The sequence below is a fragment of the Octopus bimaculoides genome, chromosome 11, assembly GCF_046866305.1.
Source record: "Octopus bimaculoides isolate indiv1 chromosome 11, ASM4686630v1, whole genome shotgun sequence".
NCBI classification, from domain to species: domain Eukaryota; kingdom Metazoa; phylum Mollusca; class Cephalopoda; order Octopoda; family Octopodidae; genus Octopus; species Octopus bimaculoides.
Window position 1 is genome coordinate 40,836,862 of NC_142938.1, and position 60,948 is coordinate 40,897,809.

General features: G+C 34.5%; 3 protein-coding genes across 5 annotated transcripts in view; 2 read left to right on the forward strand and 1 right to left on the reverse strand.

The window, feature by feature from the left end:
- Positions 1-4,975, forward strand: part of LOC106870566 (protein kish-B) — an 8,718-nt gene extending 3,743 nt beyond the window's left edge. Inside the window, exons 2-3 of the mRNA XM_014916695.3 lie at positions 1,114-1,245; positions 3,740-4,975. Coding sequence (XP_014772181.1) covers positions 1,114-1,245; positions 3,740-3,822 — 215 coding nt within the window. The 3' untranslated portion in view covers positions 3,823-4,975. The remainder of the gene's footprint in view (positions 1-1,113; positions 1,246-3,739) is intronic.
- Positions 4,976-22,235: 17,260 nt separating this feature from the next.
- LOC106870555 (sarcoplasmic calcium-binding protein) lies at positions 22,236-23,711 on the forward strand. The gene has a single exon (XM_014916683.3). The coding sequence runs from the start codon at positions 22,344-22,346 to the stop codon at positions 22,968-22,970; it is 627 nt and encodes a 208-aa protein (XP_014772169.1). The 5' UTR covers positions 22,236-22,343; the 3' UTR covers positions 22,971-23,711.
- Positions 23,712-27,755: 4,044 nt separating this feature from the next.
- LOC106870516 (uncharacterized) lies at positions 27,756-60,471 on the reverse strand. 3 transcript variants are annotated; one of them, XM_089359851.1, is made up of 14 exons: positions 60,335-60,471; positions 51,508-51,731; positions 48,586-48,743; positions 47,679-47,763; positions 45,824-45,953; positions 45,599-45,672; positions 40,658-40,859; positions 38,522-38,577; positions 37,847-37,960; positions 36,778-37,069; positions 33,180-33,291; positions 31,047-31,157; positions 30,305-30,394; positions 27,756-28,050 (listed from the first exon to the last, which is right to left on the reverse strand). In XM_089359851.1, the coding sequence occupies exons 1-14, from the start codon at positions 60,339-60,341 to the stop codon at positions 27,903-27,905; spliced, it is 1,803 nt and encodes a 600-aa protein (XP_089215977.1). In that variant the 5' UTR covers positions 60,342-60,471; the 3' UTR covers positions 27,756-27,902. The 3 variants fall into 3 exon arrangements, with proteins under 3 accessions (XP_089215977.1, XP_089215978.1, XP_089215979.1); XM_089359852.1 differs by having other exon boundaries at positions 51,508-51,713; positions 60,335-60,447; XM_089359853.1 differs by lacking the exon at positions 37,847-37,960.
- Between the last annotated feature and the right edge of the window lie 477 nt (positions 60,472-60,948).

Genomic DNA, 60,948 nt, shown 5'->3' on the forward strand with positions numbered 1-60,948 from the left:
GACTGAAATTCGGGGGAAGGAGGCTAATTGATTATATTGATCCCAGTGCTCAACTGAGATTTATTTCATTGACACTGGAAGAATAAAAGGCGAAGTTGACCTTGGCAGCATTTGAACACAGAAATACTGCCAAGCATTTTGCATGGTGTGTTAATGATTCTGCCAGCTCACATCTTTACAATAATAATAATAATAATGGTTTCTTATTTAAGCAACAATTTTGAGGTGAGGAAATTAGTTGATGTCATTGACCCCACCCAATAGTTGGCTGCTATTTTATTTCACCTGGATGAAAGGCAAAGTTGATCTTGGTGAGTTTTGAACTCAGAACCTAAAAAAAGTTGGAATAAATACTGCCTAGACACTCTAATGATTCTGTCAAACTACCAACCTAAAATAATGATTTCTAATTTCAACACAGGCTGACAATTTTTAGGGAATGAGGTTAGTCAATTACATCAATCCTAGTACTCAATTCTGGAAGGATGAAAGACAAAGTTGCCTTTGGCGCAATTTCAATGCAGAAGAAATACTGCAATGCATTTTGGATGATACTCTAAAGATTTTGTAAGACCATTTCTAAAAATAGGCAAAATGCCTGAAATTTGGGAGAGGAGAATAGTTGATTATATCAACTTGACTGGTACTTTATTTTTTCAGGATGGACCTGTGTAAAATGCTTAGCATTTCATCTGTCCTTACATTCTGATTTCAAATTCTGCTGTGGTTGACTTTGCCTTTCATTCTTTTGGAGTCGATAAAATAAGTACCAGTTGAGCACTGGGGTTGATGTAATCAACTTACCCCCACCCCAAAATTGATGGCCTTGTGCCAAAATTTGAAGCCATCATTATTATTATTAAGGTGGAGGAATGGCAGAATCATTAGCATGCTGGGCAAAATGTTTAGTGGCATTTCATTCATTACATTCCACTGAGGTCAATGGGGTTAATGTAATCAACAACCCGCTTTCCCCACAAATTTCAAGCCTTGTGCCTAGAGTAGAAAGAATTATTAGTTTTATTATTATTAAATGAATCATCAATGCAATCCACGAGTCTTGCATGAAATGGAATTATAGAATGATTTTTTTTTATTTTCACTGTTTTTCAGTTTACTCATTTGATGGTCTGCTGGTGTTTGGACTTTTGGTCATTTGTACTTGTGCTTATATGAGCCGAGTCCCTCGTCTAAAGAATTGGTTTCTCTCAGAGAAGAAGGGTGTTTTTGGAATCTTCTATAAAGGTTGGTGAAAATGTTATATTTGTTCCAAGCATGATTGTCCTATTATAGTTAATGACTTCACTAAAAAATACATGATCTTTCAGCATTAAAGCATATGTATCTTTATGATTCTGAGTTTTACTTTAGACTAGATGAAATAAGTGTCAATGGCACACTGGTATAATTAATTAAATTAACGAGACCTGAGATGAACACCCAGCTAAACAGAGGTCATCATGAAAATATCTATTGATGAGCTGTGACTTAAAGCAAGGCCTATTTATTTCTTTGAAATTTAGAATATTTTAACATTTTGGGGCTAGATCAGCAAAACTAGGTACATTGTATTTGAATGTTGTACTCTGTAAAATATATTAAGAAACTAAGACCTGATTTCTAAACTATTTCGTACAGAATTTCAGTGTCACTAGATATTTTGCAAATTGACTTTTATAATAACTTGCATAGATACTACAGTGAGGCAGCTTAGACATAGGTTGGCCATTTTAATGAAGAGATACCTACATTAGAAATACTACATTCTATTGTATACAGAAGTGTGCAATAACTACTTATCTTATGGTAAATATTTAAAAATAGGTGAATTGCATCCTTAAATCATCTTTGTTTGATACAGGAGATGAACTGCCAACTCTTGAGATAATATACTGGCATCCTATCAACTCAGCTGAGGCTCATTTTGCAGTGGTACACTTAGTACAAGGTGACATAAATATGGAATGATGCTTCTATTTGTTAGTTTTACTAAGTTACTATTAGGTGCCTAAAACAAACAAGTTTACTAATAATTTACCCTTTGTAATATAAGAAATTAAGATTCACTCCTCCCCTCTTTTGAAAATTTGAACATGAATTGTTAAAACAAATGTACTTTGTACAGCTGGATTTCCTTTCTACTGTTAACCAGTCAACAACTCTCACAAGGCAATAGTTACTATTTTTTATCTGAACTACTGTCTCCCAATATTTTCTTTAAAACCACATCTTTCAGTTTCTCAAAAGCTATGGTGGTCTCACATCAAAATACTTTATTTCCAATCAATTATCAAATAAAATTAAAACATTATTTTTATTTTATTTTAATCAATAAACACACTTGAATCTTAAACTAGAGTATCTTTTGTTGGCTGAAACCGGCTCTGGCTCTGCGTACAAATGTCTTGTTTTCATAAGTTTTGAATTAAAAGCTTCTACCAAACCTTAGTCACAATTTATGTTCCTAACACTAGCTTAATGATAACTAAGTTATTTTACTAAATTCTTTGTTATATTTAAAGTAATTGAAAGAAACACAGAGCATCTCAAAATAAATACAGTGATGAAATGGTTAATGAAAGATGAATAAAGTAATACCTCTCACGATACACTAACACATACAAATGCAATAAAGTAGGGTTATGATCTTCAGGGTTGAGGACTTCTGATCTAAGCTGGATGAAACAAGCAGAATAATGTTTTTAGTTCCAATATACAATAAGCAGTACAGTTACTGTATCTTTAATTTATTGAAGTACTGCCCACTCAATTGATATAATTTTACTTCAAAAATTTAGCATATAACATTACCTAAACTTTTATACTTGGTATTTTAATTTGAATCATGTTTTTGTTATTCTGTTTTAAATAGCGAATACTGACCCACTTCTGAATGACACTCTTTTACTAATTTTTCCATGAAAAGATACATTGCACTGTTCTACAAATGCAGATACTTGCATGAATTGTTGAAGCAAGTAGAAATGGATATCTCTTTTATGTTAGGTGAACTCTAATAAATATTTTGAGGTTTCTAGTAGATCAGCCAGTACCAGAGGCAGGTTGTGAACTGTATAGTCCAGAATCTTAAACACTCAACAACTATATTTTAAGTGTAATATATTATGCAAAGAAAAATATATGGTTGTAAGCATGAAAGTTTGATCATTATTAGAGTCACTTGTGACCAAGGAAAACCTGTGTGAAACAGTTGTTAAACTCAGCATGTACAGGTATCCTCCTATACATGATGCATTGCTGCACACCAGCCATGAAAGATTGCCTGTAATCAATATCAATGTTTGTGTCCAATGATAAGAGAACCAAGACAATGAAATTCTAGTCTGAGGCTGAACATTACTTTGCAGTTTGGTGGAATGTGTTCTTCCAAGAAACAAAACAAAATACTTGCAGCTTATTTGAATTGCCCATGAGCAAGCTATTTTAATACCTTATTGTGTAAATCTTATGATTGAAGCTTCAAACGATATTGTTACTGTAGTGATTTGTACCCCTAGACAAGGTACATAACTTTGTTGGTCTTTGATTTCACAAATAATTAGCTGCAGAAAGGTCATTGACATGTAAAAACACAACACGCAACTGTCCAAATTTGTAAAATGTTATCCCCATCTACTAACATAAAAATTTGATTCTCAAACACTAAATATAAACATAACACAGATTGCCATTTAATTACAATACGTCTCTAACATTTGTTGTTTTTTTTTACTTGCAGCATCAGTGATTGGCATACGGCTTCATATACCTGTTGCACTGAGTTGTGTAATGATGGGTATATACATTCTACTTTTGAAGTAACAGATGCAGATACACACACACACATGCACACAAACGGAAAATATTTCTATTTAATTCATTTTATGAAATGGAATGTATACAATCCAAACCAGAATTACTGTCAGCAGATTGTACAGAAGTTTCATAAATCATGCAAAAACAGATTACAGCCTCTTTGGAATATTAACTAAGACACAAATCAACAATCCAAAATCTGTGATAGTTAAAGGATGGGATCCTTTCAAAACTCACTTGTTATAGAAATTTTAGATGGGGTTACAGTTGAATATTTATCCTCACTTGTTATATACATGCACACACATATGTAAGGTACAATGGCTGTTTGACTCTTGATTGTATGATCACATCTTACAATAACAATTATGTTGATCCAGTTTGCTTGACTGATAAAATAAAGGTTCTGTTTCTATTTATGTTTTACCACCCTACCTTTGTGAATATAAAAATATTGATGTAAAACAGTATAAATTGATATATATATATATATGTATATTTATATATATATATATATATATTTATATAGCCATTTTCTTTGCCAAAAAATGTAAAGTGATATTTGGCTATTGTGAATACTAACCACTCAGCTGTGGATTTGGAATGGAACCAGTTGATGGGTCAAGTACCTAGTTTATGTGGCTGCAGTAACATACAAGCCTTTTGCCTTATCGGCCATAGAATTTATAAAACATGCTATATATATCACCTGTTTCCACCTTAAATATTGTAATAATATGGGAGAATATTTGAAAACTAACCTTTAACATTACATTTCAAATAGATTGTATATGGTAATTGTTGTTAGCAGATAATTAACAATTATGTCTAACAGCTGTATTCTGGCATTTAAAAGTAGTTGCTGCAGCAGAGAAAACTGATGAAACGATTGGCTATGACTATTTTTGATGTGTAGGTTTTATATCAGTGGTGTAATCTGCACTGCATAAGAATCTCACATTGTTCTATATCTGAGGGTCCATTTTCCAATATTGAAAATGTCTGGCTTAAAAAAAAAAATCTATATTACTGACCAATGAATGGTAACTGTACATATTTTTTTTTTTGTCCTTTATTTTGAAAATTACATATCTATGGAGTAAATAAAAATAAACTTAAAAGACTCAATAAATTCTTAATTATATATGTGCTATTTAAACAGTGTGTATGTGTATTTTATCATTTGCTATTTCTCTGGATTATTAACAATCTGAAATGTTTGAGTTTGTAAATTTTAGCTCTTGTATTTTGTTTTAAACTTTAGTTTTCTTCATTATGAATATACCTTAACCCTTTAGCATTCAGATTAATTTATCAAATGTAATGCTTATTTATCCACATTTTAGAAAATTAACCATGTAGCATTTTGTAGCTTCAAAATTTTGAAGATGTAGTTTATTTTTAGAATGACATTGTAGGGTATGTGTGAGGGACTGGATCTGGCCAAGTAGGATATTTGGGCTGGATATATCCAGTTTTAATGCTAAAAGGTTAAATATGAATGCTTTATTACATTCTAGTGGCAGCAAAATAATAATAAATGTAACTCTTAAAGTATCATCGTTTTATTTGAATCCACTCTTTCCATGTTGGATACAGTCAAATACTCTTATCCATTTTTCAAGTAAGGTATTTTTATTTTACTGACCTGCACATGATCAAACTGAGCTTCAAGGCATTATTTTTTTATGGCAGAGATAAACATAACATCACTCGTCCAAATAATATCAATTTGAAAACTAATGTCTGTAACAAAAAATACTCCTCCAGTACTGTTCTGACCTCATCTACAGAATAAATAGTAAACAAATGGGGCAATGTCCGGTGAATACGGTGAGTGGAGTATTGTTTCCCATTCAAACTGCTCAAGCCTTTGGAATGTTATCCTTGCTGTATGTGGCTGAGCATTATCCTAATGGAAGAACATCTTTTGTCTTGAAACCAAAGATGGTCATTTTTCTTCTAGCGCTGACTTGAATGACCAAATCCAAGCTTCTCTGCTAGTTCCTTAACAGCTACAATGGAATTTTGTTCCACCAGGGTTTGCCAGACATCCTTGTTGAGCTCTACAGATCTTCCAGGACAAGGCTCACCTTCTAGGCTGTAGTTTCTGGCTTGGAATTTCTGGAACTGGTTGAGATTGGCTTACGCTTATTGTCCGATCCCCATATACTGCATTAATATTCTTCACACTTTCCATTGCATTGTTGCCTTTATTGAACTCATAAAGCAAAATATGCCGAACATACTCCTTTGTCATTTTCATTACAGCTTTGAAAAAATAACTGTTAAAATCGAACTGCACTCTTCAAAACTCGCACTAAGAATAAGGACAAGGTAAAATTACTACCTGCTTTTATAGCAAGTTAATACAGATAGTTTATCCTGTCCCACTCTGACTTTTAGTTCATGCAATTGAAAAAACCACATTACTTATGAGATGACCAATATATTTAGATAGATGATAAGCAGCTTTCTTTATTATAGTACAGATGTGACGAGTTCAGAAAAACATTACTTTCATTATTCACACATCGTCACTTGTAATGCAGCACTTTGTAATTTTGGTTCAAATTGAAAGTGTGAAGCTATTTTCACTTTCTAATGAAACCTGATTGTTGTAGAGCAGTGTCTTTCAAATAACTAAAGCTGGTTGTTGAGATAATGTAGAAAATATTTAAATGAAAATAAAATTTATTTGGTAGCCGAAAGATTACTGAATCTTTTGATACCCCATACATCAAAATCGGAAACTCAGCTTTTGAATGCATAAGGGACATACACACACACACACACACACACACACATACACTCTCTCTTTTATATATATAGACTAGCAATGCATCCTGGCGTTACCCAGGTTTTATGACCTAGAGCCACATTGTATTATTTGTTCCTTTCTTATGGGCAGAATAAGCACAGCTAATGTATAGTGGGTGGATGTTTGGGAAGGAGATTTTAGGGTTTCTTTAAGAAAAAAGGAAGAAGAAAATTTTTAAAGATTTGCACTCTGTAAAAAATGAAGAAATTGGGGTGGAAAGGGAGAAAATTAAAATATGGAGAACGTGTTTTTGGGGTGAAATCTTAATCTCCTGTATTGAAAACATAAGGATCAGAAGACATTTAAAAAAAAAAATGGGGGGATGGGGCAAATATTACCTCAGACATGCTAAAAACAACCGGTAAAGGACAGGATTTCTGGGAAAACTTCCTTTTAAGTTTATATCGAAGATCAGGTTTTTAAATATGCTCATCACAAACACATATTACACAATAGAAAAAGGTGATTTCAATTGGATTTGAACTGTAATTTTGCATTAGCACAAAGCAAGAAATAACATAATTCATACAGAAGTGTTTCCTAGAGTGTGAGTGCCAAAGGAAGTTATTTTATGGCATTCTTTCATTGGAAGCAGTAACATTTTCAACTTGATCATATGATCGTTTGTTAATTCCTGTTAAAGATTTTTATTTCTTTATATTTTGAAGAGTGCAGAAATTGAAAGAGAGGAGAATGTGAAAAGGCGACATTTGCCTTGAAGTGAGAGCAGAAAGTGAAGGATGTGTGTATGTGTATATTAAATGGATGTTTGTGTGTGTGTGTGTGTATGCATGTGCATAAGAGAGAATGTGTGAGTGAAGGTATGTGTTGTCACGTATGTATCTTTTTGTGTGTATGTGTAAGTGGCACTCACTTGTTCTCTTTGTCTCTGTCTCCCTCTCTCTTTCTCATGCACACACACATGATCTTTCATATACATATGCATACATCTTTTTTTTATGTATGTGTGCATGTGCATGTGAAAGAGAATGAGTGACTATTTCCTCATAACATATAGAGAAATGGATGTCTTGTAATGAAATTTTTTTGGTTATGGCTTATTTGAATACAATATTTATGCTTACATTTTCATAAATGTTTATCTGAGTAGAATTCTATGCATGCATGAAGCATCAAACGAAAGTGATACATTAGAAGCAAATTGAAATATTGCCCGAAAATGACCTCAACATTGTGCGACCCAACCTTGTTTCCGATGTTATTTCAGTTGTAAAAAAGAGTTGTTGTGCCAAAAACATAGTTCATTTGGTAGCCTTTATATATATAGATAGATAATAAGCAGCTTTCTGTATTATAGTACAGATTTGACTAATTTGGAGAAACATTGCTTTCGTTATTCACATAGCGTCACTCCTGTAATGCAACAATTAGTAATTTTGGTTTAAATTGAAAGTGAGAAACTATTTTCACTTACTAATGAAACCTGATCATTGTAGAGCAGTGTCTTTCAAATAACTAAAGATGGTTGTTTAGATAACGTAGAAAATATGTAAATGAAAATAAAATTTATTTGGTAGCCGAAAGATTATTGAATTTTTTGATACCCCATACGTCAAAATCAGCAACTCAGTTTTTGAATGCATAAGGAGCATACACACACAATCATGCACACACACACACACACACACACACACTCACTCTTTTATATAGATATATATAAATACATCATCATCATCATCATTTAGCATCCATTATCCATGCTGGTATGGGTTGGATGGTTTGACCAGGACTGGTAAGCTGAGGGGCTGCACAAGACCCTAGTTTGATTTAACATGGTTTCTACAGCTGGATACTCCTAACACCGACCACTCCAAGAGTGTAATAGGTGCTTTTATGTGACACTGGCATGGATGCTAGTTGCATGACACCAGTATCTGCCATGACTGTGATTTCACTTGGCTTGATGGGTTTTCTTCTCAAGTACAACATATTGCCAAAAGTCTCAGTCGTTTGTGACTGACTTTGCGAGGCCCAGCACATGGAAGGTGCTTTCTACATGCCACAGGCGGGGGTGCTAGTTACGCAACACTGACAGAGCTGGCAGAAACGTTAACATGCTGGGTGAAATGCTTAGCGGTATTTTGTCTGCCGCTACATTCTGAGTTCTAATTCCGCCGAGGTCGACTTTGCCTTTCATCCTTTCGGGGTTGATTAAATAAGTACCAGTTACGCACTGGGGTCAATATAATCGACTTAATCCATTTGTCTGTCCTTGTTTGTCCCCTCTGTGTGTAGCCCCTTGTGGGTAGTAAGAAAATAACACTAACAACAGCCACAACTATGATGTCACTTGGCTCAACAGGTCTTCTCAAGCACGGGATATTACCATGAGTCATTGCCTCTGTAAGGCTCAATGTTGGAAGATCATGCTTTATCACCTTGTCCTATGTCTTCCTGGGTCTGCCTCTTCCTCAGGTTTCCTCAACCATTAGAGTGTAACACTTCTTTACACAGCTGTCCTCATCCATATGCATCACATGACCATACCAACAGTCGTCCCTTTTGCACACCATATCTTATGCCTAACTTTTCTCTCAAGATGCTTACACTCTGTCATATATGCACACTGACATTGCACATCCAGCAGAGCATACTAGCTTCATTTCTTTCAAGCCCATGTATGTCCTTGGCAGTCACAGCCCATGTTTTACTGCTGTGTAACATGGCTGTTCACAAACAGGCATCATACAATCTGCCTTTCACTCCAAGTGAGAGGCCCTTTGCTACCAACAGAAGTAAGAGCTCTCTGAACATTGCCCAACCTATTCTTATTCTAGCAGCTACGCTCTCAGAGGATCCACCCCAGCTACTGGTAATGGAAGCTATCAACTTCTAGTTTTTCCCTCTGGCATTTGATGGAGTCTATTTTCTGTACATTTTTAGTGTTAATTGTATCTGTGCACCTTCCACACACAAAAACTACTTTCCTTGTTAACCTTCTTCTGATATTGCTGCACCTCTTATGCACCCATAGCTTACACTGAGTACATCTTATGGAATTTCTACCTACATCTTTCCTACAGACTGAGCAGGGCCATCTACTTTGGGGGATTGGTAATTTGTCTACTTTCCTACTTACTAAGATTTTGGTTTTTGCTAGGTTAACTCTAAAGTCCTTCGATTTTAGACCTTGCTTCCACACCCTAAACTTTCATGGGACTGTCACATTAAGTTGACAACATACTACCACTTTTTATATATATATATATACATATATATATATATATATATATATATATATATATATATATATATATATATATATATATATGTAGTTGAAAGTTACCACGAGCAAAAGAGCTTAGGAGTAAAACTTGCAAATATTCAAATTTCTAGAATTTTCTGTATGTTTCCTGATTATGGCGGAATGGACATTAATACAAGTGGATGATGCATACATCAAGAAAAAGTGCTAAGAGGTTTTGGTTGTGGCTGCTTCTACCAGTCTTACACCTTGGAAAATGACTTAAGCAGATACAATCAGAGAAACCAAAATATTATTTTGTTTTGCAGCATTCTCTAATCTATGCTATGACTAAATAATTATCACAACAATAATAATTATTTCTATGAAGCAGAAAGTCAACAATTTTGAGGATAAAGGGAAAGTTAATTACATCAACCTCAATACTAGATTAGTACAATATTTCATCAACCTGAATGGAAGAAAGGCAAAGTTGACCTAAGCAGGATTTGAACTCAGAAGAACCAGGAGCAATACTACAAATCATTTTGTCCAATGCTCTAATGATTTTACCTACCCTTCATCATCACAGCAATAATAATAATAAGGGTTTCTAATTTTGGTACAAGCTCATAAATTTTGAAGGGAGGGGATTAGTCACTATCATTGACCCCCTGTACTTGACTGGTACTGCATTTTATCAGCTCTGGAGGGATGAAAAATAAAGTTGGCCTCAGTGGGATTTGAACTTGAAACATAAAGAGCCAGAACAAATACTTTACAGTATTTGTTCTGACACTAACAATTCTGTCACCTCATCAGTAATGATGATGATGCAGAGTTCTTCTCGCCATTTTAGCCTAGAAATTCCACACAAAATCTATACAACTGAAACATGAGTAATCTGTATTAAGAAACTAATCCAATAAGGACTTCCTTTACATTAAATCTATTCATCAACCAGTGTTTGAAATATAATTCTTTTCTCATTAGTAGCTAACCTGAATCCATTATACATATCAATGCGCAAGACTATTGGATTCCTGACAAATACTTTGACTAGAACTGTGAATCAGATGCTAATAATCAAAGACAAGCTTCATGTTAACTAAGCTGCTTAACATATTCTTAGTTCAGTTTTTTTGATTAGTTTATGATAGAATTTCTAGGTTGGATAATCTAAATGCTAAACCATTTAGTATCAAGTGTTGCAAAAGATTGAGTATGACATGTTTGTCAAGGTGATGCAAGAAACAAATAATATGACAAAGGGAACTAACATTATTTAGAATACAGAAGTCGGATTAAATTTCAATTGGTTTTAATTTACTTCAAAAGTGAGGTTGGAGGTGTTAAAACATAAACTAAAGCTAAAATTTTTTTAGTAGTTTCTGCAGTTTCTATTGTAACATTATATATCTCAATATACAGGGTATTTGGACTAAATTTGACGGTTTGCTTAGAAAAGAAGGAAACAATTATCCCATTCAAAAATAAAAGTATATTAAAAAATCAAAAAAAATATCAACTAGATTATAGCTGAGAGATAACAGTTTACTCAATGTAGTCACTCTCAGCTTCCATCATGGCTTCAAGATGGCTCTGGAACCTGGTGCATGCATTTATCACTGTGCCTCTGGGAAGATCTTCAAATACCTCCTTGATCCTAGCCACCAGCTCAGCCTTCACATTGCTAGAAGAGCAGTTTGTGTTTTTCTCAACTATGCCACACACATAGTAATCCATGAGATTATAATCAAGGGAATTAGGAGACCAGAAATTGGGCTAGTGAAGTGTATAAATTCTCTGACAACTACTTCTGACTCTTTCCAGAGGTATGGTAAGGAACCCAATTCTGCTGCCACACAATATGGTCTTCCAGCAGCAACCCTCTCCAGCCAGAGTTTGACCACAGTCTCCAAGAGCTTCAAATAGCATCTGAATTGAACTTAGGGCCCTATTCGAAGATGTTAGGCAGCATGACGTCACTGTCACTGGAGACACATTCAAAGACCATTGCCTTCCTGCTGGCCATGACTTTGTAGTCTCCATTGCAGTTGTCCATGTCACACCTTACAGCCTTTGCAGTGTTCACAGAGCATTGAGCAGCAGTCATGATGTCGACATTTTGATACTTGGTGCAAATCATCAAGATACAGATAAATCTTTTCCTATATTCAGATGACTTCCAGTCCTTTATGTCAGTTAACTTTTTCTCAACTACAACTTTAATCTTTATTCTTTCCAATGCCATTGACTATTCACCAATACATCAAGCTGTTCCTGAAAAATAGAGACAAAGTAATCCTCATATTTAGCCCTAACACCTTGTAAGAGGCATTATGGTGGCAGAAGAAATAAGATCTCAGTCTCTTGATTTGTGAATTGAGATGACACACTGAATACTTGGATAAAGCTGTTAACTCCACTTAAGAAAATTAATAAATAAGTTACTTGGTTATAAAATTAACTTGTTAAATGACAATTGGTTGGTAAAGTAGCTTAGTTTCCTCAAGGAGGCTATTTAGTCGTGAAACTCTAAATGAACTTATTGTCACTTGGTTTGATACAGTAACTTAGTTTCCTCAGTTTAAATTGTATTGAGAGGAAAATGGTTGAGAGTAATAGACTCCAGAATATTATAATAAAGCTCATCATTTCATGTCTGTTTTTCTCATGCTGGCTTGAGATGGACAGTTGTTATAGCATTTTGTTTCATTACTTATTTCAGTCCTTTGTCACCAAGCACAAAGCAACAGAGAAAACTGCCAATCTTTGATACATTTTTCCTTTGCATGGTTTACAGTTAGATGTCCTTCCTATCAGCAGTCACTTTAGAGTTTGAACTGATAATATTTTCTCAAGCACACTACAGGCAACACTAGACTGCCTGTCTGCAGCAAGACCAGAGTTGCTTCTATTCTTTATCAGTTTTATTTTGAATTATTGCTTCATTCATCCTTTTTAGGAAACAAGCATGGATTTTACAACTGAATGCCCTTCCATTCACAAACCATTTTACAGCATGGACAATGTACAGTTTGTCTTGTTACTGTTCTTGAAAAGTTTTGTGTAACAGGATTAAAAGTTACCCACTAAAATCTAAAATACATGAGAAAAAAGGCAATAAAAACCAACAAATTACTGATTTACTTGAAATATGTTAATCTTTTTGACATCAACCAGCTTTGATCATCTATGATAGAATCCACATTTCAGCACAGAATGAACCAAACATCAAAAGGATAGACATAACTGTAGAGAACAGCAAATGCCAGGTCTGTAGCTAGACTTGTGGATCCCACATTGGCCAACACAGTCATATGTGGGTCCACACAAGTTAAATCTGGAGAACCATTCTGAACCCTTAAGCACTGCTCCTGATGTTGAAGATTTGAACTAAAATCAGCTGTTCATATTTTTTTGTTAACTGATTAATTGCACACAGAGAGAAACTCTGTACAGTAACTGAGTAAATCACCAACTATGAATAAATAATTTTTTACTAACAAATCTTGACAACACTTTCTTTTGTTTATACATTCAAACATATATGTGCGCACATGTGTATGTGCATGTGTGTGTATGTGTGTGTGTGTATTTATATATATATATAAATATATATATATATATATATATATATATATATATATATATATATATATATATATATATATATATATATATATATATATTTGCTTCTAAAAAGAAAGCAGTGTGTGTGTGTGTGCGTGTGCGTGTGCGTGTGCGTGTGCATGTGTGTGCATGTGTATCAATTATCATCATCATCATTTAATGCCCATTTTCCATGCTGGCATGGAGCTTTTTACATGCATGGAAGCCAATCAGCTGCTCTGGCAACAATCACGCTTGGATGGTGCTCTTAGCACTCCAGTTGCACAGATGCCAGTCATCGAATTTAATTTCGATTTCAATTTCACTTGCCTCAACAGGTCTTCGCAAGCAGAGTTTAGTGTCCAATGAAGGAAAGGTACACATAAGTGGGCTGGTTACACCCCTGGCATAGACCACAGGTTATGGTCTCACTTGGCTTGCCGGGTCTTCTCAAGCACAGCATATTTCCAAAGGTCTTGGTCACTAGTCATTGCCTCAGTGATTTTACATATATATATATATATATATATATATATATATATATATATATATATATATATATATATATATATATATATATATATATATATGTGTGTGTGTGTTTGGTGTTTCAACCATTGTGTTTACTAAACTATTTAGTAAATGCAAATTTGATAATTGAATACTGAGAGAAAATACTGTTACAGCTGGGTAGCCTTCCTACTATTCAATTGTGAAGTAATAATATTTGTTATTTCACACATAGAAAGATGGAGTAATTCTTTTTCTCCAAGGATAATATACAATAGTTATAGTAAATTGCTTTGAAAAAATAACCATAATGAGGAACATGAAGTGACATCTTACCCTTGACTTCTCTGGATTCTATTATTTCAAAGGATTTTACTGCAGGAAAACTAAAGATGTTGCTTACAGCTAGATGAGGTTAAGAAGGTTGGATTTTAAGTTGACCTTGATCAATAACACTTACAAGATTATTTTAAGTAACAACTGCTTATTAAATAGGAATCCATTATAAAGGTATGTCTAAGTTGTTTGCATTAATAACCTGCTAAAACCCAAAATGTGATAAAGGATTTATGCTAAAATGAAAAGGGAAGAATAGTATACTGAGAAGGTAAAAATGTGTATCAGCTTATATTTTTTAGTTAAGATAAAAATCAATAAGATCATCTCTGTACATTTGTTGGCTGTCAGTAACTAGGGATAATTTAAAGAACCCATCATTTTTATGTTCACTTTTCCATGCTTGCTTTAGTTAACTGAAGTTTTCTTTAGACAGATTTTTCTATGGTTAGATGCTCTTCTTGCAATTTGCAACCATATTTTTGATGTTCAACTTTCAAACTTTACCTATTATATATCCATCATTGATAATATAAGTACTAGGTATGTATTGATTATCAATTAACTGTACCACTATCTTTCTACAAGCATATATCAAGCTCTCAGTGAGTTTGGTTTATGATCTAGTTTCAGCTCCTAGTATAACGCCATTTCACTTCACTTTATTTACACTGGGGTTATGGAAATCTACCCATTTGCTCTACCACAACAAATTTAGACATATCAATTATTATGCCCTGTAAACATTTTTAAAAAAGCTTTATTACAAATTAATAGTTCGATTCAATTTCATAGGGAGGTAGGATGGTGATAAGCATTTTGTAATACCTGGCGTGGCAAATATATTTACCCATTACAGTAATCCCTCGACTACTGCAGGTGTTATGTTCCAACCTCACCAACCCCCACCCCCGTGATAGGTGAAAATCCGCGAAGTAGAAACAGTACTGTACTGCAGACTTTTTAAAATTATTTTTATAATTTGTATATATTTCTTTTATTATAAATGCAAAACAACACCATGGAGGAATCGACGTAAGCGTAAATAATAAACCACAATAGGTGAACCGCGATATGGTAAGTGATTACTGTAATCATAAAATGAAAGGTTTTATGTTTTTGTTAATGAAGTTTACAGGTTGATTGCTATATTTATTGACAATATTTTATATATATTTTATATGGCGAACTGACAGAATTGTTAGCTTGCCAGGCAAAAGTTCTTAGTGGCATTTTGTCCATCTTTATGTTCTGAGTTCAAATTCCACCAAAGTCAACTTTGCTTTTCATCATTCCAGGATTGATCAAATAAGTACCAGTTGAACACTGGGGTTGATGTAATAGATTTATCCCCTCCCCAGAAATTGCTGGTCTTGTGCCAAAATTTGGAATCAATACTTTGCATATATTTACAATTCAAAATGGCCATCCTTTGCTTTCAAACTGCCCTTAATTTTTTCTCAAATGAAGTGAATGACTTATGTTTACATAATGGATAAATACATATGTTGCACCCAGTATATCTAAAAGATCTCAGGAAAGAAAAACAACACATAGTACAAAGTAACCAATTTCATGCTGTAAAGAAGAAGACCATCCTTCATTAAGAAACAGACATTAATGAAGCATGATAGATAAAAGTCAACAGAAGTAATAGTGCTTAAGGATGCTTCTCAGTAGAAAACATGTTCTAGTCAACATATTGAATGGGTTTTATCAAGAATGTTTGGGTTTATTTTATATAGATAAATGTATAAATTGTTGAGAAAGAGCTCCAAAACTCTTTTCTGTTTCTTTCTAACAGTGTAAAATTAATTAATTAATCAATTACTTTGTACTCCTGTTTGAGTTGTTTTTCATTCTTGAGATCTTTTGTATGGATTAGAATTTACTAATTTATAAAGAGAGTAATTTGTATTATAATAAGAAGAGGGTTTATTAATTACATCAAACCCAGCGCCCAACTGGTACTTGATTTTATTGACCCCACAAACTGATGAAAAGAAAAAAAAATGATCTTGACAGGATTTGAACTCAGAGTGTAAAGAGCTGGAATAAATATGGCAAGTATTTTTACTGATACTCTAGCAATTATCAGCTTTCTCTCTTTAAGAATTGATTCTAATTTAGACACAAGATCAGAAATTTTGAGGGGAAGAGGTAAGTGAATACTATCAACATCAGAAGAATGAAAAGCAAAGTTGATTTTAGTGGGATTTAAATTCTGAATACAAAGAGCCAGAAGAAATACTGCAAGAGATTTTACCAACACTGACAACACTTCCAAGCAAGAAGTAACATAGATAAAGAGGAAGCTCTAAAAATCCAGGTCTACAGCCCAAATCCAGTTCCTAGTTTGCTGCCAATATCCTTGTGGGAAAGATATAAGCATATCCTCCTCCTAAATCACAACTAGTTACATCATCATCATCATCATCATCATCATCATCGTCGTCATTGTCATCATCATCATCATCATCATCGTCGTCATTGTCATCATCATCATCATCATCATCATCCTTTAACATTAGGTTTTCATGCCTGCATGGGTTGGACAGTTTGACCAGAGCTGGCAAGCTAGAGAGCTGCACCAGGTACCAGTCTGATTTGGCCTGATTTCTACTTTGCAATGTATGCTAGGTGCTTTTAACATGGCATCAACATGAGCACTTTTAAGTGGCACTGAAATGAGTGCTTTTTATGTGGCACTGGCACAGGACTCTTGTAGGCCAGCTCAAACTGCATAATTCATATTTGAAGCAGTAGCAGTACCAGCAGTTCTCTGAACATGCATTACAAGTTCAATTATAGTACAATTTAAGCAAGCTTTGCGCAATTACAATACTGTTATATTGCCAAGTAATGAAAATTCAGTACAACAGACAAACATAGATTGCAGCTCGACCAACCTCTGTTATGATCAATACACACCATTTTTATTTTGAGGAAGGTTTGTGTGTGGGAATCTTATCAGTGTTGATAATTTCATCAGATATTGAATTAAACCTTATAATCCAGATGTCAAGTTACAATGCAGTATATTTCTATAAAATAACCACAAAAAATAATCTCAAAATCTTTATTAATCCACCATCTTAGAAAACACTTTGACTATTTTTTTAATTTTTGTTGTCATTTATCCCTAATTAACAACCTTATGATTAAAAAAGCATTACAACCCTGATTATCTTGTCTTTTTTGTTAGACATAAGATGCTTTGGACTACATTATTCAATGTATTATTCTTAAAAGTATGCTATTATCAAAATTTAGCTGTTATTTCTATCATGCTACATAACAACATAGATATTACCCAATGTTATAATTCCTGTAGAAATAGGTAGGGTATTATCCTTGTTAAGACAACAAAAAAAAATTCCACTTTTAAAAAGTTATTATCATCATCATTTTGCATCTTCTTTCCATGTTGGCATGGGTTGGATGGATTATCATGTCTGAGTCATTTCTTATTGGGTAATACTGCTCAACAAACATATCATCCAGCTTTGTTTCTACAACCAGATGTCCTTCCTAATGCCAATTAATTTATAGTTTTTGTCTTCTGCAGATGCTCATGTTCTTATGTAGCATCATCTTCCATACATACCCTATGTCTACATCACCACAGCCTCCTTTCTTGCATAAAACAGCTGATTTTTCTTATATACAGTTTTTCTCTTACCTCGCTCATACTCTTGCGTTAATACACACTATTACATATCCATTAAAACATACTGGTATCATTTCTTTCTAGTCTTTACAAGTCTTATGCATTTAAAGGCTCCATCTTGTTACTATGCAGCATCGGAGTTCTAACACAAGCATCATACAATCTGCCCTTCTTTCTGGTGGAAAAAGAACTTTGTTACTAACAGCAGAAATATCTCCCTGAACTTTTTCCAACCCATTATCCTGATCAATGTACTTTTTAAACCATCTCTCTTGCTAATAATGCCACCTAGATAATGGAAGTTACCTTCTACTTCTAGAGAGCCAACTGGCATTCAAGAGAATCTATTTCCAGCACGCTCCTAGTATGCATTGTTCCAAAGTATGTCACATACTAAGCATGCCTTCTCTGTTAACCTACCAACAGTTCTACTACATCTCTCATGTGTCCATAGCTTATACTGGGTATGGCATATAGATTCCTTTTCTGCATATCAAAGCCATTTCCCTGATGATACCAAAGGTCCTGTCTTCTTTTCTCACACCTTAGTAATTTCTTAATTCCTCCATAGATTCAACCTTAAGAATTAGATTACTAGTTTATAAGAATTTCCATGGATGACTAGCCATCAACTCCTCTGTAATGGCCTGTAAGATTGATGAAGAGAGGGGAGCTGAGGACCCTCTACCTTGACACTAAATTTATTGTTGATCTTCAGTTTACTTACTGCGCCTTTGTATGGCCTTCACAAGCCTAATTTTCTTCATGACCACAAGATTACAGAAAATGGAACCTTGTCAAAAGCCTTCTCCAAATGCTAAGCATGGTGGCTTAATCTTGGTTAAATATTTTTCCTGTTGTTGCCTCACTAGGAAGATTGCATTTGTGATTTCTCTTCCAGGCACAAAGCCAAACTGCTCATCTAGGTTATCTCTAACAAATCAATTGTGCTATGATTCCCTCTACGACCTTCATATCCTAATCCAACAATTTAGTGCCTTCATAATTTTCTCTCTAAAGCATCTCATTTGCTTTGTAGCAGTTTACAGTGCTAATACTTTGTCAGTTACTGAGTATGACACCTTCTAGATTGTCCAGGTGATTATCATGTATACATTATTTACATTTGACAGATATTTGTCCTCATCTTGTTTGTTGTTAACACAACATTTCGGCTGATATACCCTCCAGCCTTCATCAGGTGTCTTGGGGAAATTTTGAACCTGTGTTCTCATTCCTAAGGCATTTTTCGATGTTATTATTATTATTATTATTCAGGTCACTGCCTGGAATCGAACTCAGAATCTTTAGGTTAGTAGCCCGCACTCTTAACCACTACGCCATATGCCTGTCAAATGTAAATAATGTACATAATTCCTCATCTCTTAAATATAGAATTCTATTATCCTGTATGTTTCCTACCTCATCAGATATTTTGAGCACCTCAGCAACTGTCCTTAATGATCCTTCATTTTACTTAATCAATCACTCTATCTGGTGGTCTGCCGTCAATTTGAATGCTTGTCTTTTTGTAGTGTCAGCATGAGATAGTCCCTCTTTATCCTATGCATTTTCTACATTTCAAGTATACTTCCCCCCACTGGAGCTACATAAAAATCACAAACAACTGTGATAATTGGAGACATATGGAAGGCAGCAAACTGACAGAAACTTTGGCATGCCGGGCGAAATGCTTAGCGGTATTTTGCCTGTGTTTAAGTTCTGAGTTCAAATTCTGCCAAGGTCGACTTTGCCTTCCATCCTTTCAGAGTCGATAAATCAAGTACCAGTTGCATACTGGGGTCCATCTATTCGACTGGCCCCCTCTCCAAAAATTACAGGCCTTGTGCCTAGAGTAGAAAAGAATTGGAGACACATGGTGCTGAAAACCTGTATAATTTCTTCCCAGTCACTCTTAACTTACCATGTTAGTTCACACAAGGCTTGTATTGTTAACACACAAGACAAAGAAAATCACAAGAGGTCCTTGTTAGAGACAACTATAAAAATATGGAATCAGCTTTTCTGGCACTGTTGTTTTGCTGAATACAATATTACTATTTTATTACTGTGTCCAACTCTTCTAATATGACAACAGATGTTATGATTTTCCTTCTATTAACAAGTGCTGTACAAGAAAATGCAAGCTACTAACAAGATTAGACTGTAAAATGATTTTATTTAGCATCTAGTTAATGATAGTTCTTTAGAAAAGTAAACAATTCACTTCTCATTTCTTGCCAAGAATCTAATGGCTCTTACTGCAACTAATTTTCTCATTGCCAATATTAACCACTATGACAAATATTAATAGAATTAACCCACCATTATTGCTTATGGTCTCAATCAACATTAGCACAGATGGAGATACTAAATATTATCAGTAGGTTTTTAACATTTAAGTACAGCACTGGTGTTTACCAACCAATGTAATTGCTAGTATCAGGTTGAGTAAAAAGTAAGCAACGTTTTGAACCATGAAGAATTTGTACCAGATTTTTTAATTTTATTTTAACATTTTTTTGCAATTGTATGATAATACAGACATAGACTTGCACAAATGCATCAGTAAATTAACATTGAATTTTTTTCACCATTGTTACAATCATCTGTTTTTTGGAGATTGGTAACATTTTGGTGATCTGTAGGTGAGTTTGATTTATTGTTGCCTATTGCAAGATTTATTGTTGTTTCCTGTTGGAAAGTTTGCTTAGCGGCTTGTAATATTGTTTTTTTGTTACCCTCCCCCATGGGGGAAGGATTTGTATAAACTGTTAATTGTGTTACCTCATTGTAGAGGATCATTTACCTTGTGATAGAGGATAATTTTGTGTACCATTATGGCATCAACTGCTGAAGCAGTTATCATGAATTTCGCCAGAAAACTACCTGCAACCATTTGCATGTGACTGGAAAATCAAAAATCTTGATAAATGGGTACCACATGATTTGAATGAAAATCAAAATGCACAGATTTGAAATTTGCTCATTGCTTCTCCATAAGCAGACCAAGCCATTTCTCAACTGTATTGTAACTTGCTATGAAAAGTGGATTCTGTACAATAGTAGTAGTTGGACCAAAATGAAGCACCAAAGACCTTCCCTAAACCCAAGCTCTTCAAAAAGACTATGGTGACTGTTTGGTGATGCACTGGACTCATCCACTATAACTACTTAAAACCTGGAAAAACCATTACTACAGAATATTGCCATGAAATTGCCAAAATGAACAAAAAACTGCCACTCCTCCATCCCAGACTGGTCAACAGAAGATGGCCAGTGTTCATGACAATGCTTGACCACACATCTCACTAATGATGCTCCAGAAGTTGGGGGAACTTGGCTACAAAGTTCTTCCCCACCCAGCTTATTCCCCAGACCTTTCTCCTACCAACTACTACTTTTTCAAGCACCTTGATGGTTTACTATGGATGGAGTTCAAAAATCAAACCGATGCTGAGAGTGCATTCAGATTTTTATGTTACCAGAATAAACAAACTTAACTCCTTGGCAAAAATGTGTTGATTTCTGCATTGTCGAAATATATTGTGATGAATTTCATGTTTCAAAACATCGCTTACTTTTTACTCATTAAGTCTATTTATATCACACACACATACCAGACTTTAAACGTTGCCAACACACACAATGAACAATGAAAGACTTTGCAGAAAAAAATAAATTAACAATTGTTCCCTAAAATAATTTTAAATATTTCAGAGAACTGAATAACTGAAAATGTCTCTACTAGCTTATCAAGAGCTACAAAGTAATTAGTAAAAGAAATTTTAATCTTTTCATGTAGATGGCTAACTTTAGAATTTTTCCTCAAAATTTAAGGATTACATGAACACACATTTCTATGACACAGGAACTTACAAATTCTATTACATGATATTAATCTATTAAAGGATGAGTCTCTTCTTGGATAGATCCCAGGACAAAGTAGACAGAACCATACAAAATTAAATATCTCCTACCTAGTGACACAATGAATATATGAGAATATGAACTCATGACTTCAAAATCTCATCCATTTGACACTTTCACAAACACAGAGTTCTGTTTATTCTCAGATTCATACTTGGGATATTCCCATGACTACAATGCTGTTTGAGATTTGTAATAGATATTTCCCCCAGATGCAATTAAAAAATGAATAATGTTTTTTTTCTGCAGATTTTAGAGGTTAATATTTAATCTTATTGCTGATGAAATCGCTAATCTGATTAAATCTAGATAATCTGATCATGATTTGCTTTAAAAAGACGATTCCGACAGAGAAATGTAAACATTTGATCAGGATTCTTTCATACAGGTCACTACACATTTGTTTCTCCTTGTTCAGTAACAACAAAAAGTTTTACATTATGTCACATTTAGAAGAGATTTCAACTGATAAAATCCAATTTTCTGACTTTGTGAAGGAGAAAATAAGAGTTTGGTTTAAAATGATGGATACTACAAAAGATGGATTCATGGCTAAAGAAGACTTTGAACTTATAGCTAATCGTTTTGCAGTGCAGTACAATTTGGATGATGACAGAGCACAAGAAATTTATGGATGGCTTGTCGATGGGTTTAAAAAGGTTGACAATGAACATAGTGGTGAGGTTATGCCATTGGTGACACAAATGGCTGAAGCAATTAAAAATGGTGCCAAAATCTCTGAGGATGAGTATATTGGTGCACTAGGACAACTTATGACAGTTGATCCACTTATAGCTCGGAACAGTCTCAAATCTGCAGTAACATTATTTTTCCAAATATTTGACTTTGACAAAGATGGCTTTATAACATGTGATGAACTTGAAAAGGGATTGGCTTGTTTTGGATATGACAACAAGGAGATAATTCACAAGGTTTTTGAATGCATGGTGAAAGATTATGTGGGTAAAATGAGCCAGGATGAATATGTAAATGCATGGCTAGATTTTATATTTGGAGAAGATAAAGACAACCCATTTGTGAAGTATTTTGCTCCACATTTGCTTTAAAGAGATATATACAAGGAAGGAAGCTTCAGAACTGATGGAATGTGAGAATTATTTTCTTAACAGAAGAGAAAGGAAAAAAAATGTAAATCATTACATTAGATTTCATGATTGTTATTTTAATGATAGTGTTTTAATTTTAGTGTTGTATGGTGAAATATCTGTTCATTTATTTCAGAGTAACAATTGAGTGTCCCCTCACTCTTTTGTTTTTAATGTATTTTTGTATTTGTATTTTAATCTGGTACAAACACTACTTGCTTAGAAATTCTTAATACTCATTTGTAATACATATTATTAAAATTAAAATAAACAAATGTTTAAAATGTGTTTAAAATAAAAATAATTGTATTAACTTTAAACACGCATGTTTGCCTTTTAGAGCCTTCTTTCTTACATCTATTTACACCTTGGTACATATGTATCCAGATAATTTTTTAGATCTTAAACCTTTTCTACTTTTTATTTAATGAGCATAAAAAAATTCCCTCAAACCAACAGATTTATTCAGTTTTTAAAGATAACTTAGATGCATGTGATATTTTGTACTAAATGGTTATCATAGGCTATTTTAACTGTTAAACATAGAACTAATTTCTGGCTAAGGAAAACCATTATGTAAAATATCAGATCCTATTTAATGAAATTATAAAAATTCAAAATTTTATAAATTTAATATTAAGAAATCTTTATATACACTATGTTGTTGAATTGCAAATTAAAAAAATATATATATATGTACAATTGACTTGTTCTTTGAGTTATTAATATCATTTATATTCAAGATGTTCAGTTATAGATTATCCAGAATCTCAATATGTAGCAATATTGTTTATTTGCATGTACCTCACTCTTAGTTGCTAAGATTAATAAATGGATGTGGTTGCACCTCTTACATTCAACAGAAGTTTTTAAATGTTAGCGACATCGTTGAATCCACACAAACTAAATATTTTTATATTATATATAGAAATTTTAATAAATTTTTGTTTTTGTATTTGGTTTGCAAGATTCTTGATACGAATTCATGTGCTGAAACAAATCTTCTTGTGGTGGTGGTGGGTCACTATGCCAAAAATAATAAACACACACACACAGTGGTTCAATATCACTTCTTTACTTTAAGTCAATTGGTTAATTATTTAACCAGCTAATTGATGTCAATGATGAGGTTGTGAATAGTAATGAAAGGACTTTGGCAAACCAACACACTGAACAAACAAATGGTAAGTTAGCTGGTTAAATAATTAACCAACTGAACAATAAAGTGACACTGAACCAGTGCATGTGTTTATTATTGCTGGTGTGACTCTCCCAAGGTACAGCAGTTTTACATTAATGCTTAGAAAAAATGTGCTTCTAAATGGAAAGCAATCTTAGTGTGTAACCCTGGGTATATGTTTAAAAAATAAGAGATAGAAAGTTTGTTTCATAAACTGGATCATTATAAAAATATTTGGCCTGCTCATTCTTATGTTGTCAGATTAAACTTTACTTTAATCACTTAATCTCTAGGCTATATTCTACTTGTTTCAGTTTACTTATCTGTCTTATCTGGTTGTCCAACTTAACTGATGATAGGTATTGATATTGCATATGTATCTAAAATATATACACTGCACCATGAATATAAACAGTAACAAAGTTACAGAAAATACTGTAATCATCATATAACTATATAAAACATGTCAATATATATTCTATAAAGTTATTTACAAAGACAGAAGGTTTGCTTTACCATGCTAGCATGTGTTAGGCAAATATACTACTGAGGCATTGTTTTACAACTGGAAGTCCTTCTTGTGGATAAACCTTTGTTTTTCAAGTAAAGGATCTTTAATTCTACACTCCTTCAAAGGTGCAAAGACAGTGAACGATATTTTGACAGAGGAAATAATGTCATCACTTATTCAGTGATTTTTTGGAGAACTGCAAATGAAAACACACACACACAATGGGCTTCATACAGTTTCCATGAAACAAATTCACCAAGGTTTTGGTCTGCCAGGGATTACAGTATAAGGCAGTTATTCAAGGTGCTATGTAGTGGCACCGAAGAGGAGTGAACTTCTTAATCACACAGTCACACCTGTAAAAATAAAAAAGTTAAACTATAAATTGTTATCACATTTACTTGTGATAAAAGACAGATCAACTTGGTATAGAGGATGTGGAGGAAGTTGTCATAATGTATAAGTAGAGCCATGAAGCTCCACCAGTCCTTAGTCTGGGTGACTATGTAGGGACTGAATCAGCAGTTGGTAGGTCATCACAGTCACAAACATCAATAGGCTTAACAGCTGCAGCAGAATTGGGACAAATTGGCCTGAAGAAATTAATTAACTTTTAGTTGTTTACCTTGCTGATGCTGCTTCTGGATAATGAGTTCCTCTAAAGCTCTGAGATGTTGATAATCTTGCTGGACATCAGTTTTTATTGACAAGTCAATATATGAAATGATTAATGACATTATGAAGGGATTCTAGTATAATAACAAAGAGTTTGGGTTTCTTAAGCTATGGCTTGTTGTCTCCATCTTCATTGTTTCTGTTGCTATCAACAACTTCATCTGCTATTTCCTTTTGGTCTCCTGGACCACCTCTGCATCTGGCTAAAGTCAAATTCTGATGTAATCTTCTGCAACATGTCTTACTTGCCCTTTGAACTATACAATGAAAATCCCTTGCTTCAAATTCATATTCTATCTTCACACTGTACAAAGTGTTTTTCCAAGCATTTGTATAGTGATGGTTTTGAGTGCATTCCATGAAGCTGCTAACTTGTGGTTATACTTCTTGTTGTTACTACCACTTCTTTATTCATATATGTTATCCCAAAGTGTCCTCTTCTATCCCCATGAGAGCTTCATTCAAAAATCTTCATTGGTACCTCTTGCAAGCTACAATTTCTTGATTCATGTAGCTGGATTGTCATGGTTAATATTGAGTTGAAAGAACATATACATTATTTTACCCTCATTACTGACAAGTAGCTACCCTCCCAGTTAAACAAATGCAGTGTCCAAAATTAGTAGAATCTTCAGCACATCAGTAGAAAATTTGAGGACATCCTCCTCATATTTAAGCATCCCAGGAATTAAATGTGGGGAAAGACCAGTCATTAGAGATATACATAATGAATGAACCACAATTTCTTGGAATAATAATAACACACAGGTAGCTGGTGCATTGTCTTTCAATGCCACACCACCACAAACTTCAAATGGTGCATAACAAATGCATTCATACAACACAACACCAAAAATCACTCCTTACATAATTTATAACTAGGTACAGAGGCTTCATTTTGATGCTTTAAGTTAGTCACTACTAAACAAATCATTTACTTTTCTATTGTACATTTGGGAAATTAGAAGCTCTTTACATTCAATTACATCTTCCTGAATTAGATTTTCATAATTAATGATTTGTTTTCATTAGACATAAGGGATAATTTAATTATGTAATGAAATATAATAACTGTTATAATTTAATTATTCATAGGCTGATATATTTCGGAAAATAAAAATCCCTTCTTTAGATTTTGCTAGGAATTGATTGAGTCACTGCTAGAATTGGTTTTCCAATGGTTACTGATTATTATGTAATAATGTCACTCTCAGCATATTTCTTATTTAATTTATTGACATTTGACAAATGGAAATGTAAACTCAAAAACCTCAGTGGAATCTGAAACTAAATATTTTAAGGTATTTAATTCAGTATTATATCTCTTAGAACAGACAACAAATTTAACCCTTTAGCATTTAAACCTTCTATCATCATCATCATCATCATCATCGTTTAACGTCCGCTTTCCATGCTAGCATGGGTTGGACGATTTGACTGAGGACTGGTGAAACCGGATGGCAACACCAGGCTCCAGTCTGATTTGGCAGAGTTTCTACAGCTGGATGCCCTTCCTAACGCCAACCACTCAGAGAGTGTAGTGGGTGCTTTTACGTGTCATCCGCACGAAAACGGCCACGCTCGAAATGGTGTCTTTTATGTGCCACCCGCACAAGCCAGTCCAGGGGCACTGGCAACGATCTCGCTCGAAAATCCTACAGGAGCCAGTCAGGCGGTACTGGCAATGGCCACGCTCAAAATGGTGCATCTCATGTGCCACCCGCACAAGAACCAGTCCAGGGGCACTGGCAACGATCTTACTTGGCTTGCCGGGTCTTCTCACGCACAGCACATTTCCAAAGGTCTCGGTCCGTAGTCATCGCCTCGGTGAGGCCCAATGTACGAAGGTCTTGCCTCACCACCTCAGCCCAGGTCTTCCTGGGCCTACCTCTTCCACGGGTTCCCTCAACTGTTAGGGTGTGGCACTTTTTCACGCAGCTATCCTCCTCCATTCTTACCACATGTCCATACCAGCGCAATTGTCTCTCTTGCACGCCACAACTGATGCTTCTAATGTTCAGCTTTTCTCTCAAGATACTTACACTCTGACGGGTATTCACATTGACATTACACATCCAACGGAGCATACTGGCTTCATTCCTTGCGAGCTTACGTATGTCCTCAGCAGTTATCTAGCCCAAATATTCCACCTGTTTTATGTTCAAACTGGCCAAATCCAGTCTCTCACACCTACTCTACAATGTCCTTCTAAAAATAAACAAACATATCATCAAAATATCAAGCATGATTAATTTAAAACAATGCAACTGGCAGAGTAATGTAAATGCTAAAGGGTCAAATTTCTTCACTCATTTTTTTTTTAATCAGTTGAAAAATATCTGGAAATATAAGGAAAATAAATTGAAAATTTCAGCCATAATTTTACTTCCAACATTTAATTTCCCATATAAATATATTTTTGTTTTTTGCACTTAGTTTTGTTTTTATTAGATTTCAATTCATTTATAACTTTTAACACATTTGAGTAAGGTCAAATCATAGTGATATACAGATAACTGATCTGTGGTCATTCTGCATTGGTGAAGCTAATTTCTTCATCTAATTTATGTTCTTCAGTAGCTGATGATGGTATATTTTCAAATGAAACTGTTGATTCTGGTGTATTCATTAGAAGAGCATCTTGCATGTTTCGAGCATATTTTTGAGCCTTTTCTCTGGAAACATCATTAAAAGCCACAAAGAGATAAATAACTTGTTAATAAACAGAGATTACAAAAATAATATAATTCTTTGGTAAATTGTAATTTTGTTATCAAATTTCACTTGTTATGTAACATATTTGTATAATCTTGAAATTAAATTTTGTTTCTGTTATTTAAACTTTGTATCAACCCAACACTACCTAAAAACTCTGTGCCTCTACTAATTTAATATACTGTATTGCATAGTCACTTTAATATTATGTATATAAATATCTCAGTTTCTGTCTGGATGATTATTCAGGGAACATTTACATGATGTTCATAAAAATGTATTTTAAAATGTATTCGTGAAGGTTAATATTACAACTCTCCTGATCACTCCCTTCCCACCCTTCTGTCTTTGGAAAAATCGTGAATTTGGTGTGAACACAATCAGCCAACTTAGACCACAGCTGCTCATTTTCAAACTGGGAACCTCTGCTCAAGTGGTATGAATACTTGCTTAATTTTCCCCTCCTACTCTTCAAAGTTCTCTGTGTTTCTTTCGCCATGCAGACTTGCCTGTAATCAAGCTTATACTTCTAAAATATCCATTAGTTAAATGGGTGTCAATATATTTATTAATTGCACTAATAAAAAGTACAATAAAGATCTAACTTTTTTGTCAGTGATATTTTACATAACAACTAGGTATGATTTATCAATATATCAATAAATTAAATTGAATACAATTTCCTGCTTACTCACTCAGGTAGCAGTTCTGTATCTTTATCAGTTCTTGTTCAGCTGGTCTACTCCTCCTGTATCTTCATCATTAACTTTTGTAAGATGTAGGACACTAATATTTATACACACATTACTTAACTTGTTTTGTTACTGTATTTCTAACTAAAATACTATCCTTTAGTTAAATTTTAAAATAATAGTGAACTTAGCCTGATTTTGTAAAACACTTATAAACTTTCTAAGGCAGCGTTTTGAGCACTACTTAGAAAATGTTAACACACATCTATGATAGAATTTTGCTTCAAATCTGCTTAAATTACTGATAATTACAGGTAAATGCAGTGAACTGTTAAATGATTTAAATATCATGATATAAAATGAATTATTAATCCACTAATCACCACAAATGAATTACAATTCTAGTACAGAAAACTTGTGCACATTTTGAATTGGATCCAAATGAATATAGAACAAATAACATGAAACATGAAATACTGAAATTTATCAAAACGTTTAAAAGTTATAAAATGAAATTAATTCACTCACTATAATCTGATTAAGCCCATTTGTCTGATTCAGACACTGATATGCCTCAAGCCAAAATACTATTAAGTCAAGCAGCAGTAAGTTTAAAACTTATTCCATTTCCACCTAACAGTCTTGTCTTCTGGTTCATTCAAGAGAAAATGCTGTTTTTGATGTCAATAATATCTACTAACGAACCAAACTGATGAAAGAAATTAACTCTGATGAGTGAGGATAGGCAACACAGCAATAATGAATACCCATTTAAGTAAATCACAGACTCAGATCAAATATTAGTGATATCTAATGAAAGATAGTGAGATATAAGTGATTAACAGTTTGAAATAACATGGAAGTAGGTTGTTCCTTACTGTGTTTTGGGGTAAATAGTAACATACTCACTTTTACTCTTGTGTCAACAAGAAATAATCAGTTATCTTATCAGTCACATGAAAATTTTGAGTTAAATCAGGACAAAGTAGATTCATCACTTTTAATCTTTGTCTATGGTTACTTTCTTTGAAGAAGAATCTTTCTTGTGTGAACACACATAAGTGTTCTGACCAAACACTCAATGATGATAACATAGTAATATGCTTACTCACATTGCCATGTTATTTCACTACCCAACATTCCGCCTGAGATGGGTGCTAAAATTTCACACAACACTAGATTACAGCCATTAGATTACTGGAACAGTATCATACATAGTCAACCTATTTCACTAGCAGATATATCTATATTCATCAACAACATGAACACATGTCCAGTACACCACCAACTGTCAAGGAATCACAACCACCCACATGTTCCAAAAGATCTAATTAGTCACAAGTTCATTTGTTGTGATACAATTGAGAAACCACTTCAAATACCTAATACAAAATGTTAACGCTTAAGTATTTTGTTACTGATGGACACAACAAAAAGAAAACAACATTGACCATCTGAAGCAAACACATTTGAAGAGTGATCTGTCACCAAATTCATTATTATTGCTCTGAAAATTACTTACTTATAAGGTCTTTGTTTATCCTCAGACATATTCCTCCAGGTGTGTCCCATCATTTTACTAATGTGAGAAGTGTGAACACCAGGGTTAGCACTATAATATATTAAAATACAATATCACAATAAGTAAATTACAAAGCTGGCAGTACAACAGCTTTAATAGTCACTGTGTGTGTGTGCGTGGTCAAGCTACTAGAAATAACAGCAAAATCTCTCTCAAATGACACAGTTCCTAGAAAAGGATACGCTGAATAATGTAGATAAAGTACTAGCTTTTTCTGGTCAGCAGCATTTGTTTTAGTTTTCAACTATTTCGGTTCAGATTGCACCAGCTGTGTTGGTTTGGAACAAGAAACTCTCAGGAGTCAACCATAATATTGAGGTCTTTTAGAGATGCTTTTAAGCTGTCCTCGAACGTTTGCTTTTGCTCTCCCTCCCCACCTCTAACAAGAACATGTGAATATGTTATTAGTAAGTATCAATCTGACAGCTCAAAATTCTGCAACAGATTAGTTATAATGAGCATGTAATTTCCAAATAAAAGATAAGTATATAAATAAAAGATTAGTAATACTATAATAATTCTTGGAATTTAGTATTAATTATCATTGTAGGTAAATTAGATAATCCCAAAGATTAAACAACAAAATATTAGGTTGTTTATTATTAATAAAACAGGAATTAATAATTGAAGATATACAACCCCAAAGGAATGTGTGACAGAACAAGGTCAGTGATTAGCTTACTTAATAAATTTTCTCCTATTCATCTGACTGAACATCATAAAACCATTCATCCAGGAAACTCGCCGGTGATCTATTTTAGGGAGGTATTCAATTTTATCTGTTTTCATTTTACTTTGAATAAAAATAAAAACAGCTTCAGTTAAACATTCTCATTGCAAACAGTTCACATTTCACAAAGTTAACCATTTAACATTCAGATTACTCTGTAAAAGTATTTAAAAATTTATTCCATTATATTGCATATATAACATGTATTTGGTCCATATTTAATACAAAATCACATTAAAATACAAATCAAAGACTGAAGAAAACACAAACATAAGAGAGGTGAAAAGAAAAGGAAAGAGGAAGAAAGCAAACATCAATTCAACACCAAGTGCCTCAATCGGTTGTACACCACAAGGTTCAACGGAACCTACTGAAGTAAGCCAATATGCTAATGGCACTACCATGGGCGATGGTGAGGCTAAGACATCGGAACAGCCAAGCACCCTCATGGGCATCACTTGATGCCACAGTAAGGCGAACTGCCAACGATGACAAGAACTTCGCTGTTAGTGGCCCGGCTCCTCCAAACATCTCAAACACCACAGGCCGGAAGAAATGGTTCACTGACAAGATACTTAAGGATTTTGTACCATTCGGCTACAGAAGTAGTGACCCTCCCATTTACTGCAGCATCCAGGTTGTGGGAGAGTGCAAAAGAGTCACAAACTACAATGTCTTAGATAAGGCACCTACCTCTTACCCAGCGACAAAAGGTAAGACCATCTGTTTTCTTCCCATCACTTCAGAATCAAGGGAATATTAACCTGAGTCAGGGCCCACTTAATGATTAAGTTTAGCTCAGTGACAAGCAAAACGACCAGCATTTAGGTGGCAAGGCAAACCATGAAGGCCAGTGGAGTAAAATGTAATGCTTATTTACATTGTATTGTATTGTATTAATCTTGCAGCTTCAAGATTTAGACGATGTGATTGTTTATTTTTAAAATGACATAATAGTGAGGCTAGATCTGGCCAGTTTAATGTTAAAGGATTAAAGTAATATAAAAAGTATAGTGATAGCTAAAATAGTCAATTTTAACTTTATATGAAGTCAGTAATGCAATAATTATTATGCATACATTGTACCTTGTAGGTTTGAGAAAAGTGCATCAATCTTCATTTCAATATACCTAAATATGCAATGTCCCAGCTTGCTAGTCTCTGACAATGTCATGCAAATGTTTGGACTTTCAAACCACTGTCAATACAAGATGGATGCCAAATTGACAAAAATGGTTTTCTAATAAAAACAATAATGTCCAGGGATTTATATAACTTAATGTTACAAATTTTAAAAAGAAATAAATTATTTCATTTAGATAAATGTTTATAGCCTAGATGCCGTCTCTCTTTGTTTCCTGAAACCCATCCAGGTGCAGGAAGGATTCCTCACATTTTAGCACTATTATTATTTTCTATAAAATTTTTAAATATTAGAAAAATGGAAATATAAGCTGTTGGAAGAGCAACTGAGTATGGTCAGGTACAGTATTATATAAAGGTGGAGAATTGATGCAGTCATTAAAGCATCAGATAGAATATTTTACATTATTTGGTCTGAGTGCAGCAATTTCAAATCTTACTAAGGTCAACTTTGCCTTTCATCCTATTAGGGTAAAAAAATTTTTTTTTTTTTAAATTAAAAAAAATTATAATCAAAAGTAGTGGATTGGTGAAACCATAAAAATGTCAAATCAGATGCCTTTCAGTATTTATTCTGGCACTGTGTTCTCAAATAAAATCCTGCCATGGCCTACTTGGGTGGTAGAGTTTAACCACTTGCCTGTAATACAGCAAGGGCACTACCTTCCCTCCTGGTTAAAAATGACAAAAAGAAAAACAAACCCACTAAGTTTATAATCATGATTGCATATATGCACATAGCTACTGTTATTATTGAGTAGCTAATTATAACAAGAACAGACATAGAGGGACAACAGAGGGATTACAGGAAATGCTACTAAGCCAACCATAGGTTCTCTAAATAGGTATAGTTCTAGTTCTCATGATAAACAACAATCTGAATATAATGATGTAAAATATAATTCTTTAAAAAAAAAAGCTAAAAATGAAATAAGATCAAACCTTTCACAACTGTCAAATGGTTCCTTATCACTAGATGCCCGATCCATCTTCTGACGTCGTATATTGGCCACTTCATGAAACTTCCATTCATAGGATTCAAACTGATCGTCATCTGTGATAATTTATAACAAAACCTAAGCCCAACAATGACATCTTCATGTGAAAACAACCATGGGTAATATCAAGAAGTTATTGTGTGTAATATCAGGAAATATGGCAAACATACAGTAATAAGAATTTAACTTTTTATCAAATTGTCTGGTGCATGTACAAAATGATGAAATGAATACTAATTTTCTAAAGAAAATTATTTATTACCTTAAGGTAAAATTAAATAAAACAAATTTCTCATTTGTATATTTGCAATAAGTATTTTTCTAAATTTTATCAACACAACTGCATTCTACTCCACTGGAAACCTATCTTTGCAAAATCTGAACTCCTCCTATAACTACTTGTCATTTACTCCCACCCTCCTCCTCTTCTATCACTATTATTCTTTATATCTTTCACTGTATGTAAATGTGTGGGTATGTGTATAGCAATCCTTTACTCATTGCAAGTCACTAAGCCTAGTATGTGCACTCATCCTAAACCTCTTATGTTAACTTTCTCTGTATTTCTCTTTTATGCTCTCTATACAATGTAAAGTGTAACGTTTTTGGTACTCAGGGTGACTCAAACTTGTTTTAGACAAGCAGCTCCTAGGAACTGCTTGAGGTCTTTTAGAGATGCTTTTAGGCTGTCCTCGAACATTTTAATTTGTTCCTCACCTCCACTGGCATACTTTCCATGAAGTATTCACCATAGAGGAATTACTTTGGGATGCAATATTCTGACAGGCCCAGGCCATCTCACATGGGCCTTATGCAAGTGGTTTACAAGTATAGGTTGTGTGTATATGTGTACATATAAATTTATATACCATCAGCTTCCTCATAATTTCATGTAAACTTCCCATGCTAGCATCGGCTGGACAAGTGTTGAATCAAAACAAGGTCCTGTCATCTTCAACTGCAGAAATCCTCATTATATAACATGAAAAGTCATTACTGATGATGTTTTTCATAGATTAGAGAAGGAATGGTAACACTTATAACATTTGCAGAAATGGCAAAACTGGAGAGAAATGTATAGGAAAAAACCACAATTTATGGTTTGCTGCAACATATTAAGATATTCCTCAGACACCCAATGATCAGGTGATGTTATCATATTGCAAAATTATTCAGGTTTAGGCATTTACAGTGTCATAGGAACCCTATTCAATCAAAGATTAAAATAGGCCCATCAAGTGCTCATGCACTCACTCAATCATTCATCACACTAATTCCACTCTAGTATGCTTATATACCCACCCACCTTTTCTGCTCCTCTATCCCATTTCTGTCTCTCATATTCACCTTGACTTCACATCTCTCTCTCTCTCTTTCTAGATAAGGAATCCATGTATTAACCACTTAGCAAGACACTTGTTCATGTCCTTTTATCATACTTTCATATCCCTCAGTACCATACCCAACTCAGTCGAGAATACTTCGTAACCTCACCAGTGCTGGTGCCACAATGAAAGCAGCCAGTACACTTTGTGAAGTGGTTGGCATTCAGAAGAGCATACAGTTTGCCACAGCAGACATTGGAGCTCAGTGCAACTTTCAGACTTGTCAGTTCATGGTGAACAGTCTAAACCAAGCTAGCATGGAAAAAGGGATCTAAAATGATGATGATGATGAGCTGTGAGAAGGTAGATATATGGGCCATCCAGTTTTAAAAGACACTAAGACAAAGTCATTATTTAACAAGGGAGCCTCCATGCTGTTCAACCTGCTAAATATTGCTAAAAGAAGAACCAGAGAGAATTAACCCTTTTGCTACTAACCCGGCTGAAGCCAGCTGAAAAATTTTTTGGCTCATAAGACCAACCCGGCCGCAAGTACCCATTGTTATTTAAATGTGAATTTAAGTACAAATCTTGTAAGTACATTTGTGAAAATATGTGATTTCACTTTGTAAATAGTTGAGTTATAGTATCGGACATTGCTTGACATGATATCTGAACTCAGTGAATTTTGGGAGATTTTTTTTCCACATTTTTTCAGCGTCGATTTTTTTTCAACTTTGAAAATGGATAGGAGTTTCATGCTATCAAGCAGTGATTCCGAATTTAAAGGTTTTTCAATGGAAAATATGGAGATATCGAGAAAAAGAATGAATGAGGTACAAAAGCACGTGGTGTACGAGAATGAATAGGATATTTCTGTATCCGAAACCAAAAGCAGCAATTCTGAAGAAACTGAAAGCGGTGATAGTGACAGCAAAGACTATTTTACATCGGAATGAAGTAAAAACTTTAAAAATGTTTTTATTAGCAATTTTTCTGAGGAGATATGTTCTATCCATAGTCTTTCTTAGGAAGCGAAACCGTTAGACTTTTATTTTTTTCAGTATGCTTGTTTGAAACGATCACTGCAGAAACAAACTGTTATGCAGAATGTAAACAAACAGTATATGCCAGGAAAGCCCACGAAATGGGGGATCAAAGTTTGGAAAATTTGTGAAGCAAATACTGGATACTGCTGTGGATTTAGTTTTTATACAGGGAAAATAATGTTAGTCAGCATGGCCTAGGGTATGATGTGGTCTGGAATTTATCACTTCCATACCATAACCAGGGCCGTATATTATTTTTTAACCGATTTTTTAGTTTGGTCAAACTTGCGGTGGATTTAAGTGGATTCCAGTATTTCAGTTTATTTCACATTTACGGTACACCTGTTGTGCATTAAATTCAACTGATAATCTAATGATGTGCACAATTCTTCTATATCAAAATTTTGTTGCACACCCAATTGAATATTAGCTGATGATTTATTTTCTATGGTGATGTTTAAACAAAATTTTAATATTTTTACCTTTTGCTCAGTTTACCTGGATTTACTTGTAATTAGTCACTTTGAGACAAAAGTTAGGCAATAGAATTGATTAAGAACCCTTTCTTTAATTATGTTCCAAATATCACATTAATATGTTGATAAGTAAAAAAGTTACAGTAGTTTAATGAAACTAGTCTTAATTCATGATTATTTTAGAATTTAATTGAAACTCATGAGGGGTGGTCAGAAATATAGTAACGAAAGGGTTAAGAAACACTATTGCTAGGATTATGGGATACAACTATTATGATGATGATAATTTCTTAAATACTAGTAAGGAAGAAGTACAGTTAATACATTAACCCCATTTTTCTCTTACTTGTTTTATCAATCCAATAGGTATGAAATATGAAGCAGATTCTAGAATATAAAGTACCACAAAACAATTGGTTTAGTCTGAACTATCGCTTTGGTTATGGCACACATCAGAAACCAATATTTAAAGAAAGATAATTTCTAACTCTGACACTAAGCCACACATTTTGAGGGAGAGTAGTAGTTAATTTAATCGACCTGTACTTGACTAGTATTTACTTTATTACTTCAGGGTCAATAAAAATTTGGAGAGAAACAGTCAACTGAACCAGTCTTGGTATACGAGGAACTCCATGAGAATGAAAGGCAAAATAATAATAAAGATGATAAATCTTTGAATAAAATCTAACCTTTTTTAACAATGGCACTCCTTAACTGCCTTTGTAAACTATATTTCAATGGTTGCCCACAATCATCTGGTGAATATCTATCAGGGTAATCACAGTTTGCTTGATTTATTAATACTGTCTCTTTGAATGAACTGAGATCACTAGGGTTTGAAAGCATGGTTGGTTGATTGGTAACTTTCATAAAACTGACAGGAGACACAGTGTTAGGAGAGACAAATTTGAGCACCTCTGCAGGTTCTTCAGATGCTTCAAACTTTTGCTCTTCTTGAACTCCTTTAAAATTTTCCAAGATCTGCATTTAGAAAATACATAAAAATCATTCAGAAATGTGAACATCACTTAATTTTAAGATTATAGAAGCTGAAACCCTCATCTGTGCAGAAAAAGAAATTTATATACAAGGTGCAGAATGATTTATTTATTTTTATCAGAATACAAATCTTAATATCACCTTGTATCTATTCATTTTTACCAACACTATTCCCAGTGGAAATGGTTTTTATTTAAATTTGTGATAAACTACTGTTCATACAACTGATCCAAATGCCAATGTTCCTTCTTCACTCACTTGACAGTGCACATATTAATATAGGGCTTCGCAGTAAAAATTTCCTAAATTACTGGTAAATCTCATCAATTAACAGCATTTATTATTGTTATTGGTTTTAGTTACTTGTGAAGGATGAAGCCCATGCCAATACTGATTGGACAAATTTAATATTTTAGCACAGATGTAATTACAAAATAATTTTTAAAAAGTAGCAAATGAAGTCATCAACAAATATAACGATATGTCATGTAAATGGCATGTAAAAAGCACCCATTACACTTTTGGAGTGGTTAGCGTTAGGAAGGGCATCTAGCAGTAGAAACCATGCTAAATCAGACTGGAACGTGGTGCAGCTCTCCGGCTTACCAGTTCCAGTCAAACTGACTAATCCATGCCAGTATGGAAAGTGGATGTTAAATGATGATGATGATGGAAGTTTGCAAAAAAATATTTTAATAAACAAAAGGTAAAAAAAGCAAGCTAAGAAAATCATTCAAATCATTGAAGACAAGCAATTACCTGAGGCAACATTGGGTCACCAGTAAGAAGAGCTGGGTGCTTCAGTTTATATTCAGATATCAAACATGGAGTTTGAGTAACTGTAATAACCTCGCCAGGAGCAGATTCAGCAAACTAAAAATTTTATAGGAAACTGAATAAATAGCATATCAAACTAGTCTTTTTAAAGTGTATTTTAGAAATGTTTTCCTGTTGTTGATAAAAACAGGTAATTTATATGAAGTTTGCATTAGAAATGTAATGCTGTTGGCAACAGCCACAGACAACCTGACTTTAATTCACTATAACATGAATCTTAAATGAAGACTCCATCCTCTGATGCTCATAACAAGTCCTACAATGTCCTGTCCAGGACCGCCAGAGCTTACTGCCCAATGTTCAAGCCTGTTCACAATGTCAACGAGGGATACATTATAAAGTTCATCTGTTTACTCTATTTCCATACTGTACTGCTTGATGCTTGAAATTTTCAGCAATGTTATCATGATACTTAAACAAAAACTGAAATAGACAGGGTGGTTCAGAAGTTGTCATATAACAATCTTTTTATACCTTTCATAATCATGAGTTGTTTATGCATGAACATAGTGTAATTTTATATACTTGTACTGTTAGTAATATTACGACTATTATAACATTTCCAAGTAATATTAAGACAATTATAACATATCTTACCGTAGGATCATGAAGTACAACTTTTTGTTCTAAATTTAATTCTGGATTTGTAACTTCTATAGAAAGAGGAAAATATATTGAGAGACTATTACATAGTTACAGACATATTTTTATTTATTATTATGCCCCTCTATACAAAATATTAGAATTATATTAAAGTTAATCATAGCATACTCAAACTATTGTGTAGCAATAGTAGCTGAACAGAAAGTGTTAGTATCCTGGCTGAAGAATGGTGAATTTGTATTCTATCATTAATGTAATGCTGTGAGCAATATTCTGAATCGCATCAACATAAATAGTAAAAGAGAAGGTAAGAAAAGAGAGTACGGATTATCTATATATATAAAAGAGAGTGAGTGTGTGTGTGCACGCATGTTCCTTATGAATTTGGAAACTGAGTTGCTGATTTTGACACATGGGGTATCAAAAGATTCAGTAATCTTTCAGCTACCAAATATATTTTATTTTCATTTACACATTTTCTACATTACCTCAACAACCAGCTTTAGTTATTTGAAAGACACTGCTCTACAATGACCAGGTTTTATTAGAAAGAGAAAACAGTTTCTCACTTTCAATTTGAACTCTGTGAATAATGAAAATAATGTTTCTCTGAAATAGTCACATCTGCACTATAATAAAGAAAGCTACTTATCATCTATCTATATATATTGGTCATCCCATAAGTAATGGCTGTTTTTTCAATTGCATGAACTAAAAGTCAGAGGGGGACAGGATAAACTACCTGCATCAAGTTGCTATAAAAGCAGGTAGTAATTTTACCTTGTCCTTTTTCTTAATTCAAGTTTTGAAGAGTGCAGTTCGATTTTAACAGTTATTTTTTCAAAGCTATAATGGAAGTGACAAAGGAGCATATTCGGCATATTTTGCTTTATGAGTTCAATAAAGGCAACAATGCAACAGAGAGTGTGAGGAATATTAATGCAATATACGGGGATCAGACAATAAGAATAAGCCAGTCTCAACTGTGGTTCCAGAAATTCCAAGTAGGAAACTACAGCCTAGAAGACAAGCCTCATCCTGGAAGATTTGTAGAGCTTGACAAGGACGTCCTGCAAACTCTGTAACAAAATCCTGTCGTAACTGTTGAGGAACTAGCAAAGAAGCTTGGATTCGGTCATTCAAGTCAGCACTAGAAGAAAAACGACCATCTTTGGTTTCAAAACAAAAGGTGTTCTTCCATCAGCATAATGCTCGGCCACATACAGTGAGGATGACATTCCAAAGGCTGGAGTAGTTCTAATGGGAAACGATGCCCCATCTGATTATCATTTATTCTGCAGTCTTCAAAATCATTTGGACGGAAAAAATATGAATCCTATAGGCAAGGTCAGAACAGCAGTGGAGGAGTATTTTTTGTCATGAACAAGTGAATTTTGTAAGAAGGAGCCTTGCAAGTCTACCAGATAAATGGAAGAGTATTGTAGAAAATGAAAGAGAGTATATTTTAGATTCAAAAAGAACTTTATCTTAATTTTGAAAAAGTAAAAGTATAAAAAAACTGCATTATTTATGGGATGACCCAATACAAAGGCTACCAAATAAGCTATGTTTTTGGCACAACAACTATTTTTTCTTACTAAAATCACCTCAGAAAAGAGGTCAGGTCACACAATTTTGAGGTCATTTTTGGGCAATATCCTCACTTGCTAGTCACCTCTGTCCCATCTCTCCTGACACTCTTATGAAACTTCCCCTTATCCCCCTGCCCAACACCCTGTCCAATTCTCTGTATCACTTCACTTATATTCACACACTTCAGGAAGGGCATCTAGCCATAGAAACCATGCCAAAGCAGATAATACAGTTTGACACAGTCTACTGACTTGCAGCTCCTATCAAAATATCTAACCCATGCCAACATGGAAAATGGACATTAAATGATGATGATGATGAATTGAATGCAAAAGTCAGAATGCTAAATATTTATAAGTAAAAAATCTAAAACACACTAAATAACTTTTATCTAATGACAATAATCCCACCCACCTCCACCTCAATAACAGATTTCTTATGTGCCCATATAAAAATGAGACTATAGATTGTTAATTGGATGAATAGTAAATAGTGTAAAGAGTTTCAAAAGACAAAGAAACAGTCATTAGCACTCACCTGTTTCACAAGTTGGAGTCACAATACTAAAAGTATAGGTACCTACAACCAATCCATCATTGGGAAAGAAAATATTTAATGTATTGTCATTATCAGTTTCACAGGTGAAGTTGAAATCTGGAGAAAATTGGTTCCTTTCTGTGTCTATTACTGTCGAACAAGGTTTCATGGTGTTGTTTGAAGTACTTTCTATATCTGAAACCTTGAAACAATATAGAAAATATCCTATTAAAATATTAGTTAAAAATATTTATTTCTTTATATCCACAAGGGGCTAAACATAGAGGGGACAAACAAGGATAGACAAAGGGTTTTTCAGTTGATTCCATCAACCCCAGTGCATAACTGGTACTTATTTAATAGACCCCAAAAGGATGAAAGGCAAAGTCGATCTTAGTGGAATTTGAACTCAATGTAATGGCAGACAAAATACCGCTAAGCATTTCGCCCGGCGTGCTAATGATTCTGCCAGCTCACCGTTAAAAATATTGAAAACTAAGGCAACAGTAACAAAAACACAACTTTAAAAGACACTGATATTCTCCCATTATCTATTAGTTTACCATATGTGTTCTGTCAAAAATAACTGATTTATCATCTAGTATATATATATAAATGATAGTGTGTGTGTGTATATAATGACTAACGTATACATTTCCACAATTCTCAACTGATTTTCACGAAACTTTACACATACATTACTTATGCCCCAAGGATAGTCATGCACTATAACACTTTGCATAGAGCTCCTGTGTAAATGGACATAGTTTTTTTTTGTATGTAGGGTCTTCCATACCTTTTATAAAAGTGAAAGGATTTTGTCCATTTATTTGTTTATTTTGACTGCCTACCTGCAACGATAACACATGTGTTATGTCTCCAGTAATTTTCTGTAAATAAATGTTTAAAAAATCTTAGCTGTTATTTTTAGCACAAAATGTGGGTGAAGGTAAAGAATATGCACACCTGGTGTTTAGGGTCAGGATTAGGATTAGGGTTACACTGAAAATGGATGGTGTGTGTATTCTTTATCTCCACCTAACACGTTATGTCTCTGGTAATTTTCTTTCATGTAAATAAATATTAATTAAAAAATTTGCCAGCAAAATCTTATAAAATGACAATGTTCAAAAAGATGTACGTGTTTAAGTTATATATGAAAATAAGAGTGAACAAAATATGCTTAAAAAACAACTATATTTTGTAGTCCAGATCCATAATCAACTCCCAAAACACTTCAGTAGCTCTACTTTGCATTGCTTGCAAACTTATATGTTCTATAATCATTTAAGTGCAACAACCTCCACAATAACCAGATTTCAATTTGATTTTCTGTTCCTAGGTTAATCGGAAACATAGATTGCCATGCTACTCATAAACCTTCTCAGTAGTTCAATCATTTAGTGAAAAAAATACCACTAAAGCAACTTAAAATATCCAAAGGACAGGTGCATTTGCTAGTTCCTTCAATAAACTTTTAATTTTTGTTAAATTTGAACTAACAGTGGATTTTTAAACTTCAATCCAGGTTTTCCTTCTATTATGTATTACCACTGATATAACCATCATGTATTATCACTGATATAATAATTTTGTTTTAAAAATGTTATTTTAGTTTAAGTTAAAACAAAACAAAATATTGTTTATTACATATTTAGCCTCTTGCATTTTGAAACTGAACTATATATATCTTTTGACTAAAGACACAAGGCTGGAACTTATTTTATAGCCCCCAAAAGAATGAAAGGCAAAGTCAACCTCAACAGAATTTGAACTCAGAACATAAAGCCAGAAGAAATGCTGCTAAACATTTTGTCTGAATTGCTGAAGATTCTGCCAGCACACTGCCTTCTAAATTATATAATAACAAGCTTATTGTATATGGTGCTGAGTTGCACTACAATGAATATTTTCAGTTTAAAACCCATTTTCCCATAATCTGATTACAAGATATATAATAATTATTGCATCAAAATATACAATATATAATTTTAGAAACATCCATCCAGCAATGAGAAAAAAATACCCGTCAGTAATTCCCAGTTATGACAGGTGAAGAGTTAATTACTCTTCAAGTTTAATTGTGCAATTTTATAAACTAAGCCACTTACTAGTGTAGCACCACTCCAACCTGATGCAATCAGTATGTTAGCAACCAACTTTGAAACACCGATAATCTTCCTTAATCTTTTTTATAACATTGTTCTTACTAATCTTCTCTACTATTTTTACTTGTTTCAATCACTGCACTGTGGCTGTGCTGTGTACTGTTTATCAACTTCAGTACTTTGACTGGTGTTTATTTTATTTAACTTGGTGGGACATAACCAAATAGCACCAAGGTGTTTAGTCTGACATTCTACTGATTTTGCCATCTCCACATATATGTCTATATATCCAACAGGCTTCATCAACCAAATCTTACCCCAGAAGATTTGGTTGACCCATGGGTATAGCATAAGAAACAGCCCTAAGATTCCATACAATGGTGTCAGTCATATGATTGAAAACTGAACTTCTAAACTACATAGCCACTCTTCATTCAACAACCCCTCATAACTTCTTTCTTATGACTGCAAGATGCAAATATGTACACATCATTTTGAATTCACTTCTCAATGTTATTCAGGATATCTACAAATATACTACTATGAAATTCTTATCATCTCAACACAAGATTTGAAATAACTGCAGGAGAAAAAAAAATGTTCCTTACTGGCTTGGAATAGTGAAGTAGCTCTGTTAAACAAAAGCTAGATATATTTTTCATACTCTCATTCAACAATTACTTGATACATTTTATTTCATTTATAATTCTACTTCATTGTTCTTTTATCTTTTATTTGTTTCAGTTATTAAATTGCGACCATGCGGGGGCACTGCCTTGAAGAATTTTTAGCCAAATGAATTGACACCAATACTTTTTAATTTTTAAAGCCTGGTACTTATTCTATTAGTGTCTTTGCTGAACCACTGTTACAGAGACATAAATAAACCAACAGCAGTTGTCAAGCAGTGGAAGGAGACAAACACACACACATCATCATCGTTTAGCGTCCGTTTTCTATGCTAGCATGGGTTGGATGGTTCGACTTGGGTCTGGGAAGCCAGGAGGCTGCACCAGGCTCCAGTCTGATCTGGCAGTGTTTCTATAGATGGTTGCCCTTCGTAACACCAACCATTCTGTGAGTGTAGTGGATGCTTTTTACGTGCCACTGGCACAGGGGCCAGAGGAGGCTGGCAGTGGCCACAATCGGTTGGTGCTTTTTACATGCCACCAGCACGGAAGCCAGTCAAGGCGGCACTCGCATCAGCCATGTTCATTCTGATGGTGCTTTTTACCTGCCACCAGCACGGGTATCACAACTACAATTTCCATTTCATTTTCATTTTGATGTTGATGTACTTGACTCAATAGGTCTCCTCAAGCACAGCAGGTTGCCCTACAATCCAAGGTACTTTTGAATGGGCTGGGACTGGTTATGTGAAACTGGTGTAGGATACAGCCGTGAACTCTCTTTATTTGCCGGGTCTTTGCAGTCACAGCATATCTCCAGAAGTCTCGGTCTTTCAGCATTGCCTCTGTGAGGTCCAACGTTCGAAGGTCATGCTTCACTACCTCATCCTATGTATTCCTGGGTCTACCCCTACCCCGGATTCCTTCAACTGTCTGGGAGTGGCACTTCTTCACACAGCTCTCCTCATCCATCCATAGTACATGACCATACCAGTGCAAACGTCTCCCTTGCAAACTGCATACAATGCTTCTTATGTCCAACATTTCTCTCAGGGCGCTTACACCTTGTCGTGTGTACACACTGACATTACGCATGTCCTCCGCAGTCACGGCCCATGTTTCACTGCTGTGAAGCATGGCAGTTCGCACACATGCATCGTACAATCTAGCTTTCACTCTGAGCGAGAGGTCCTTTGTCACCAGTAGGGGTAGAAGTTTTCTAAACTTTGCCCAGGCTATTCTTATTCTAGTGGTAACACTCTCAGAGCATCCACCCCCACTACTAACTTGGTCACTTAGGTAGCGGAAGCTATCAACTACTTCTAGTTCTACACATATATATATAAATATATGACAGGCTTCTTTCAGTTACTGCCTTTCAAATTCACTCACAAGGTTTTGGTTGGCCCAAGGCTACAGCAGAAAGCACTTGCTCAAGGTGCCATGCAATTGGACTGAACCTGGTACCAAGTGGTTGGGAAGCAAACTTCTTATGACACATCCACACCTGTGCCTATTTAAATAAAACATTTTTTTAATGCATTCTCTGAAATATTCAAAGTTCTAAAAACTAAGAACTTTTAAAATTGTGATTCATCATCATCATCATTGTTTAACGTCTGTTTTCCATGCTGACATGGGTTGGATGGTTTGACTAGGAACTGGGCAAGCCAGGAGGCTGCACCAGGCTCTAATCTGATTTGGCAAGGTTTCTACAGCTGGATGACCTTCCTAACACCAACCACTCCAAGAGTGTAGTGGGTGCTTTTTACCTGCCACAGCACAGGAGCTAGTAGGGTGGCACTGGCATTGGCTACGTTCGGATGGTGCTTTTTACGTGTCATCGGCACAGAAGCCAATTGGGGCGAGGGGCTGGCATTGACCATGTTCAGCTGGTGCTTTTTACGTGCCACCAGCATGGGGAGCCAGTCAAGTGACACTGGCATTGATCCACACATGAATTGTACTTATTGTGTACCACCAGCACGGGTGTCAATCAGGTGACACAAACTTATTGGAGTGGTAGAAACAGCACAAATTTCTAGACTAAGTAACTGATCAATTTCTGGAGGCTGACTTTGCAATTCATCCTCAGAATCAATAAAATAAGTGCTACATTTTTAAGCAACAATGACCTTCTTCTAGAAATATGTGATGCCATGCTAATGTAAGAAAACATTGTTTCAAGAAATTTAAAATATTACCAAATCACAAGTTGATGAACATTCATTCTTCCACTGTTCATATGTATCATAACCCCACAAGGCTCTTCTTATATCTGCAATTGTACAATTATGTTGATTAGAACATCATTTGCAAGATATTACATACAAGAAACAATAATGCATCTAATTTCTGTGTAGATATAAGAAAAGCAAGAGACATGTAAGGAGCCATACAGTCAGAGTTACATACAAAAAAATAAATACCTTCTCTGCTGAGTCTGACAGTTAGGAACATTTTGGATAAGTCCACTGTTACTCTGAGCTCTTTGCAAACTTGGTTGATCATCTTCTCCAAGTATACAATATAACAAATGGCACGTTGCATGGTCACTACCTAAAATCAATTCAATATCATAAATGGGAAATGTTTGTTCAGTTTGGTTATAAAATGTCAAATATTTTAAAAGGACAATTACTATGAGATCATACAACAGCTACTGTGTTCCTAAATCTGCTCACTAATGGTTCCTACTAGTAGCACCCATTCCCCTAAAGGAATGGTGAACAATACATTAACTTTAAATTCAATTACAGTCACTACATGTATTACATAAGGGTATAAAAGTCGGGGAACACTGTAAGTATCCAAGTGTTTTGGATCATCAAATGTCCACTTTCCATGCTGGCATGGGTTAGACGGTTTGACTGGAACTGGTAAGCCAGGGAGCTGCACCAGGTTCCAATCTGATTTGGTGTGGCTTCTACAGCTGGATGTCCTTCTTAATGCCAACTACTCCAAGAGGGTAATGAGTGCTTTTTATGTGCCATTAATGACAACAGCAATGGCCATGACTACGATGTATAGCAAAAAAAGTTGCAAAACACTGGTTTAAACAATGCCAAAAATCTGATATCATTTGTGCTTCCTGATTGAGTGGCAGGAAAGGCATCCAGCTGTAAAAAGAATTACTTCAGTAAAAAAGCCACCACATCCATTCAAGGGAATAAAAGATGTTAAAAAAAAGAGTAAACAATATATCCCTCAGAGAGAGTCTACCAAATATTGAACCAATTAAGGGACTAGCCAATTGATAGCAGCATAATAGATAAGGCAATTAAGGACGTGAAGACAGGGAAAGCCCCTGGGCCCTCAGGAATCACTGCCGAGATTATTAAAATTTCCAGTGATGTAGGATACAGCTTAGTCACCCATATAGTTAATCAGGTTATTCAGGAAGGCACTATCCCCAATGACTGGTGTAGTAGTATTATAGTTAGCTGCTATAAGGGTAAAGGTGATGCCTTAGATAGACACAACTACAGAGGTAGACCAAGTCATGAAAGTTACTGAGAGGGTTATAGCTGTCAGTGCAGGTGCTACTTAAAAGCACCCAGTCTACACCGTAAATTGATTGGTGTTCAGAAGGGCATCCAGCTGTAAAAACCTTACCAAAACTGACTCACCTGTGCTTGTGTCACATAAAAAGCACCAAGTCCACTCTGCTGAGTGGTTAGTGTTAGGAAGGGCATCCAGCTGTAAAAATCCTGTCAAAACAATCACAGAAGTCTGGTGCAGGCTTCTGCCTGGCTGGCTTTTGTGAAACCATCCCACCCATGCTAGCATGGAAGGTGGACGTTAAACGATGATGACTTCTATAAAGCTGCTCTAGAAAGAAATTATGAGTTATCACCATCATTACCATTTTATCGTCCACTTTTCCCATTGGATTGGTCAGAGAGAATCTATTGAAGTGGATTTTCTACAATTGGATGCCCATCTTGTCTCCAACCCACACATATTTCCAAGTAAAGTAGTACTACCCCATGGCTAGGCATGCTTTCCCATAAGACTAGAAACAACTACTACACAATATCAAGTCAAGGAGATACACATACACATGTACAACATGCTTCTTTCAGTTTCCATCTACCAAATTTATTCACAACACTTTGGTCAGTCAGGTGGTAGAGTAGAAGAAACTTGCCCAAAGTTCCACACAGGGGAAGTGAACCAGAAACTACATGATTGGGGAGTGAACTTCTTAACTACAGTCATGAGTATTATTTTTAAATTTGTGAATATACAAGAAAAAAAGACAAAAAAATTCATATTCAAAACCTTAGTTCCTTTAGAATATTCTGAATATCCAGGTATTTGTTTATACAATTTATTCATTAATTCATTTAAAGTACGGTGACGAACTCTAGAAAGAGAGAGAGAAGAAAAATAAAGCAATATTACGAAATAGAATTTATTTCTTAAATTTTCAACATTACAAGGTAATAAATTATTGGTACATTATGAGTGTTTTTGCTTCAATGTTACATTGTACAACTGAATATATCTATAGATTTCAGCCATTTGTTTTATATACAGTATTTTCCTAGACAGAAAGAGGTGTTAGCCAGTCTAGTTTCACTCCTTTGTTGGGATTTCATCAGCAACTAAATACGTCTCTAACTGACTAGAGACACTGCTTATAAATCCACTATGACTTAGGGCCTTAAGTAAATTAGAAACACTGGTTTGTTTATATAACATTATTGGTAGCAAGTTCAATTAAAAAATAACTGGTGTACTAACATTAAATCTATATTGTACTATAGAATATATACAGAGATAGATTAAAATGACTACTCTCAACTGTTTATGGTCAAGCCAGAGGCAATGGAGACCTCCAGTGTTCTCAGCCACTTGACCATATCCCTACTCACCACTATCAGGGCAGAGATGGCTATTTGCAAGTGTGAGCCCCCATGAGTCAAAGTGACTGTTCCAGCACATCTCTCTCACCATTGTCCGGGGCAACACCTTTCCCATTTTGTCTGTTGGGACCACAAAGCAGTCTGAATTACAGGAAATCAAAAGGATCTGAGAATTTCATGGCTTAATTCTTTTTTTCTATTTCTTCTCTCCTTTCTTTTTTCTTTTGGTTCTCATTTAAATATTATTTTTCTTAATAGTAAATATCATGGTTATGTTAAAATAAAAGCAAACTAAATATAAAAAAAGGAAATAAGAATACCTTTCATTTTCTCTGTGCTTTTGCATCAGTTTCTGTGAAGATTTTTGTGCTTGTCTTTGTTTTGAATACTGATATTGGACATAATTTGAATGTGCATGTAGCACAACAGGAGACTCGAGGAGTGGGTAATTTCCACGGGGTCTTCGCTTTTTAGAAGACTAGAAAACATTTTGAATATAAAATATATAAAATTCTTTATATAAATAGTAATTTGTAAGAAGTTTTTACATTTCTAATTCAAAATAATTTAATTCTAATTTACTACAATTATTTTTTCAATGAAATAAATACACCAATTCTTTTCACACCAAACAAATCAATGAGGAGAGCCTCTACATGGTCACTTAACCTGCTAAAAATAACAGCTAAATTCACACACGCGTTACAATCTTAAGATTTAAAAAATGGACATATTGAATAACATGGCCTTGGGTTTCCTACTTATGGGGAAAACATAGGATAGTCACAACTGGAATGTTTTTCATCATAGGTATACCCAGAGCTGACCTGCAATGAATCAGTAAGAGATGATAAATGCAGGTAAGCTTTAATGAGATGTTTTCTTCTGAAGTCATTAATATTTTAATCAAAATGAAACTAAACTTATAAATAATATTTATTTTATCAATTTCACACACATATAAATGTGAGCATGCAAAAGTGGATGTTTCATTTATATATATATATATATATATATATATATAACAATTAGAAAATGGAGGATAATATGCTGAACCCAACTACTTGCAGACAGTGTATCCCGTTGAATTCATTAATTTAATTCATAGCAAAAGTGACAAAAAAAGGAGAAAAAGAAAGAAAGAACCAAAGCACAGGTGTCTATGGCAGACTATGTTATTTTGCCAACCTGGTTTACATATAGAAGTACAAAGTACATAAGGAGTTAGAGGATGAACAGAAGTTTAATCTTCATCCGATAATCACTCCGGAAAGGAATATTCGGATAGAATGGGGCTTGCTAAAACTAGGCCGAAACAGCTGTAAGATTAAATTTCTGTTCATCCTCTAACTCCTTATGTACTTTGTACTTCTATATGTAAACCAGGTTGGCAAAATAACATAGTCTGCCATAGACACCTGTGCTTTGGTTCTTTCTTTTTCTCCCTTTTTTTGTCACTTTTGCTATGAATTAAATTAATGAATTCAATGGGATACACCGCCTGCAAGTAGTTGGGTTCAGCATATTATCCTCCATTTTCTAATTGTTATACAAATTTGGGGTAAAACCTCCACTTTTACCCGCCCCCATTGATTGCACTTAGTATAGCACTAGTGTAGCAATAATTGGGTACCCTCCCAGCAGTATATTGGATAGATACTATCCCTTAGTGGGTTGAACCCCCAACCCCTAACTATATATATATATATATATATATATATATATATATATATATATATATAATGCTTTCGATATTTTCAACCAAGACATTACAACTGTATTTGTTCAAATGCTTCAATTATGTATATGTACATATATTTACTCAATTGCTTATATTTATCAATGGCTTCTCCCATTGTTTTGTTGCACTATTTTCTATCATTAATAGAACTGTTGGCATCTTTGAAAACCTGGATATGCTAGTGAGTTTATAAATCACACGTTTTTCCTAAATATTGCAAGTAACTAATTGCAAAAATATTTAGATAATATAAAAGACATTTAGCTGAAATAATTCTAATCATTTTCAAAACAATCTACCAAAGTCCCAGCACCAAACAAGAGCAATGCTTTCTGTAATTTCATCTAGGAACAGAGCAACCAGTGCTTATCAACTGTCATTCATGATAGAGTGACAACTTACAGTACTTTTAATGGGCATTAAAGAGTTGAGCTAGCTTATAGGGAATTGTGCATATATCATACACATGTGCATGTGAGTTGTTATTCATTTCTTTCATGCTTGCATGAGTTGGATGAATATGCCAAGGTGTTCATATTCAATATCATTTTCCAGTATGTGTGTGTGGGTCATATGTATATTGTGTGCGCATATGCATTAATTTACACAACTTTCAAATCCTGAGCAAGGTTCTATAAACAAGTTGCATAGATAATTTTTATTGTGCTTCCTTTTTTTTGTTTTGGCAATATACTGTCACTTATCTTAAAGTGTTGGATCATCCTATAAATAATGCGGTTTTTTTGACTGCATGAACTAAAAGTCAGAGGGGGACGGGATAATCTACCTGCATCAACTTGTTATAAAAGCAGGTAGTAATTTAATCTTATTCTCAGCACAACGTTTGAGGAGTGCAGTTCGATTTTAACAGTTATTTCTTCAAAGCTATAATGGAAGTGACAAAGGAGAATATTAGGCATATATTGCTTTATGAGTTGAATAAAGACAACAATGCTACAGAAAGTACAAGGAATATTAATGCAGTATATGGCGATTGAACAATAAGCATATAAGTCAGCGCTAGAAGACCATCTTTGGTTTCAAGACAAAAGGTGTTCTTCCATCAGGATAATGCTGAGCCACATGCAACAAGGATGACATTCCAAAGGCTGGAACAGTTTGAATGGGAAACGATGCACTACCCACCGTGTTCACAGGACATTGCTCCATCTGATTATCATTTATTCCTCAGTCTTCAAAATCATTTGGACAGTAAAAATATGAATTCTGTAGACAAGGTTAGAACAGTACTGGAGGAGTATTTTTCATTATGGACAAGTAAATTTTGGAAGAGGGGCCTTGCAAGTCTACCAGATAGAGGGAAGAGCATTGTAAAAAATGAAGGAGAATATATTTTAGATTAAAAAAGAACTTTATCTTAATTCTGAAAAATAAAAGCATAAAAAAACCGCATTATTTATGGGATGACCCAATATATATAGTGATGTGATAATTTGTTAACAATTAATGGAACACATTCTAAATCAAGGAATTATTTTACCTTTTTGAAGACATTCTTTTTAAAGTGCCTCAATTGATTGTTAGAAATACCATTAAACCTCTGTTTCTTAGAGTTAATAATTATCTCTTGTTCCTCAGTGCTGCTAGAACTAATTGCATGGATCTCACTGATATATTCTGGAACCTTTTGGTCTTCATGAATGAGATGTGGTTTAGCTTTAAATTCATCAAGGCACTGAAATGAAACTGAGGAAAGACTAATATCTGAAATGAGAAACATTTACAATTATAAGAGCTTGACATAATATACAAATTAGTATGAAAATAATGAAGTTAAATTTAAAGGGAGTAAAAAATGGCTCATAAAAAATTAAAGTATCGAGATCGTTGCCGGTGCCCCTGGACTGGCTCTTGTGCAGGTGGCACATAAAAGACACCATTTCGAGCGTGGCCATTTTCGTGCGGGTGACACGTAAAAGCACCCACTACACTCTCTGAGTGGTTGGCGTTAGGAAGGGCATCCAGCTGTAGAAACTCTGCCAAATTAGATTGGAGCCTGGTGTTGCCATCCGGTTTCACCACTCCTCAGTCAAATCGTCCGACCCATGCTAGCATGGAAGACGGACGTTAAACGATTTTCTGCTATTGACCCAATTGGTTATGTTGCCTTGAGACACAGGACTAAGGACTCAGTCTCATTGAGCACAAAGTACTCTCCCAAGTCAAGAGGACACTTTCATTTTAAGGATAACTTCTCTAATGCTATTGCTGCAATAAAATACACCCAGTACACTCAGTAATATAGTTGAGCTGGAAAGGTACAAATAAAAGTGGTTCTCTAAGCTATCTAGGGGATAGTAACTCCAAATAAGAACTGACTCAAACAATAATGACTTGTCCAACCAATACTAGCATGGAAAGTAAGTGTAATATGACCATAGTGATGATTATCATTATTTATATGGCTAAAATATTTGTTAGTCTTGTTGCAGATTGAAACTCAGGGATATATATTCCAAGTTTTCTGCAGTACAGTGCAGGTACTGTTACTGCAGTTTCAAATTTCTTGAACTCTCAACAGAATTTGTTTAACTCCATTAGTTGTGATGATGTAAAGATAAAGTTGTTGACTTTACAGAAAATGCTCCCCCACCCCCCACAATGATGTGTGCTAATTTGTTTACCAGTGTTACTTTGATGACATAATATATAAAGCCAGGGTATTCTTGGACTACAAACTGCCATTTTCACTGACAACTTTCCATTAGTAATTCCTTGGCATTTACTTTTGCTGATGTTTCCCCCAACAACTTGATCTTAGTTTGTCTAGGACCATTAGTTTCTATCAACAATTCTTTATTAATTTCATGAATTTGTTGACTCATAGACTAAAAAAAAGGACTTTAATTTGGTGTAAATACATATGATGAGCCTAGTGGTGGTCAAGCATTTTTTAAAAGTTCATTACATGAACATTTCTATTATCATTATACATTCACTTTCTATACAGGCACGAATTGGACAGATTGTTACTGCTCTTACATGGACGAGAGGACATCGCTCATGTGAGTTTCACTTCTGACATAACTTCTATGAATGGATGCCCTTCCTAACACCAACTACTTTACAGTATACAGTGTGCATTCTTTTTGTTTGACACCAGGGCTGGAGAGCAAGAAATGCTAAGGGGCTCTAGCTAGACCACTAAAGGTCTTCTCAAACTGACACTTAGAGTTCACTTGGTGCATGTTATTCTAACATCAAAGAAGATAGGGTTTAGAAACCAATGGATACCATGAATTGGATAGTGAGATTAAATTTAAAATTACTATTGCTATAACAATAGTCTTTATTTTGAAATTCTTATTGCTAACCTATTATCATAGATATCATTCATGAGTAAAACTGAAAGAAGTAAAAATTTGGAAAACTGAACTGAAAACTAAAGTTTGCAAAGTTGAAAGCAGCATGTTATACTCCAAAATTGTCAAAGTTAGTACAGACATTTTTTTAAAATTAAGTATACTAAAATACAATGAAAGCAACTTATTGTGATCACTCTGGACAGCCTTTTAGATAACAATATCCAGTTGACACTGCTTTTAGGACTCAACTCACTAATTTTGCTAATAACTTTCTCACAATATTAACCATGATTGTAATAAGCAGCTTCTACTGCATATTTGCATTAACAGATAATTTTGCTGCAGAATCAATCTCTGGAGAATATATACAAAATTCCTGAGAGCAAAGCACTGACTTCTGGAATGCTGAAAATGAAGACTGTCTTTAGAAGATTCTAACTTCAGATATGAAATAGAAGCAGGGCTTGTGTAATAAACATTATCAATGACTTATACTCAATGTATAAGCTTCATGTATTTGCCAGTAATCTGTGACTTGGTATGGTGGAGAATGCTCTCTCAAAGTGGTGGGTGTTAAAACACCTGAAAAATCAGGTGAGATAACTTACCTCTAATCCTATCCAGGAGTGATGGACATTGATATTTCGCCATTTTTGTGGCTTATCAACATCACATACTCAAACCGGATCAGAGATGAATCATATTGCCAGTAGCATGCTAACTGAGTGGGTATGCCCAAACACTGCAGCACTAGTGTAATAAGCATTATCAACCACATATATTTCATGTATATGCTTCACGTATTGCAAGTTGGCGTGGTGAAGAAGACTCTCTCAAAGTGCATATATACATGCATATATATAGTATATATATATAAATATATATACATATATGTATGTATGTATGTGTGTGTGTGTGTGTGTGTATATATATATATATATATGTATATATATATATATATCATCATCATCATCGTTTAACGTCCGCTTTCCATGCTAGCATGGGTTGGACGATTTGACTGAGGACTGGTGAACCGGATGGCTGCACCAGGCTCCAATCTGATCTGGCAGAGTTTCTACAGCAGGATGCCCTTCCTAACACCAACCACTCCAAGAGTGTAGTGGGTGCTTTTACGTGCCACCGGCACAAGGGCCAGTCAGGTGGTACTGGCAATGGTCACACTCAAAATGGTGTTTTTTACGTGCCACCTGCACAGGAGCCAGTCCAGCGGCACTGGCAACAACCTTGCTCAAATGTTTTTTTACATGCCACTGGCACAAGTGCCAGTAAGGCGACACTGGTAACAATCACGCTCATATATTGTGTGTGTGTGTGTGTGTGTGTGTGTGTGTGTGTGTATATATATATATATATATATATATATATATATATATATATATATATATATATATGTCATCATCATCATCATTTAATGTCCATTTTCCAGGCTGGCATATCATAGACGGTTTGACTGAGGTCTGGAGAGCCAGTGGCTGCACCAAGCTCCAATCTGATCTGGAAATATTTCTACAGTTGCATGCCCTTCCTAACGCCAACCACTCTGTGAGTGTAGCAGGTGCTTTTTACATTCTACTGGCACAGGACCCAGTCAGGCGGGCCTGGCATCGATCACATTCAGATAGTGCTTTTTACATGCCACCTGCATGGTTGCCAGTCAGGGAGTAGTGGCATCAGCCACGTTCAGATAGTGCTTTCTACATGCCACCATCACGAGAGCCAGTCAGTGGGTACTGGCATTGGCCACATTTGGATGGTACTTCTTACGTATCACCAGCATGGGAGCCAGTCAGGGGGCATTGGCCACAGCTATGATGTTGGTTTTACTTGACGCAGCAGGTCTCCTCAAGCACATCATATCGCATGACGCATCAGGGGTACTCTTAACTGGGCCAGACATGCATGGTTGCAATTTCACTTTTGTTGCCAGGTCTTCTCAATCACAGCATATCTCCAAAGGTTTCAGTCTCTTGTTATTTCCTCTGTGAAGCCCAATGTTCGAAGATTATGCTTCACCACTCATCCAATGTCTTCTTGAGTCTACCACTTCCACAGATTCCTTCCACATTTAGGGAGTAGCACTTCTTCATGCTACTAGCTTCATTTCTTTTAAGCCCATGAAAAGAAGAAGGCAGAAAAGGAGGCCAGGGCTGTCAAAAATATTAAGACAAACCCTAAAGCCTTCTATAGATATACAAAAGAAGCTGCTTCAGTACGGTACAAAATAGGGCCACTACTTGAAATGGCTCACGGACTGCAGACCTCCAGAGGATCAGTGAAATACTGAATGTGCAATACAAGAGTGCTTTCACAACTCCACTGGGACACTTGCAAGTAGCTATGCCTGAGTTCATTGGCTCCACAGATCTACACAGCATAATGGCAATTATTGAGCACCAGCATAGAGGAAACTGATATGATATCAGCCATTTGATGAGATGAGCTCAAACTCAGCAACAGGCCCTGACAGATTCCCAGCAATCCTCCTAAAGAAATGCAAAGGAGCTCTAGCTAGACCACTTCAGATTCTCTTTCAGAGCTTCCTCACAACAGGGAGACTTCCCCAAAAAGTTAAAGGAAGGCATTATATACCCTATCCATAAGGGAGATAACAGAGCAGACACTAAGAATTATAAACCTCTCTCGCTAATTTTTCATGTCGGCAAAGTCATGGAGCGCATTGTCATGAAGAAACTAATTGCGTTCCTTGGAGATAATGACTTACTTCCTGAAACCCAGCATGGCTTTCGCTCAGGCAGAAGCTACCTCACAGTTTTTGCAACACAATGCTAGTGCATATTTCAACTTCACATTTAAGAAAGCCTTCAACTGTTTTATAAATTTAAGCTTAAGCTTCACCGAGGTTTATTTTTGTTGTTAATTCACGCATTTAATTCTGTTATATGAAATTATTGTGCAATATATGACGACATGTTGTTTATACTCATGGACTTGTTGTTTATACCCAAGAAATGGACTTGCTGTTTATACCCAAGTAATGGACAACGCACAGAGTATAGATTATTTCTATAACATCATTCTCTGTTAGTAAATTTTTTTTCTCACAACAATTCAAAGGAATGTTAAAGATAATTTATTTTAATAACATGAACTGTCAGTATAGAGAATCAAATGAAAAAAAATGTAAAACAGTGCAAAGTTTTGTAATTAGTGGCAGGGTAAGGGTGAATATTTAAAAGAATTTGCAGCGTGTAAGATGTTTGTAATCAATTCCAGAACAAAGACTGTTAGTTTCACTGCAACATTTAAATTTCATTTGTGTCTACATATTTTCCTTCTTTGAAGCCACGAAAAACTCTGACAAAAATTCGTGCTGCATCTGTTTTGTCAGTGAACAAGTTGCGGTTTCAAAGTGACGAAAATATTGAGATTTAAATGTTGCTGTGAAACTAAGTTTTTCTTTTTTCATGTATGTCTTCTTGAATAGCTTACAAACATCTACACTGCAATTGTTTCTGTTAATACTATTATGCAGAAGACAGAATCAAAGAAATTTTGTGTGCAAATTTTTGTTTACATCTTTATTTATAGCATAGATAATTTTTCCTCTGAAATGCCGCCTTCAGCCTCCAGGACACATTGGTCGTCCCCAGGCTATAGTTGAAGACACTTACCCAAGGTGCCATGTAGTGGTACTGAACCTGGAACTGTGTGGTTGGGAAGAATATTCATTTTTGAGGGAAAAAAATTGGATCGTGTGAATTTTCCCGGCCCTCCTCCCCACATTCGTCATTTTTTTTTGTTTCATATTCGTTTAGTACACATTATTTTACACCTATTGCATTTGGCGGGGAGGGTTGCTGGGTGTCGAAGTCAGGTTAGTAGACCGTGTGAATTATCCGAGTCCGTATCCCCCACCCCGTCACAAAAATTGAAAAAAAAAATAAGGTTAATGTTTACAACTTAACCCGGAAACGAAAATCAGAAAAAAAAAATAGTGCAATGGGTGTAAAATAATGCGTAGGAAACGAATATGAAAAAAATGAGGGATCTATTTCAAAACGGAGGCACCAGTATTTTCTTAACAAAACACTAACGAAACACTTTGAAACTTGGGACACTGGTAGAATGTGTCATATAAAACAGCTTTTACTCTTAGTCTTCTTAACAAAAAAAACGTACATCGCAAGTTATTCCATGTTAAAGTTGTCGTATTTCTGTAATTTCAACCAATCACTGACGTCTATTCAGCTGAATAGAGTTACTGCTGGGCGGTCATAAAAATGTTATTCCCTGTGACATATTTCATCCGGTTTAATCGTAATTTATACGCATATATTGTTTATATAATAAATTACGCTGTGCGTATCTATGTGTGTAACAATTTTAGAGTTCGGATTCTAGAGTTAGGGTTAGTTTTAGGGTTAGGGTTAACAGTCTAGTTAGGGTTAGGGTTAGGGGATTAATACGATATACACCGTTACAGCGCTAACTGTTTTCAACTGAATAGACGTCAGTGATTAGTAGAAATTATCGAAATAAGACAATTTTTTACATGGAATAAATTCGAATACAAAAATTTTTTTCTGTTCTATAACACAAAATAGATAAGTATACGAAGTTTGAAAGTCTTTCGTTCCCAAAAACACTACATAAAACATAAATGAAAACTGGTGCCCCCGTTTTGAAATAGATCCAAAATGAGTACGATGGAAGGGTTAAAAAAGCGTAAAAATAATTGAAGATAAAATGAAACAAAATTAAAACCAAAACATTAAAAATTATTGAAAGTGGGCAGAAATAAGCACTACGTAGTGTAGTAGTACTACGCTAGGGTATCTGTAGAAAGTTGAATGTGATTTCGGAATATAACGAGGTAAAACTTCGATCTTGGGAATTTTCCGAAAGTCCTCTCTGCACCTCAAAATTTCCCCCACAAATTACTTTATAATCGTAATGCATGCCGTTTAAAAGTTATTTAAACAAAATTTCAAAAAAAAAAAAGATTTTCCTATAAAAGTTACAAAGGAAAAACTCGGATCTTGTGAATTTTCCGAAGTCCTCTACCCACCCCCTTGGAAAAGATTTTCCCTACAAATTTCTTCATAATCCTAATGTATGCCGTTTGAAAAGTACTTCTATAAAATTTCATTGAAAAAAACCCCATTTTCCTAAAAGTTATGACGGAAAAACTCTGATCTTGTGAATTTTCCGAGGTCCTCTCATCACCCTCCCGTTGCTTTACGCGCATTTCTTTTATTCGTTTCCTACACATTATTTACACCCATTGCACTAGATTTTTTTTATGAATTTCGTTTCCGAGTCAAGTTGTAAACATTAACCAAAAATAGTGTACTAGGTGTAAAATAATGTGTAGAAAACGAATATGAAGAAAAAAAATTGCACCGACTGACGGGGAAGTGGTGAGAGGACTCGGAACACTCCCGATGTGAATTTTCCGAGTCCCCCCCCCCCGTTCGCCAGCGCGCATTTTGTTTTCATATTCGTTTACTACATATTGTTTTACACCTATTACACAAAGTTTTTTTCATTTTTCGCTCAGGTCAAAACTGGAAGTTAACTGTTGCCTTTATGTTTAGCCCTCTGCGGGCAATAAAGAAATCGACTTGTAACCACAGCAGACATTGTCTTTCCTCTTTCAAGAACCAAATATTTGTAATTATCATCCACAAACTAAGTTTAATAAAAAATATTATTTGAATGAAAATATAAGAATGAGATGAATATTGTAATATACACATAAAATTATTTCATTAGAACTGAAATAAAGAGATTTTTCTTTAGTTCCTTGCAAGATAATTTTTTAAAATTTAAATAAGGCAATAAACGTTTATGAAATTTTGAAACACTGGTGAATTCAGTCTATTTGAAATACTGATGAATTCAGTCAAATAAAAAATGAATTACGTAAAAATAAAAAGAGCTCAATTCAAGAAGTCCAATCGGCTGGTAGCGCGCCAATTGCAAAAAGGAGACATTTTGATAATGCTGTTTATAAAATTATTGTTCGTTGACTAATTTCGTAAGAAAATTACATGTTGGGGTTATATGTTGATTAAAGGGGTTACTTTTTTAGCAATGAAAGTCACAAACATTTTTTTGATATTGCATTCGGTAAGGGAGATTTTGGATGACCTGATGACCTTTCCTCATACAAATCTCTGACAAAATTTCCTTTACCTCATCTTCTGACTTCTCTCTCTTAAGACTACGTATTCTTGTACATAATAAAATACAAAAACGATTAAAATATTTTTTTTTCGTAGAATAGCTACATGAAATAATGAAAGCATCTAAGTATGGTATTCGTTCACTTTCTACAATTAAAATAACCTAGGTCATGAGTGCTTTCATTAATGGTTTCAGCAATTGTTAAGTAAATCATGAAAACCTTTTCTTTTGCTGATATATTAATTAATGGAAAGCATCCGAGTTTGATTTTTCTTTCAATTCCAGTGAAGGAAATAACTTTAGTGATAAACGTTTCAGTATTCCATTCTTTTCCTCAATGCTTTCAACTCCAAAGACGACGAGGTATATAAATATACGAGTATATCTACTTCGTTTACATTTTGAACTCCATAAATTATTTTGCTTGCATTTGTTATTACCTTTTCATCCTTAAGAAATTTTAAAACAGCTTGTCAAATTTGTAGAAAATGAATTAGTACAATACGTTCTAGGTTTCTACAATTAGAGCCAATTATTATATAATTGATTACGATAAAAAAAATTTCTTTAATTCATTGACTGGACTAAAATATATCTGGAAGTAAAATTGTAGAACCAATGAAACCATTACAAAATGCGGCTTTAAGGTTTTCAAAGAAAGTCATAATTATAAAAAATCTCATCTTTAAGGAATCAAATGAAAACTACTTGTATTTGAAAATATTCCTTATAAAAACTTTGTCCGCAATTAAAATGATAAGGAGAGTTTTGTTGTTGCAGTTGCTCATTATAATAAAAAGAACTTATCCACAATCAAAGTCAACAACTTACCTTCCATTGTTTTTCTTTTCTGCCGCCAATTAATCTCGTCGATTGAGCGGAAAATCACCAGCTTCAATTTTTTCTCTTATTTTTAATATTTTTCTACGATATTTTTGTTTAAGTAATTAAATTTTGAAAAATTTTTAATGATTAAGAGTATTTTCAATTTTTAAATCTGTAGTCGGAAACATACGATTTTTTACTTGCAATTTATGGTTTAGCATTCCAATTTGCTCGAAAATTGTGAAATTAAAATTTACACAATTGTTTTTGGATCTTTTGGAAAAGATCCTTGTTTTTTTAATTAGGAAACTATTTCCAGAACAAAATTCTATAAAATCTATAATAATGATGATGATGGTGGTGGTGGTGGTTTCAAATTTTGCCACAAGGGCAGCAATTTTCGGGAAGGAGACGAGTCGATTGCATAGACTCCAGTGTTCAACTGGTACTTATTTTATCAACCCCGAAAGGATGAGAGGCAAAGTCGACTTTGAAAATAATAATAATGATTACTTTTATTGGCCACAGGGGCCCAAGATATGGAGGACAATATCGAAAGACGAGTTTCAGCACAAAAAAATTACAAAAATATGTGGGGTTAACGTCAATCAAGAGGGGAT

Excerpts from the sequence above, each read along its gene's own strand:
- LOC106870555 (XM_014916683.3), top strand. The coding sequence starts at position 22,344 with ATGTCACATTTAGAAGAGATTTCAACTGATAAAATCCAATTTTCTGAC.
- LOC106870516 (XM_089359851.1), bottom strand. Across the intron at positions 38,578-40,657 it reads GACTCCAACTTGTGAAACAG|AAGTTACAAATCCAGAATTA; the intron begins GTGAGTGCTAAT and ends CTCTTTCTATAG. Across the intron at positions 31,158-33,179 it reads CCATTTGACAGTTGTGAAAG|TAAAATGAAAACAGATAAAA; the intron begins GTTTGATCTTAT and ends TTTTATTCAAAG.